This window comes from Haliotis cracherodii, unplaced genomic scaffold, assembly GCF_022045235.1.
Source record: "Haliotis cracherodii isolate W230 unplaced genomic scaffold, xgHalCrac1.p SCAF_9, whole genome shotgun sequence".
NCBI lineage: Eukaryota > Metazoa > Mollusca > Gastropoda > Lepetellida > Haliotidae > Haliotis > Haliotis cracherodii.
This window is the reverse complement of record NW_027266343.1, coordinates 20,359,665-20,431,753: the sequence shown is the minus strand read 5'-3', so window position 1 is coordinate 20,431,753 and position 72,089 is coordinate 20,359,665. Positions and strand designations below refer to the sequence as shown.

The 72,089-nt window shown below is 41.1% G+C and overlaps 1 protein-coding gene and 2 long non-coding RNA genes across 3 annotated transcripts; 2 read left to right on the top strand and 1 right to left on the bottom strand.

The window, feature by feature from the left end:
* Positions 1–29,198: 29,198 nt before the first annotated feature.
* Positions 29,199–49,093, top strand: LOC139452212 (sphingolipid delta(4)-desaturase DES1-like). Its single transcript, XM_071233601.1, has 2 exons — positions 29,199–29,247; positions 46,154–49,093. The coding sequence occupies exon 2, from the start codon at positions 46,178–46,180 to the stop codon at positions 47,231–47,233; it is 1,056 nt and encodes a 351-aa protein (XP_071089702.1). The 5' UTR covers positions 29,199–29,247; positions 46,154–46,177; the 3' UTR covers positions 47,234–49,093.
* Positions 49,094–53,616: 4,523 nt separating this feature from the next.
* Positions 53,617–57,895, bottom strand: LOC139452791 (uncharacterized). The gene is made up of 3 exons (XR_011652383.1): positions 57,768–57,895; positions 56,896–56,979; positions 53,617–54,052 (listed from the first exon to the last, which is right to left on the bottom strand). It is a non-coding gene; the product is annotated as an uncharacterized lncRNA (long non-coding RNA).
* A 174-nt stretch (positions 57,896–58,069) lies between these two features.
* Positions 58,070–60,374, top strand: LOC139453088 (uncharacterized). Its single transcript, XR_011652396.1, has 3 exons — positions 58,070–58,274; positions 58,944–59,034; positions 59,719–60,374. It is a non-coding gene; the product is annotated as an uncharacterized lncRNA (long non-coding RNA).
* Positions 60,375–72,089: the final 11,715 nt, after the last annotated feature.

Below are 72,089 nucleotides of genomic sequence, written 5' to 3'. Positions count from 1 at the left end.
GTCAGTATGCCGGGTCTGTAAACTGACCATTACAATGATCGAACGATGTGTGACGTCTACTATTCACCTGACAGTTTTTACATTTATACATTAAAGCATTCGTTTTCTACCGAGAATTTAAGATTGGGAGGCCTCTTAACAGTCGCAGTTTGTACTCCATGCTAGCGACACCTCTACAGCCTACCAAGCCATCCAAGCCTACCAGCCTACCAAGCCATCCAAGCCAAGCCAAGCCTGCACAGCTTCCACTGTTAGCCAGTCAAAGGAGGAATCTCCGGTAATTATCAACACACACACGCATCCTCACTAAGATCACAAAACCACAAACACACCCAAGCTAACTCCATAAACCTAGTTAAACACAAAACTCTCTTCCAAAAACTCCTTAAAACAGCTAAAACCCTAAACACATCTCACAGGTGGCCCAGTCGTCTAAGGCGCCGCGATTCGCTGTGCAGAGTTGCGTCCCTTGGACACGCCAGAAACCTATGATTGTGGGTTCGAATCCCGGTTCGACCCGATTATGTTTCTAGGTTTGTCAGCACCATACCCGTGCTCGTGGGTTTCACCGAAGTGGTAAACGTCTGAGACCTGCATCACTTCGGGCTTTCCTCCCACATTAAGCTGACACGCCGCGATATAACTGGAATACTGTTAAAAGCGACGTTAAACCCAACTCCCTCACTCATCCCTGACGAGTTCGACCAAAACACTCCAGTTACCTCCCCCTCCAAACCATCCGACTCGCCCACGCAAACAACAAACCCCCCAAAAATGGAAACTGGACACTTCCGACACTCAAAGCACCCCTTCCATCGCCCCTGCCTCCATCTTCACAACATTCGCAGTGTACTTCTGCTGAGCCGGCCCGGTCAACATTCTCTCGCAATTTACTTACAGCCAACAAAATAGGAATCTGGTTTTTTTTAAAAATCACTGCGATAAAATAAAACAGGCTCACAAAGGATACCGAATAATTTCCCCTAATCAGGACTCTTACAACGCAGCAAGAAAAAAATCACTCAAACCTTCCATTATACTGTTACCCACCAAATCCCCAACTGGCAGCTGTTCACATGCAGAGTAATTAGGGTTGACCCAAAAGAATCTGACCAAGATCTAGAAATGTACACTAAAGAAGCAAATGATAACCAGGATATGTACCCTCAGCCTCAAATAGTCAGCACACGCAGAATAGCATCAAACAGAAACGGCAATATAACAAACTCCAATAGTAATCATAAACTTGAAAAAATCCGCAAATATCCAGAAGCCCCTAAGTTTATCTCATTTGGAGCCGAAACCAAACTAGAGGTTAAACCTTACATTAAACCGGTTAAACAATGCTCAAACAGTCTACAGTATAACCACACCGCAAATTCCAAAAATCCAAATGTAAGAAATGCGCCCAAACAGACTGCCCATGCATATGCTCAACCTGGTGCATACACTGTAAAAGCATAAAGCACTCCTCACTCTCCAATCAATGCCCACCCAGACACACCCTAGCTAACACAACAGGCCAATAAACACATCAACATAAACACGGCCAAACTACAAACTAAAAGACACACGCCGCATACATCCCAACCTCTCCTACCTACACCACAACCAAACAACATCCCGCACACACACATATCCAAACTCCCAGACTCCGTATGGGCCAGAACCCCGCAAGGCGCACAAACTGCACTCGTAACGCCCATCCCTCACACCCTCCACACACCCACTCTCACATTCTCCCCCATACCACCCACAGCCACAACATCCACACCCGCATGTAAAACAAATCGCAAGACGACCACCTTACGACAACCCAGCACCAAACAAACCACAGCCTCCAGGGCACCAACATCTCAACACCAGCAAGCACAACCCGAAAACCCAGACAATAAGGAACCTACAACTAAACCCATCATGCAAACACAAACACAACCATGCACGCAAACCACCCCCATGGTGTGTGTGGCAACTAAAACCGATCTAAACGAAGAAAGCGAATATTCTACCACGGAGGAAATAAATGAAATCACCTTTTCAGCCCCCAAAACAACTAAATTCTTTAAACGCAAAGCCCCACAATTAACAAGTACTATAAACAACGAAATAACCTAACTATCCTTCTAGCTTACATGCTCAAGCAAAGCACCCCTAACGCTAGTATCAAATCTTTCCACTCAGTAGCTTACAAGCTAAAATTAACAACAACCCCATTTGAACTCTTCAACATTAATCTAAGAGAAGCACCCAAATAAACTAAACCTAAAAACAAAAGCTTAACCTACAACCACTAAGTCCTCAGTAATGGAAAGTCTAAATATTTGTCAATGGAATGCCAACGGGCTTGCCTCCCACGGCCATGAACGTCAAACTAAATTCAAACCAAACACAGGCCCACATGTAGTATGCATACAGAAAACTAAATTCTCCTCAAAAACTAAATTCACCCTCAAAAACTATAACTCAGGAAAACTTGATAGAATCAAAACTAAACCAGGTAACGCCGGTGGTGGCCTCATCATATACATCAGGGAAACAATAATTATCAAGAGATTAAAATAAACACATCTAATCTAGAAACTAACGGCATACAAATAACAAAATTTAAAAAAAAAATTAACATCATGAATATATACCACTGGGCTACCAAACAAGTAAAACCTGAAGATCTAGACATTCTCACCCCAATAGGGAAAAAATCAACTATATTCCTAGGGGACTTTAATGCTCACCACCCTACCTGGGGGGGTAGCAGATAAACTTGACCAACCCGGCAAATTAATCTCAGAATGGATAGAACAAAACGACCCAGTACTACTAAACGATAACCAACCCACCAGATACAATAGAATACACCATGCTATGTCGGCTATCGACCTAACTATACTCACACGCAAAAGAAACGCAAGAGGTTTTAAGCAAATAGGTAACAAACACGGAACCATAATTTGATACGAGTTTTAGCATGTAGTGCAGCCAGATGGTGTTATCAATATTTTTGGTTGCATTTTGGAAGCATTTAAAATACGAATCGCCAAAACGCACCATTTCAATGAATATGTGGGTATCATGCACCCATTTTTCGCCAAAACGAAATTGCACGAACTGTCACGAACAGTAGTGGGTATAAAACTGTGGCTGATTCTTGGACCTACCACTCCTCGGTCAACAATGCCACGCCTTACTCAAATTCAGAGAAACCAGGCTATCGGACGTTTGGAAGCTGGAGAGTCTGTCCAAGATGTTGCCCGTCATTTCAACCTTAACATAACCACAATTTACCGTCTCCTGCATAGATACAATGCTACACAGACCACAGATGACCTTCCTCGGAGCGGTCGTCCTAGGGTCACCACACCTCGACAAGATCGGCTGATTACCCGTCAACACCAGCGACATCCGTTCCTAACTGCCAGTGAAAGTGCTCGACAGACCATAGGAAAACATAATCGACACAATAACCGGAACACTGTGATCCGACGTCTCCGTTCCAACAACCTCAGATGTCGCCAACCAGCAAGTCGTCCTGTTCTCCAACCACGGCATCGACAAGCACGACTTCAGTGGGCACAGGGTCATCACAAATGGCGTCATCGTGAGTGCAGGCGTGTCATCTTCTCTGATGAAAGTCGCTTTTGTGCAGACGGAAAAGTCAGAATTTGGCGGCGTCGAGGTGATCGTTTCGCTGTCAGAAACGTTGTGGAAAGGGATCCATGGGGTGGACCTAGCGTTATGATATGGGCAGGGATTGGACTTAATGCGAGACTTGGACCCATGTGCTTTCTGAATGTTGGTCAAGGTCGGGGACACGGCGTCACTGCTCAGCGGTATATCGACCAAGTGATCAGACCCCATGTTGTGCCATTGTTTGCACAACATCAACAACACATTTTCCAGCAGGACAGCGCTCGTCCCCGTGTCGCCAGAGCTACCATGGCCTTTCTGCAACACACCACCCGTGTTCTACCGTGGCCAGCCCTCAGTCCTGATCTGAACCCCATCGAACACTTGTGGGATGAGGTTCAAAGGCGTCTGCACAATGTGCGCCCAGTCCCTACAACTGCCGATGAACTACGCACAGCTGCTCTGGGTGTGTGCAGGAGTATCCCTAGGGCCTTTACAAATCGTCTGATCCACTCAATGTACAGGAGATGTGTGGCAGTGATTAATGCTAATGGTGGTCACACCAGGTATTGACTGACATTTTGGGTATTGACCCGAAACTGTGTAAGCTCTTAACATTTGAAAAAAACAATTATGTCATCTGCCTATTAATCCATTTCTTGTGAAATTTTTGTCAATCTTGCCCTATTAGTATTTCTTGTCTTTACTGTTGAAAATAAATAAAATGTATACTGCATACTCGACTTGCGTGTAAGTATATATATACACCCGACCTGGCCCAAAGCACACAATGGGAAGTCCACCCGGAACCACTATGCAGCGACCATTACCCCATAAATATAACAGTAGGAGGCATAAACATCCAAAAAACATCCGAAAATCAGGAACCAAAATTTCAATACCAACATGCAGACTGGAATAAATTCAAAGAAATCTCTAACCAAGCAAACATAAAAAAACTAGAAAATAAAGACCCCGAAATCTTCTGCAAAAATCTGACTGAATACATAATCACTGCAGCTAAAAACTCCATCCCAGCTAAAACAGACAAACCGTCAGTACCATGGTGGAACGACGAAATAAAAACAACTAGGAAAAAACGAAAAACTGCATTTAACAAGGCCAAGCATGACCATAAATATCTTAAAAAAGCTCATGAATTAAACCACAAAGTACAAAGCTTAGTCCAAATAGCCAAAACAAAAAAACTGGAAAAAATTCCGTGAGGGAATTAACTACACTACAGACGCCAGAACAGTCATTAGGGGCATAAAACGTTAAAAAGAACCTCCAAACATAAACAACTCAACAAACCCCTCTCAAAAAGCAAACAACCCAGCCATTCACTTTTCGGCCGTTAGCAGTACAAGCAACTTCAGTCCAAAATTCCAGGATAAACTAAAGTCAGAACCTAAATTCTCCAAATTGCCAAAATATGATAACCTAGACATAAACAAACCATATACTATGGAGGAACTGCTATACGTAACAAATAACAGGAAAAAGGGGACAGTCCCAGGACTCGACCTAACTTCATATCAAATAATCAAACAACTTTCCCCAAAACTCCCCAATACACTATTCAAACTATACAACCTAATATTCCAAAACGGCCAGGTCCCTACAACATGGAAACAAGCTCTGGTCATCCCAATACCAAAACCTAACAAACCAGCTGACCAAGGAAACTCCTACAGGTCCATATCCCTAACCTCAAACCTATGCAAAGTTATGGAATCTATGGTTAAAAATATACTTCAACACTTCCTAGAACAAAACAATTTCATAAACCCAGATCAAAGCGGCTTCACTCCAGGCCGTTCAACCTTAGACAACCTCGCTCGACTAGAACAGGAAATAAAAATAGGACAATTAAATAAACAATACACCACAGGTATATTCTTAGATTTCTTCAAAGCTTCCTATATGGTTTGGCATAACGGGCTAATACAAAAACTTCAAAAAAAAGGACTCAAAGGACAAATAGTAAACTACATTCAAGACTTCCTAACTAATCGCAAAATCACGGTGGGGATCGACCATACTCTATCGGACCAATGTCCCCTAGAAAACGGCACTCCCCAGGGCAGCATCCTAAGCCAAACACTCTTCAACATAATGATAAATGACGTATTCGAGGGACTATCCCCTAAAACAAACACCTCTAAATTGGCAGATGACGGAGTCCTCTGGATCCGCACAAGAAGTTTCAAATTGGCACCAAACCTACTCCAAAAATCACTATACAAAATCCAACTATGAGCAGACAAACGGGGCTTCTCAGTAAATCCGATAAAACAACAGGTATTGTCTTCAAACACAAAAATATGCAACCCGCGTCTCCAAAACTACAACTAAACAATAACCCAATCCAATTCCAGAAACAAACCAAATTCCTAGGACTAATATTCGATGAGCATCTCACCTGGGATGCTCATATAAAATGCCTAATAAATAAATGCAATAACGCTATCAGACCAAGGGCAACAGGTGGAGCTGTGTTGGATTCCCTCTCACATAGATATTCATGGAAATGAAAAAGCAGACTCACTGGCGAAGCTAGCTCTAGACAAAGCCTATTCCCTTTAGTAAACTAGAGATAAAAAGCAAAATCAAAGCCTCCACAGCAGAAAGATGGCAAGCCCAATGGGACGCAAGTAAGATCGGCAGATAGCTATGCAAAATTCAACCCAAGGTCCAACAAAAGCCAAACTCATACTCAAATGAAAGGAAAATTGAAATTGCTATCTCACGCCTCAGACTCAGTAACAAAAAGCACTATGACAAGGTTTGTTCATCTTGCAATAATGCTGAAACCATTGATCACGTGTTACTAGAATGTCAAGACCATGCCCCAGCCCGGGCTAGGTTAAAACAAGAATTGCAGTTAGATCCGCTATCTGTCATAGATCTCCTAAAGCCAAGAGATGCAATAGCGAAGGCCAAACTAACTCTATTTCTGAGAGATGGACAGCTGCTCGAAAGTATATAAACAGAGCAGCCAAGGATAGAAATGAAATCATATCAATATAAGAAAATAGAAATCATATCAATACAAAAACAGAAATTATGTGAACACCAAACTCACAATAGATAGGTGTACCCTACTCACACACAGGAGTCCCAAAGAGGGACAGGTCAGCCGAAATTGCCTAGGCAGAAGGCGACCCCCTAAACACTTAATGCAACAACAACATGCAATAACGACCTAAATACGCTAAGATGCCTAACAGGCTCCAACTGGGGAGCCTCAAAAACAACCCAACTCACCCTATACATATTTCTAATTCGCCATTTACAACACCCTAAACAAATCCCTAACCAACAAACTAAACTCTGTACAATTTCAAGCACTAAGAATAATAACCCGCACCCAAAAAGGCACCTGTAGCACAACACTACAAGCACTAACAGGGGAAATCCCTCTAGAACTACGTTAGGGAACAATTATCCTATCCTATCCTATTATAATATCCTTAAAAAAACTTAAACGCTAAAAACCAAGCACAGGCTCGAAAAAACACACACTTCTTACCCCAATTTCACAAAGAATAAATTAAAGAACCTAAGACAAAATACCAAACCCTCTGATACTCCAAAACTCCAAACGCCAAAAATAGACATCTCACTCGCCTCCACTCTAAACAAACAAACGGACCCAAGCATCTCTAAAAACAACTCACTAGCATATATCCACGAAACATGGCCAAATTGGTGCCACATCTACACAGACGGATCCTGTGATCCGGCTTCAAATCACACATGTTTCGGCGTTTACATCTCCCAACCATTAAAACAAACCAAATCTTATCGACTCCCAAATAATCAGTCAATCTTCACCGCTGAACTCATGGGTATGGCCACAGCTCTACAAAATCCACACCTAAAAAAACATCCAAACATCCTCATTCTTACAGACTCCCTCAGTGGACTCCAGGCCCTAAAAAATAAAAACACTAAAAAACGCCCCAAATTAATAAATCAAATATTAAAAAGATGTTCTGAACTAACCAAACAAAACAATCAATTCCAGCACACGTAGGAATTTACGGTAATGAAAATGTAGACTTAGCAGCCAAACTATCACTTAAACTCCCAGAAATAGGCCTAAATCTGCCCATCTCTAAATCAGAAATTAAAAATATAACTTAACAAAAAATCACCATAAAATGGCAAACAACATACCAAAACTCAAACTGCCAACTCAAATAAATACTTAAAAAACCTCTATCCAAACCTAAGAAACCCCTCCCCTCCAAGAAAATAGACAGGGCCATCACTAAACTACAATCAGGACACACTAAACTAAATAGCCAGCTAAAAACACTAAAAATACACACTACGGGTAAATGCCCACACTGCACCCAACAAGAGACCACATAACACGTACTCATTCACTGCCCGCACTACAATACACACAGAAAAACACTCCAAAACTCACTAAAGCCAAAACTCGAATTAACTTTATGGACAATATTAAACCCTCAAAACAACACATCTAACTTTTAAGCCCTAGGCAAATACTTACTCCAAACAGATCTAATCAATCGCATTTAAAAATGAAAAAATAAAACCTCCAAATAAGCAAATAAGCTAACCAAAACAAAAATCCCTAGACTCAAACCCAAACCCCACCTCCCTCAGGCTCGCCACCCCCTGGCAGACATTCCAAATCTCCAAATTTCAAAATTCCTACATAAGCAATCCCTAAAAACCCCAAATTCGGATTGCAAATTATTTACGCCCCTTTCGGCTAATACACTAAATGGCCTGGCCGGCCTGTGTGCGACATACGCTGTTAGTCGGAAAGCGCACGTTAAATCCCCAACCTCAGTCAGTCAGTAAACATGTAAGTTATTTTTTTAACAAAAGAAAAGGATTTCGATCAAAAGGTTACAGTTAAAATGACGTTCAATGAAGTACAACGTTCAATCACATTTAAATCTATAAGGTTATGGTGAATTTTGGCCAAGGCGAAACAACCACTACTTCGAGAGTTAGGAGTGGATGTGGAGCGGCTTCACTTTGTATAGATATAAATACATTTGATGATACATCTGTGTGTTTAAAGTTGATTTTGACAGCCCGGGCCAAGTCGGACCCAACACAAGCCCAAACAGTTTTGATAGAGACTATGTTGAGAATGTAGAGGGAAAGGGCTCCATTTTTGAGCACCTTGTTTTCTTTAAATATCGCGATGTGTGACATTATAAAGTGGTATATAGGTAGATATCATACTAATCTATAGATGTAAACACATTTCATGTTACATCTGTGAGGTTTAAGTTGATTTTGACAGCCCGGGCCAAGTCGGACCGAACACTTGTGAGACAGTTGAGAGTATGGGGAGAAGAGGTCTACTTTAACCAACGTGTCTGCTTTAAATACGATGAGCAGTGACATTTTAAAGTGGTATTTACTTAGATATAATACTATCCTATAAATGTAAACGCTATGCCGACAGATTGAAATTTGTATTACGACAGCTAGAAGTATTTGATACGCTCCAAATCCTATTTCGTTTAACGATAGCTCTTTTACATGTTACCTAGATTAGCGACGCTTACACACAGCTCCACTTTCTGGTTTTCAAGCGATTTACTCCGAATCCCTTAATTATGGTCCACGTTTTTCGTTAGTTATTGTTCATTAATGTCATGTGTGTATGTTGCATCAATAATATGTAGGTATGGTCGCCGATAATGGAGTAATTAGCCAATAAAACTTTGGCCCGTCTTGGCCCGGCCCGGCCCGGCCCGACTTTTAGGCAATCCCTTTGTGGAAGGGGTCCCTGGTCGCACTGGTCACCCGATGCCCCATACCCTGAAGCTAAACTCACTTGATTGTCAATCAGATAGTACACACGTGTGTTCAGTGTATATATAGATGACACGTTGTTTATGGACAAACATGCTACCCTTCAATACATCACATCCTGTTTGTTGACATACAACGCATGGTAAACACACCTTTATCAGACCTATCATACCTCAATACATGCGTTACAGTGCTAATGACTCACGAGAAAGAATCAAAACCTGTGACGGATGTGCATATTCGATAACAACGCATCCAAATAACAGCATATCTCAGTCTCATTAAAATCTTAATTCGTGCTACCGCTAAAAAAAATAATAAAGATCTGATTTTAATAAATCGTGTATGGCGTTGCCGGACAAAGAGTTCAAGGTTATTAATACATGATAATAGAATTCCGATTTAAAACTTAACGATAGCGATATATTATTGAATGGCCTTTGTGAATGTCGTGTGGCGAGGGCCACGTCTCCGTGTAGACGTATCAACGTGACAAACATGTGTCCCCAGCCTTTAAAATGAAAATTCCTCTCAGCTGTCTCGCCTCGGAATGCATCACCACAAGTTGACGTCGACACAGCCTTCAAACGATATTTCCGGCCGACTAACTATATACAGTTAGGATCAAGTGTTGTACTTACCCTGCATCAGGGGTGAACGTGCCCGGATCCCCCCGGTTTAGGCAGGTGTCGGAGTATATAACCTTGTTGAAACATCCAGGAAGTAAATTGTGTGCAGTGTAAGGTACAGCGTGTGGCAATCTGCACAGGGCCCTGGGAACAGATAACGTAGCCTCGTGTTTGCCTTGTCCCACGTACAGCGGGTGGGGTGTTGTTGTTTACAGTTATCATGGAGCTGAACATCAGGCTGTCAATCAGGTCATAATGCCCCAGAATATTCCATCTTAACTTGCATTGTTTTACCGTGAGGGTTTGTATTATATCCGAGAGTGTATATGTTTATGACTAATAGATCTACATATGTATCAAAACTTCAGAAATGTCTTTGTTTGTATCTTACGTAAACAGCACAGTGCACAGTATCTCCAAACATGATTCTCTTCTCCTTCCTTTGGGAGCTGCTGGTGACGTTTGGTGAACTAAACATTGCAAGTGGAGACGCAACATCCCCATCGCCATTTATTCCCATTTATCTACTTTCACCTCATCCTCGTTGTGTTGCAAGCTGGCAGGAATTCGATGTTTAGAGACCAGTCAGGTCAAACAGGCTCTAATCTCTCTCCTGTCTTCTATTGAAAATGTCCTATCCAGAAATGCGCAGAAAGATCAAGTCTACCAAGCACATATAATCAAGTTTTCGTTGTGTTCATTGTAATTATTGCATTCTGATTAGCTGCATCTGTCACGTGTTATTGCATTCATTTGCCTATGAATGTAAAATATTAAGCCATGCCCACCGAGGCGGACTACTTTTATTGTAACGGAACGTGGGGGAATCCCAATATTACAGGTGAGGGAATCCGCCTTCTTCTCACGTGTATCGTCATGCACAGGACACTTTGTACCTGGAATGTTTATCATTTTTGTCTGCTTTGAAACTGTAATTGGTTAAAATATTGTAGATAACACATGTTTTTGTTGTCGAATTTAATTATAAGGATTGACTGTCAATTTTAAGTAACCAACAAGGGGAGGTAACTCTAAGTAAAATACCATTCTGGAAAACTCCTTTCACTGCTGATGAGTGTGTTCAAACCTGGCCAGGACAATACTTGCAGTGTTTTTTTCACCAGTTGATCCGTCATTTGCTGCCAGTAGAAAATACCACAAACATATTTACACCAGTTTCTACTGCCAACAAATTTATGTACGCATAACAGTACACAATCGAATTCTTCATAAATCAGCACCATGTTTTACACTTTTTTACAGGCACACATTTGGACCAATTCAATTGCCTTGGACTCGTTGAAATCACGGACCTAAGATCCATATAACAAAATTGAATTTTAAAAATTATCAAATATAAATGTGACAGAGGTCAGGGCCCCGTTCCACAAAGCGATCTTAGGGCTAAGTTGATTGTAACTCACTAAGTACGCGATCTTAATTTTTTGTTACGATCAGCCGCCCGTTCCACAAAGCAATCTTAACTAAGAGAGTTGTAAGTTAAGATCAAAATGATAAGTTGCTCCGGACCAACTTAGGATCGCTAAAATCGATCTTAAATATTGTACCATAACAACAAAGATGGCGTATGTTGACTTATTATTATATCAGATAACATTCTGACAGTCCACAGCTCACTTACTTGTTAGCGATGTCCTCCCATATGCTGCCTTTCAGCTTATTAGTGACGGTAGAGCTGAATGAGGAATTCAGTGTCGTGTGGTGAACAGCCACCTCATCAACAAGGACAGCGATCTCGCTTGCTGAAAAATTGCTGCGACGAACGTGTTTGACGCCGACAGAGGTCTGCGATTCAGCCATATTTCGACAATGCGTCGTCTGCTAAACATGACCAAGGGAGGCCACCCGTAGGGACACTTTCGTATCTTCATGGCTGAAGATTCCGATCTTTGTTAAGATCGGCTACTTAAGAACTTGTAAAGTTACAATCGCCCTAAGATAGCTTTGTGGAACGGGCGTAAACTTTAGCTAAGACGATTTTATAATCGACGTAAGTCTCTAAGATTGATTGTAGTTGCGATCGCTTTGTGGAACAGGACCCAGATCGTCAACAGTCGTCATGGTGATAGAGGCCAGATCCCGTACAGTCATCATGGTGATAGAGGTCAGATCCTTTACATTCGTCATAGTGATAGAGGTCAGATCCTGGACAGTCGTCATGGTGATAGAGGTCAGATCCTGGACAGTCGTCATGGTGATAGAGGCCAGATCATCTATAGTCGTCATGGTGATAGAGGTTAGTTCCTTTATGGTCGTCATAGTAATAGAGGGCGGGTCCTCTTTAGTCGTCGTGATGGCACAGGGTCAGATCTGGATACTGGTACATAGTATGTCTGTCAAGGTGAGCTAAAATGTCTAGTGTTTCCTTTGAAAGAATTCCGACCGTACCTACAGTTGGCACTATTGCCATATTGTCATAGCGACTGATTTAAGACAACCATTGTCTGAATGAACATTTAATTGCAAAAGCCATTATCCTTTAGACATTACATGTATATATCTCCTTAACTTAATTTCCATTATTTATAAGACGTTAATTCCTGTTGTTAATCCTCACTAACATTACTGACAAATCTAAACGACGAAATTTGTCATTTGTCACAAGCTATTAATGTGAAAAGTTTGGTACATGTACAAAATCGAATGTATTGTCGAGAACTTGGAATTCAGAATAGGAATATTCTTGGGGGGTCTGTCATGTCATGATATGGGGTTGTGTTTCCTTCGGCTGAAAATTCGGCTGGTGACAATTCGTGGAAACCTGAATGGCCAACAATACCAAGATGACGTTCTTTGTCCAGTGGTAGTCCCTCATTTTGATAACCATCCTCTTCAGACAAGACCTGTTTACATGGACGACAATGCTAGATCACACAGATCTCGGGCAGTTTTGGCTTATTTGCGTCAAGAAGCTATTGCCACTCTTCCTTGGCCGGCCTGTAGTCCGACTCTTTACCTGATTGAGCCTCTCTGAGACATTCTTGGCCGGAAAATCAGACATCGTGATCCCCCAGTTCAAAATCTTGCTGGACTTGAAGCCGCACTTCATGAAGAAAGGATCTGTTTGCCTCAGAGAAGCATTTGACGACTTGTAATAAGTATGAGGCGTAGGGTTGAAGCTGTGGTCAATGTCCGTGGATCATACACACGTTACTGACGTTTCTGTCTTGCAATAGACTCTGCACTCACTAGGGTGTCTACATGACACCTGATATGGTCTGCTGATATCATGACAGTTACATGACAAAAATAGTTTTTCAATGTTTTCTAATCCTTCAATTTCTGGTCTTCAGTAAAATTCCTTTCTGCTCATATTCATTTGGAACACAAGATAAACTTGCTTTGGGACAACTTTTGCATCACATGAGGTTTACATATACGGCTTAAAACAATCATACATCTCGTTATAATAGTCATCATTAAGTGTCAAAAGTAACAGCTCACAAATATGGTGCGTGGCGCTTAACCTTTGTGCATGTGTATATTTACTGAATATGTGCAAAGTGGTAAGTACCTTGAAATTGTACATTACAAAGATCACATGGTTAGTGTTCGAACTGGCACTGAATCAAACAGGCTAGATGATCACTTTCATACTGTCATTGCATTGATAAATTTGTTGCACCACGATTTCAACGATATCATGAACTGATATAAAGTGAACATGTACTCATTTGCACTGTTGTTTCCGTTGATGAAAAAGTTCACACATATCTGGACAATTTGGACCCGTCAACATGTCCGTTGGCATCTGGTGGAGAATCCGGCTGGAGTAACTCTTGAGTTTACTCCCGATCCAGTAACCTCTCTATATGCCTACCACCCCGAAGAGCAATCATCAGCTCAAGTCATTAAGAGGAAAGAAACAAGATTGAAGACAACAACAAGAATCTTTCCAATGCAAACTTCCTGATGGAATTTTCACTTCAAGGTTCCGTTCCTACACAGGACCAAAGGCCTGTACACGCCTATCCCACAGAGATCCGACCACAGCCATCATCATGCAGACCCTGCACCATATAGAAACCGCTTCACAGGCACCTACAGGTGGGACATTGTGTACAAGATATCTCATTAGGACTTACCAGTTTGTGTGTACTTACATGGACTCAATTCAGAATACATGATGAGTGACGGTATGTATGTGCAACCAGGTATGTTTGATCATTTCAGAATATTTTTGCCTAAATGTGTCTTTCCAAAACTAATTTAGGTATGTGCGCAATATACTCCAAATTACGACTTTAGTCAAGCTAGATATCTGAAGTTATTGTGTAGGGAATGTTTGAAATGTCCCCAGGCCATGCCAGACATATGGTTGAAGCTAGGGCCCAGGTTATCAAGTCACATTTTATAGCTAGACTCGAAATTTCAAAACTCTAAACGACGAAATTTGTCATATGTTACAAGTTATTAATGTGCACAGTTTGGTACAAAATTGAATGTATTGTCGAGGACTTTGAATTCAGATTAGGGATATTCTAGGGTAAGCCACCCCCACACATATGTGTATTGTATGTCAGTATTAAGTTATTAACAGACACAGCAGTATTCAGCATTTCAGAGTTTTGATGTTCAGAATTGAAGATTATTTTTTTCTTGGGCATAACACCCACAATATCTGGACAAGCTCCGTCAAAGACCCTGGAAGAGCACCCATTGTACTTAAAAGGGTAAAGGTACCAAGAAGTACCGTTTGAGTCGCGCTGTAAAGTTAGACTCCAGGTTTTAGCTTTCGTTATGCCAAACATTTGCTGAGATGTTTAATTTGTACTTTTTATGACATAACTCATTATCATTATCATTATTCGGTACTCAGTCGCAACGCCAAGCCAGACTCATGAATTCAAAGAACCTTCCTTCAGTGATATAAACTGACGTCCAAAAGAAACTTTACCAACTGAAAATATAAATTTCAGACAAAGTATAAATAATTTTTCCGATGAAGTCTATCTAAAACACATAACCTAAATACAACAATAGTGTATGCAGAAAACGTTAATCGTCTGTTACATGTTTGCGAGATAACACGCGAAAAAGTGAAAAACATGTGCACCACTGACAACTGCAAATGCCCGTGCGGATAAGGATATAAAACGATTGCAACGGCAAGTCTGACATCCACAGTGATAAAAAAACAGAAAAGAAATGCCACGACTCACAGTCGAACAACGTGAACGGTACAGATGGGACCAACCCATAGTGCACGAACCTTCGGTTGCTCCCGTGTTGCCGTTACCAAAGTGATGCAACGTTACAGACAGACAGGGTGGACCGCTAACAGGCCGAGGAACAGGCAGACCCAGGGGGACCACGCCCCATGATGACCGGTACTTGCGTACCTTGCACCTCCACAATCGCTTCCTGACAGTGACGTCATTGGCGACAATTGCCTTAGGTCACAGGGTTAGTCGACAGACAGTGGCCAGGAGACATCAGGGCTCATGGAATCAGGGCTTTTAGACCATACAGAGGACAGCTATTGATAGCGCAACATCGTCGTCTGCGATTGAGATGGGCCCGGACTGCACGACTTTGGCAACGACGTGACTGGCAGAGGGTTGTCTTCACTGACGAAAGTCGATTCTGTATGTTTAGGGCTGATGGGAGACAACATGTTTACCGCCGAATGGGTGAACGAACGGGGGCGTGTTGCGTGCAGGAGGTCGTACCATATGGTGGAGGGAGTGTCATGGTGTGGGGAGGGATCTGTGGGCAGGAGAGGACACCACTGGTCATCGTTGACGGAAACTTGACAGCTCAGCGTTACATGGATAACATTCTTCTTCCAGTTGTCCTACCATTTCTCCAACAGCAGCCACGTGACATTATTTATCAGTATGACAGCGCTAGAGACCATACAGCCAGAATTGTCACTAACCTACTCGCAGCCAACAACGTCTGACGTCATTCTCGGTCGCGGTATGATTGTCATTTTCAGTGTTGATTATGTTGATATATTGATCTTCTCAATACACTTTACTTCATGCATGTATGTTTTGTTGTTTTTGAGCAAGAGTGATTTCAAACTCTGTTAAAGTTTCTTTTGGGCGTGCAAAGTGGTAATTACCTTGTAGTGAAATTGCACATTACAAAGATCACTTGGTTAGTTTCCAAACTGGCACTAAATCAAACTGGCTAGATGATCACTTTTATACCGTCATTGCATAGGTATATTTGTTGCATCAAGATTTCAACGATATCAACTGGTCTTAACTGAATATGTTTACATTTGCAGTGTTGTTTCCGTTGGTGAAAACGTTCACACATATTTGGACTCGTGTAAGTTTGGGGTCCAAACTTCATGGAACGGAGGGAAGTTGTCATGGCGACTGAATTACGACAACCATTGTACGAATGAACATTTAATGCCAAGGGCCAATTATTCTTTAGATAATCATAACTTAATTTCCATTATTTATAAGACGTTTTTCCCCGTTGTTAATCCTCTCTAAGATTTCATTGTATATTGACCGTCAGCCAACCGGGGGTACTATATCACTTCCCGTTAATTCCTGTTATTCATATTATGACATTTATATCCCTAGTTGATCATCTTTGGTGTCCCAAGCTGTGATATTGCTGGAATATGGCTAAAAGCGTCGTAAAACCACTCACTCACTTAATTGATCATCCCCTGAGCTGTGTGGGTTCATTACGCCCATAAATCCTACATCCAGAGCAACGTCATTGTCTGTCCATTGTTGTTCTAACTATAGAGAAACGTCACCATGGATAGATATATGAGAAACCTTATTTTTCCAAACACTGTAAACATACTTTGAGACATATTAAAAGCATGAAACTTGGCTAAACTGATCATAAAGGTTGAAATTAAAGTGTCAAATGTTCTTAAAGTGAAACACAACACTAGTCTCTGAGCAAATGGCACTACAAGTCAGTATCTCGTGTGTCCGCCATGTGTATTGATGTCTGCCGTGCAACGTCGATACATGGAATGGATGACGTGGTTGATGAAGGCCATAGGCACTTGAGCCCACACTCTGAGGAATGCCTGACGTAGTTCAGCTGCAGTTGTCGGCCTCATCGGACGTCATTCAGCCGTCTTTGAATCTCGTCCCACAGGCGCTCAATGGGATTTAAATCGGGACCGAGGGCAGGGCACTGCATGGTTCTGATGCCATTCTACTGGAGAAGGTCTCTTGTTGCTCTCGCAGTGTTGGCACGGGCGTTATCATGCTGAAACTCGCGGTTGCAGCGACGTACCAATTGAGGTATGGCATGTGTTCTCAAGACTTGATCAATGTACCGAGCTACTGTGACACCATTGCCACCATTGAAGACCACAGGGCCGACCCTCTGTGCAAAACCACCCCACGAGTCTCTCCCAACAATACAAGCATCCGAATAACATTCCCCATGGTGTCTCCCCGTGGGGACCCGGGGAGGGTAAACAAAAATGTGTCCTCAGCACCCCATTGCTGGTCGTAAAAGGCGACCGAAGTGGGCAACCTGTTTGCCGTGGGTTGCATCCCAGTGTCAGCGGAGGACGGGATTCTGGTGGTTGAGGGCACTGGTTCCAGGAATAGTGTTCCTTTGCCCAATACACCACTTCGACCCTTACTTCGCCTAGACGGGTGGTAGGATGGGCCCGGTCCTATCAATCGGCTGGTCATGGCCTGTGCATTACTATTATATTGCACAAATTTGTTTAACTATAGAAATATTTTAAATGCTAAAATGTTGAAAGGATCTGGTGTTGACTTGGCCAAATGATTTTGTACTTGAATTTCGAATGTATGGCTGCACTTAAATAATTTGCCTAGAGTCTTATGCCCAGAAGGCGGTGGCAGATGGGCCAATCTAGTATGTTACAATACTGGAGTATATCTATCCTGTAACCTCTTGGTGTTAGTCTGATGGAGATCCACTGACATTTAACATCGCCAGTATAGGTGCTCTGTGGTGGGCGGGGAACAGTATTGATGAAACTTCTCTTAACCATGGCACCCAAAACAAATTCTATAAAGGCGAAAAGAACACATTCTGATTCAGAAATTGAACTTGACTCCTCGGATGATGAAAAAGTCGGTCGATTGTGTTGTTCAGAGAGAGACACTTGGCCCAAGTTCATTGTGCTTGAGGCCACTGAAGAACGCAAATTAACATCTTACTCACCCTTTCTACTTGAAAAAGCAATAAAAGGTAAAGTTGGTGAAGTCACTGATGTAAAGAAACTGAAATTTGGCTGTCTTCTAGTGGAATGCAAATCTTGTAACAAGCTGCTACCCTTCTTGAATCCACTAAACTGGCAGATATTAGGATCAAAAGGTACGCTCATAAATCGCTCAACTTCAGCAAAGGGATCATCCGCGACCATGATTGAAGTTTAAATGACCTATCAGTTGATGACATTGTTTCTGAGCTCAGAGATCAGGGTGTCATTGAAGCGAAACGTTTCACGTTCAAGAAAGATGGGAAAATTTCGCCTTCCAACACTTACCTCTTGACGTTTGATACCCCTAAACTGCCAGAACGTATAAAGGTAGGTTGCTTTGCTATGAGGATTGATTTGTTCATACCACGTCCCATCCGCTGCTTCAAATGCCAATAACCATGGCACCCAAAACAAATTCTATAAAGGCGAAAAGAACACATTCTGATTCAGAAATTGAACTTGACTCCTCGGATGATGAAAAAGTCGGTCGATTGTGTTATTCAGAGAGAGACACTTGGCCCAAGTTCATTGTGCTTGAGGCCACTGAAGAACGCAAATTAACATCTTACTCACCCTTTCTACTTGAAAAAGCAATAAAAGGTAAAGTTGGTGAAGTCACTGATGTAAAGAAACTGAAATTTGGCTGTCTTCTAGTGGAATGCAAATCTTGTAAACAAGCTGCTACCCTTCTTGAATCCACTAAACTGGCAGATATTAGGATCAAAAGGTACGCTCATAAATCGCTCAACTTCAGCAAAGGGATCATCCACGACCATGATTGAAGTTTAAATGACCTATCAGTTGATGACATTGTTTCTGAGCTCAGAGATCAGGGTGTCATTGAAGCGAAACGTTTCACGTTCAAGAAAGATGGGAAAATTTCGCCTTCCAACACTTACCTCTTGACGTTTGATACCCCTAAACTGCCAGAACGTATAAAGGTAGGTTGCTTTGCTATGAGGATTGATTTGTTCATACCACGTCCCATCCGCTGCTTCAAATGCCAAAAATTTGGTCATGGTCAAATTTCATGCAGAAATCATGTTGTATGTTATCGCTGTGGAGATCGAGACCATGAAGGCTCTGCCTGTGATGCTATCATCAAATGTCCTAACTGCCAGGAAGCTCATATTGCATCTTCCCCTGAATGCCCTGTGTTCAAATTTGAGTCAGCAGTGCAGCGGGTCAAGTCAGAACAAAATCTTGGCTACGTTGATGCACGGAAGATTGTCAGTGGCAATTCTCCTGCAGGACCAACGAAAAAAACTTATGCATCAGCTCTAAAACCTACAAAAACTTCTGTTATGTGTCAAACAGACTGTACATGGGTCAAGGCAGACATTCCTGCATATCTTTCTTTGAACACAGATCAATCTAACAATGTAACTTCGGTTTCTGTTCAAACATCCCCTACAATTGTCCAAACACAGCAACAAACACAAATATCACCAATAGAAGATATACCCAAACCAGAAGTAACACGAGCAGAAGCAGTACACCCTTTAATTAAACAAAGGGTTCAACACAAACCAGAAACGGACAGATGTCCAAAAGGACTACAAGATCCTGTACAAATTTTCAACCGCTTTGGTCTCCTTGAAGACATGGAAGTGACTCCTGAACCAGGTAAAAATGGCCTTATACATGGCCACTCTTCAAAAAAGAAAGAGGGTAGAGGTAGATCCCCTGTTCACCCTCCATGAATAATAATATTATCCAATGGAATTGTCGAGGAATTAGAGCTAATTTTGATGAAATCAAACTTTTAGCTAAAGACTATAACCCTGTGGCATTTAACCTCCAAAAAAACATTTTTAAGAGATGATCAACTATTTGCTTTACGTCAGTATGACAATTATAGTTTGTTTGCAAGGGTGACGAATGGTAAGGCCTCTGGTGGCACAAGTATACTAGTGAAACAGTGAACACTTCATAGCCCTATTGCACTAAATACTTCCTTACAGGCTGTTGCAGTGCGTATTACATTGCATATTACAATAACTCTGTGTTCTTTATATATTCCTCCATCATGTGCTCTTCAACTCAGGGATCTAGATAATCTTATTGATCAACTTCCCAAACCATTTTTGGTTATGGGTGACTTGAACAGTCATAATCCCTTATGGGGCTCATCCCATCATAATGATAAAGGAAAAGTACTAGACGAGTTACTAGATAAGCATAGTCTATGCCTTCTTAATGATGGAAGTAACACCTACCTCCATCCCGCAACAGGTACGTACTCAGCTTTGGATTTGTCCATTTCTGACCCATCACTTTTTAATGATTTTTCATGGTCAGTTCATGGTGATTTATGCGGCAGTGATCACTTTCCTACCGTGCTTAAGGTTATAGCTCCCTTTGAGGATAGTTCTGTTTCCAAATGGAAATTTTCAAAAGCTGATTGGCTCTTTGTGTAGCACTCAATTGGACGTTTATCATTTCATAAAAGGCCAGGGCCAAATGAAACTGTTTTCTGATACCTTATTAAATATTGCCACTGAAACCATCACTAAAACCTCGGCAACTCCACGTATTAATACACCATGGTATAATGACGATTGCAAAACAGCTAGAAAAAGAAGGAAAAAGGCTGAATGAGTTTTCAATAAACACCTGACTCAAGATAATTTAAACCAATTAAGGATATCAAGAGCAAAAGCTCGTAGAACGATTAAAAACAATAAAAGTAGCAACTGGAGACATTTCGTTTCCGAATTGAATACCAGTACTCCCTTCAATAAAGTCTGGAATATGGTCAGAAGAATAAAAGTTAAAGGGTCCTCTAGCAGTGTTCAACACTTGAAAACTGATACGGATACACTAACATCCAAAAAGGACATAGCAAATAAGCTGGCAGAGACAATTAGTAAAAATTCATCATCTACCAAATATGACCCCAAATTTCAAATATACCAAAAACACCAGGAAGCAAAGATTCTGAGTTTCAGATCCGATAATTCTGAAGATTATAATGAATCTTTTTCCTTAAGTGAACTGCAAGAGGCACTACATAAAGCTCATGATACTGCATCTGGGCCAGATGATATCCATTATCAATTATTGAAACATCTACCTGAGTCATCTCTTTTAACCCTCTTGTACATTTTCAATAATATTTGGGAATCGGGTAATTTTCCTTCTTCTTGGCATGAGGCTACTATCATTTCTGTGCCAAAACCAGGGAAGGATCACACAAATCCTTCTAATTACCGTCCAATAGCTTTAACAAGTTGCATCTGTAAAACCATGGAACGAATGATCAACAGGCGTCTTGTCTGGTATATGGAATCTAATAATCTGATAACTGATATTCAGTCTGGTTTCAGACATCAGAGGAGCACCATTGATCATCTCGTTAGATTAGAGTCATTTGTACGCAACGGTTTTATTAATAAACAACATGTTGTATCAATCTTTTTTGATTTAGAAAAGGCGTACAATACATGATGGAAATATGGCATTTTAAGAGATCTCCATAATATGGGTCTTTGAGGACGTATGCCTGATTTTATCACACACTTTTTAGAAGATAGACAATTTAAAGTTCGAGTGGGCTCCACATTATCTGAGGTATATGATCAGGAAATGGGGGTCCCTCAGGGAAGTATATTATCAGTGACACTTTTTAGCATCAAAATAAATAGCCTTGCAAAAGTTTTAAATGATAATATTGATGGTTCGTTATTTGTTGATGATTTCAATGTTTCTTGCTGTGGTAGAAATATGACTACCATTGAAAGACAATTATGACTTTGTCTCAATAAAATACATCAATGGTGTCTAGAAAATGGTTTTAAGTTCTCTAAAACTAAAACCTGCTGTATTCATTTTGGTAATAAACGGAAATTACATAAAGATCCAGAATTGACTTTGAATAAAGCTCCAATAAAAGTGGTCAAAGAGACCAAGTTTTGGGGTCTTACCTTTGATAATAAGTTATCTTTTATACCTCATATAAGAGATTTGAAGGCTAGATGTCTGAAAGCACTTGATATCCTTAAGGTGGTATCAAATGCTAAATGGGGTGGAGACCAACAAACTCTGTTACATCTCTATAGAACATTGATTCGGTCCAAACTTGATTACGGCTGTTTCATATATAGTTCAGCCTGTAAATCGGACAATAAAGAGTTTAATACCATTCACCATCAAGGTCTAAGATTGTGTCTGGGGGCATTTAGAACTTCCCCTGTTGAAAGTTTATATGTTGAAGCTAATGAACCTTGTCTTGCTATCAGAAGGGTCAAACTGGAACTGCAATACGTAACAAAACTTCATTCCAGTCAATCCAATCCGACATTTAACATTGTTTTTAATCCCCCTTATCAGACTTTGTATGACAAGAAACCAAATTCAATTCCTCCACTTGGTATCCGTATTCAACATCATAATGCAGATGCGGATCTAAATATTTCTTCCATTGCAACATATCAACTATCTGAAGTGCCAACATGTCAATTTGGAGTTAACAAACTTGAAAAAGGCAGATACGAACTCTTTATCATATCAACAAGCATTCCATGAACTTAAACTTCAATATGATGGATATCCAAGTGTCTACACTGATGGATCCAAACATGAGATGGCGTCAGCTGCAGCTGTTACGCATGATGGTATTCTATCAGTACGACTAACTGTTGGAAGTTCAATTTTTACAGCAGAGGCTAAGGCTGTTAGCCTTGCAACTTATTGAATGTTCGAAAGAGACCAGTTTTATCATTTTTTCTGATAGTTTATCCTCTTTACAGGCAATCAACAACCGTAAAACTGACCATCCCTTTTTAGTTGAAATTTTGAAATGTCACTTGAATTTATCTGTGGCTAATAATGACATCATCTTTTGTTGGCTCCCCAGTCATGTCGGCATCAATGGAAATACTAAAGCAGATTCTGCAGCGAAAGCAGCTCTTGGGAAATCGTTCTCGACGGGTACTTTCCCATATACTGACCTAAAACCTGCTATTTGCCAATATGTTAGCAATATGTGGCAGCAAAGTTGGAATAAACAAGTATTGAATAAACTCCATGCCATACAACCCTTGATTGGAAATCATGCACCTACTTAAGGATTAAGTCGTCAAGATGAAGTTGTATTGGTGTCGTATTGGACACAGTCATTTGACTCATTCTTTTTTATTGAAGGGAGAGTATCCCCCTCAATGTATTCCTTGCCATAGGCCTTTGACTATCAAGCACCTTTTGTTGGAATGTGTTGATTTTGCACTTATTCGTCAACGCTTTTATACTGTTCAAACTATTTCTGAACTTTTCAATACTGTTTCTAACCACTTAGTTTTAGCCTATTTAAAAGATATTAAACTGTATGAAAAGATGTAGATTTTAAATTTTGAATGTCAGTTTTTACTGTTTTATTGTGATAGGGGACTGAAGTTTTAGTGATCGTTGTCATCACTTTTAAATAATATTGACTAAAGGAAATTGATTTTGTTTTTCTAGCCGCGAATAGCTGGAATATTGCTGATGCGGCTTAAAGCAACATTAACTCACTCACTCACTCCCCACGGCGTCGCCAGTCTCTCTCGGTGCCATCTGCACGGCTCTGATCTGAGAAGAGGACTCTTCTCCACTGCTGGTGGTGCCAATGCTAGTGCCGTGTGGCCCACTGAAGACGGTCCCGGCGATGACGTGGTGTCAGAATGGGTCCTCGGTGTGGCCTGTGACAGTGGAGGTGTCTTCTCGTCAATCGTCGACGCACTGTGTCCGCACTAATGTGTCGCTGGTGTTTCCCCATGGTCTGTCGAGCAGTTTCCGCAGCAGTAACAAAGCTGTCTTGAGGATGCTGTCTCACAATCTGACGATCCTGACGTCGGGTGGTGACCCCTGGTCTTCCACTACGTGGCTGGTTATCTGTGGTGTTGCTGGTGTGGTAACGTTGCTGGAGCCTGTTTATGGACCTTGCGTGCAATTGAAATGCATTGGCTACTTGCAGGGCGGTTTGACCAGCTTGCAATCGTACAAGGGCTTGATGTCGCTGATTTCTTGTCAATCTTGGCACGTGGTAGCATCGGGTTACCATGGCCGTTTCCGTGATGCGTTAGGGCGATCGGTTTATTGAGATTTGCTTTTTTATCTTTAAATTTCATTTTTCCGGAAAAATTAATGATAAATTTTAGGAACTTTGATATTTCAATGACTTTTCATGCAATGTTACTTGGGGTGACGTTTCTTTTGCGGTTCAGTATATATATATATATGTGTTACAACTACAATCTTAGTCAGCTTGGTATTCCGAGTGCTGGTGTACGGACGACCTGGAGTAGTATCCCGCACGTAGGGAACGCCCCGAGGCTGAGCTGGAGCTCCGCTCCCCTCACGTCTGCCTGAGCTGGAAGGTCTGCTCATTGTTGTGTTTGTGTTGTCAGAGCAGGTATTCCAGTCATTGTGTAAATGTTGTTTATTGTTTATATATTGTGCACAAAACGTTCCGGGACAGTGATGCAAATTTTGACTTTGATTCACGCAAGAGCCAATTCCCCGTCAATATGAGTGTTGACAATATGTAACCGCTTGAAATTACACCATATAATTTGGCAATCAATTCAAGCCAGTATTCCTTTATGTGCACGTTCACTCTTGAAATTTAGAAAGAAAACGTAGAATTTTTTTCAGTCATGGTCACACCTGTGAGAAACTCTCCCATCCGTGTCTGTGGGTTGCGTGCTCACGGGGAGAAGAATCAGTAGCCTATACATTAAGATAACTGGGGTAACGATAACACTTGGGTCACGGGGATTTGGAAACAGCTGATGTTGAACTATTCAGCTCATTAATATAATTCCCGACACGGAACAGAGTTGGCCCTAAACTGGTTTACTTGTCACATTCGTCAGTTCAGCCAGCCACGAATAGCTACAATACTGCTGATACGGCTTAAAACAATATTTACCCTCATTTATCAGCTCAGACGCGTACACACTTGCACGTGCCCGACATGTCTATATCATGGGCGTCAACTATCGGGCACGAACAGCTCTGTTATGGGTGACCGGATTATATATATTAACCGTATTCATGAACACAATTGGAACATTGAGGGTATTAACAACAATTGAAAATAATACCATTTCCATCACCAAGACCAACACGCCTTTCAACAATTTACTTTACAAAATAACAACGGTAATCTACAACACGTGACAGTGTGGAACGACTTTCCCATTCCTTCACGCGCCCTCGGTATATCCCTAGCAACCATACGACACAAGCCTCTTTCATTATGTGGAGATTTTACTATTCACGCCAAGAACACTTGTAGAACACTGGAATTGTTCACTCATACCTGACTCAGGAATCGACACGGCAAAGCTAATAATACAGGATTGTTCGAGTACCTTGATGAGCAGATCATGGGTGACAAGTAAATTATTAAGTGTCCTAACCCATTCATTGTTGTCGACAGTCGCACTGTTTTCGCTGACTTGTCCTCATTAATCGAGCTGTGCGGTAGCCGAGTTTGGTCATGGGTCGACGATATTTGCACAGTGCTTATTCATGTGACCAGTGTTGGGTGATAATTGAACCCTTGCTAATTTTGTGGACTTTTCGGGAAAGGTCAAATTCGTGCATTTTATTGTTGCACGTTTTAATTGAGCGGTTTAAGTCTCAAGATGCCCCAAAAGGCATGATTAGCATTTATTAACAGGTTGACACACGACAAGAGCATACATGTACGTAGTAGAATTAAACATTCCAGGCAAAATTGGGACAGATATTTTATCTCCTATACGCATCGTTTCCACATACCAACATTCCCCCGTGGTGAACGTTTTACGATGATACTATCTGTGGTCAAGGCATCAGTTTCATTCGTTGAAGGTGACTGGCGACGTTGATCCCAGACCACTCACAACGTCGTGTCACACTTAAACAACTCTTTGCCCTGATGGGTAACCAGACTGATACTTCCCACCTGACCAACGTTCACTCCCTAGGTAAACCCGTGGCAAGAACCCCGTGAACAATCGGGTTATAACTGTCTTCAGCGACCCATGCTTGTCGTAAGAGGAGACTAACGGGATCGGGAGGTCGGGATTGCTGACTTGGTTTGATGCAGGTCATCGAATCCCAGTTGCGCAGACCGATGCTCATGATGTCAATCACTGTATTGTATATTGCAGGCTCGATTATTTACACCTCCGTCATATATCTGGAATATTGCTGAGAGTGGCGTTACACAACAAACAAACCACGGCAAGACTTATGGTCTTAACAAACAGATGATCATAATCAGGGAGTATCCTGGATTAAAACCCACGATCAGTGGATTCTGGCAAACTCAGTGACGCAGTTTTCACCTGCTCCCATTTTCACTTATGGTAGGGAACGAGATATACCTGGATCGCAGGAACTCCGTGTGCCCATACTATAGTGTGACGTCACAATGAACGGCGCACTGCAATGATTGAGGCTGAGTGATGTACCTAGCGGGCGCCAAAAAAACCCAAAAAACTGAGGGCACCCCGAAATATTTCTTTAAAAAAAATAGGGGCGGTCGGGTAGCGTAGTGATTAAAGCGTTAGCTCGTCACGCCGAAGATCCGGGTTCGATTCCTGACATGTGTACAATGTGTGAAGCCCATTTCTGGTGTCCACCGCCGTGATATTGCTGGAATATTGCTAAAAGCGGCGTAAAACCATACTCACTCAATCAAAAAAATATGGAGAGACACAGGACGTTATAACAGCCTATGGAAGTCTTGTCCTGGAATTTGAACCTACAGTTAGCACGCCTGTACTCTGTGGATATAACAGTTCAATTAGGATCAGGAAGGTGTCGTAATGAGCTGACCTGGGGCGTATTTATAGTTCGCCCCTGGCGACTGGCTAAACAATCGGTACATTACATGCGTGACAAGCTTGCCCAACCCCTTAAAAACACCTTACTCCAGCATGTGACGACAGGTTTAAGTGTAATGTGCACTGAACAATCACTGTGAGTTTGACTTCTTGAACATCGATTGCCGCTGTCAGTTAGTAATTGCATTATTGAACATGTGGTAACCATCGCAAATAAAATAATGTATGACAAATTACTTTGTTGTTTACGTTGCATGCTACCTCCAGTGGTGTTGGGGCATTTACAGGCGCACGAGCATAACAAACGGGCTGATCCAGGATTTTTACAAAGTGGGGATTCCACTTGGTCCATTTGCAACTCCATGTTATCACTATAGGAACCGCCCCACCCCCCACCCCCAACCCCCAATCTAGATCCGCCTCTGTAATGCTTCGGCAAAAATCTACAAACAATATTCATTTTATTGCTCGAATTTAGCATTGTTTTTCTGTAATTTTTTCGAAGGAGAAAAAAATTGTCCCCGAAAATTCGTGAAAAATAGAATTATGCTCCAGTGTTGAAAAAATATACTTTGTTGCAAGGTGTTTTTAAAACTTTAAAAAAATACAGGCTCATAGTTTTAAATTATAAAACAATTCTGGGCCCCGTTCCTCAAAGCGATCTTAGCACTAAGGTGATAGTAAGTCCCATACTTTAACATAAGTTTACGATCATCGTAACGCTAAGACCGCTTTGGGGAACGGGGCCCTGGTTTGTAGCTGAAGCTGATAAATATCCAATCTCCATATAAAATGCCAGTCCCCCCACCCCAGAATATCAAATGGTCCCTAAAGCGGTCATAAAATATTTATGGTTGCGCAATGTTCCTGATTGTTTCAACACCTGATTCACAGCATGGCCGTGTGGATTGTGCAATGTCACTGAGTAAAGGCTATGTTTGCTTCAAATTCATGTGCACATGACCGTTCATCAAATGTTCCCGCTCCTTTTGTACGAGAAGTAGTTTTAAGAGAAACAATATAGCGAGTGATAAAACTTGAACTTAGATGTAAACTAATCATAAGGCGTTTTTGTGATATTTTGTCACGGCATTGGTAGAATGTTCTCAGTGTATGGTGAATAGTGTCAGCAGTGGGGGGTCCCCGCAACCCGCTCTGGATCAGCCATAGGTCAACCCCAGACTAAAGCAGTCGGGCGGTAGGGTATCCCCCTTGTGGTTCAAGCCATCACCTGGGACGCTGAGGACTACAAGCGCGCGTGGAGCCCTGGTGATCACTGCCCCGCCCGTCAAACCCCGCGTAAAGTGGTGGAAATAGTAATTACAATTGAAATACCAACCCGATGTGTATCAGTCAATTGACCAAATATATAAATCTATATAAATGTATCCAGATTAAGCTAGATGACATGTATTTTGTGTTTGGGAATTTACAATTAGATAATTTATATGGCGCATTTGCTTTGTAATTCAATTGTATTCAGCCAGATGTGATTTTCAATCGTTTCTCAGAGCTGGTATTGATCGGCGGGGTCTTGTTTATAATGCCTCGACCTGGTTCAGGTGTTTATCGCGTGCAGTTGCCTATAGCAACGTTTCCTTTCTGTCTCACATCAGCTTCTGTCTAGTAGTAACAACACGACTACTTATAATTATAATCAAAATAGTTGGGTCTTGAAACGAAGTTATGCAGTATTAACATGCATTTCCTTTGAATGACTTCATTATTACAAAGGGCATTACATGTGGGTCTTATGTGATATACACATCGTGAAATTAAAAAAAAAGATTCTTATTTAACGCTAAAGTATAGATTACTATTTGAGTGTATCTGAGGAATATAACTTTAATAAATCTTATCGTGTCTAAATGATTTTGAGATTATATTCAGTTTTTAGATAATATCCACCAGAAATAAGTACCATAAAATGTTAAATTGTAAAGTGTATTGATATGTGTTTAAAGACTTACATGGGTTCATCTGAGGTCTAATGGCTACATATAGGGAGTTGTTAGGTAAATCGTTTTTTTAATTTCCACTCCTCGCTTCACTTATCACGTGCTATTTACAGAATCATGTCACATGACAGATTGTAGCTTCACCATTCACGTTATCGTCCCCGCAGCGGACAGACGGAACTACTGGACAGTTTCCTCAGGTGAGTTAATTTTAAAAAAAATCATTATCTTCAACTTCAATTATTGTTTTATGTGAAAGTATATATTTTCGAAAGCTTAATCAAACTTTATCTAACAGTGTTTAAGCATAATACCCGGCAATGAAATAGAAAAAGAAAGTCCAATGAAATGAAACGTATTAAACATTACCACACAAGACAAAGTATCAACATGTTTTGTGCCAAATGCAGTTGCTTGTCTTGACATTATGAATATTTTCAATGTCCTTGTCATATTTATCCGTGGAAACTCTAAATGATAAATACATGTCAGGTTACAGTTAGAAGTGTACAGATAATTGAATATCAACAAATTGATATTGTTGGTAAATATTTCAACATATGGTTTGTCTTGCAACCAACTCACTAGCTGTATAAGCCGAGCAAACCTGCTCGACAACACATCTCGCAAGTCACGACATATAATGTTGGTTTATTTACGCAATGAATATATCAAAGCGGAGATTATAAAACCTACAGGCTGAAGGCTTCTTTGATAACTGAACAACTTATAAGCCCAATCATGTCGGTTATTTGTTATGCTTGTAGACAGTAGTTTATTTACCTCTCACTTCTGTACAACATTGATCGCAACAAACAGTGCGTGGGCACTATGTTTATGTAAACTAATCAGAGCCATAAGGAACTCTCTGGGAGAGATAGAAAAGATACATGGTAAAAATTCACATTGCTACCGTTTGTTTATATAAAAAATGCTTTCTCTGACCGAACATTATAAAGCAGGTTGGGTTAACTCTAACATACGTTAGTCCTGAAATATTGTTTAAAATATTCCGTATCTGGCACATCCCTAAGATCTGGCTATGAATGGACACATTTAAGTAAAGTATCTCCCCGCCAATGTCATCATACAACACAAGTGTGTTTTGGTCGTGGGTGGGGCAGTGTTGATGGGTCGCATGCATCTGTTCAGAAGGTGGCGGTTAAATTGTACATGGGTAGATATGAGTTACTAGTATGAAGTTGATGTTTGGTCTTTCTCAGTAACGATATGAACAGCATATTTGATAGATGGTGAAATGTTTCATTGAGGTCAGTAGCCGACATGTTGCTGTACGTGATGGATGAGTGGCTGGTTGGGTTGTAGATCGACGCGGGGTACACAGGAAAGCGTGCCATTGTTGTTAGTCTCTCACTATATAAATGCACGTACACACCGGTGTTGTTTAACGGAAGTCTTCACGTATTTAGGACTTACCTGGTTTGACCTGGATGTGGAGTGAAAGTGCAGATTACTTTAACAAGCTTGCTACCTGCTACCAACGCTAAAAGGTATTCTTCGTGTATATGTACTGCTACATGCTGCCCGATGGCCTATATTATGAAACGTTGGAATACAGAGTGTGTGGCGTGTGCCAAGAATAGCATAGTGGCGATGGGTCGCATGTGTCTCTCTGAAGTAGGTATGGGTGGCGCGGTGGGGTAGCAGGGTGGGTCGCTCGCAACGATACACGAGGTACGGGTGCCGCGGTGGGGTAGCGGGATGGGGGTAGCTGGGTGGGTCGCTCGCGTCTATATAGCAGGTATGGGTAGCGGGATGGGGTAGGGGTGGTGGGTCGCTCGCGTCTATACAGTAGGTATGGGTGACGGGATGGGGTAGAGGGGTGGGTCGCTCGCGCCTATACACGAGGCTCGGGTGCCGCGGTGGGGTATTAGGGTGGGACGCTCCTGACTATACAGGAGGTACGGAGGACGGGATGGGGTAGCTGGGTGGGTCGCTCGCGCCTATACAGGAGGTTCGGGTGACGGGATGGGGTATTAGGGTGGGTCGCTCGCGCCTATACACGAGGTTCGGGTGCCGGGATGGGGTCGCGACTATATAGGAGGTATGGGTGACGACGGGGCGGGGTAGATGTGAGTGGGTAAAGTAGTTGTGACGGGGTGGTGTAGTGGTTACGGAGTGGTATAGTTGTGACGGGGTGGTGTAGTGGCTACGGGTTGGGGTAGTTGTGACGGGGTGGTGTAGTGGTTACGGAGTGGGGTAGTTGTGACGGGGTGGTATAGTGGTTACGGAGTGGGGTAGTTGTGACGGGGAGGTGTAGTGGTTACGGGGTGGGGTAGTTGTGACGGGGTGGTGTAGTGGTTACGGAGTGGGGTAGTTGTGACGGGGTGGTGTAGTGGTTACGGAGTGGGGTAGTTGTGACGGGGTGGTGTAGTGGTTACGGGGTGGGGTAGTTGTGACGGGGTGGTGTAGTGGTTACGGAGTGGGGTAGTTGTGACGGGGTGGTGTAGTGGTTACGGAGTGGTGTAGTTGTGACGGGGAGGTGTAGTGGTTACGGGGTGGGGTAGTTGTGACGGGGTGGTGTAGTGGTTACGGAGTGGGGTAGTTGTGACGGGGTGGTGTAGTGGTTACGGAGTGGTGTAGTTGTGACGGGGTGGTGTAGTGGTTACGGGATGGGGTAGCTGTGACGGGAAGGTGTAGTGGTTACGGAGTGGGGTAGTTGTGACGGGGTGGTATAGTGGTTACGGAGTGGGGTAGTTGTGACGGGGTGGTGTAGTGGTTACGGGGTGGGGTAGTTGTGACGGGGTGGTGTAGTGGTTACGGAGTGGGGTAGTTGTGACGGGGTGGTGTAGTGGTTACGGAGTGGTGTAGTTGTGACGGGGTGGTGTAGTGGTTACGGGGTGGGGTAGTTGTGACGGGGAGGTGTAGTGGTTACGGGTGGGGTAGTTGTGACGGGGTGGTGTAGTGGTTACGGGGTGGGGTAGTTGTGACGGGGTGGTGTAGTGGTTATGGGGTGGGGTAGTTGTGACGGGGTGGTGTATAGGTTACGGGGTGGGGTAGTTGTGACGGGAAGGTGTAGTGGTTACGGAGTGGGGTAGTTGTGACGGGGTGGTGTAGTGGTTACGGAGTGGTGTAGTTGTGACGGGGTGGTGTAGTGGTTACGGAGTGGGGTAGTTGTGATGGGGTGGTGTAGTGGTTACGGAGTGGGGTAGTTGTGACGGGGTGGTGTAGTGGTTACGGAGTGGTGTAGTTGTGACGGGGTGGTGTAGTGGTTACGGGGTGGGGTAGTTGTGACGGGGTGGTGTAGTGGTTATGGGGTGGGGTAGTTGTGACGGGGTGGTGTAGTGGTTATGGGGTGGGGTAGTTGTGACGGGGTGGTGTAGTGGTTATGGGGTGGGGTAGTTGTGACGGGGTGGTGTATAGGTTACGGAGTGGTGTAGTTGTGACGGGGAGGTGTAGTGGTTACGGAGTGGGGTAGTTGTGACGGGGAGGTGTAGTGGTTACGGGGTGGGGTAGTTGTGCCGGGGTGGTGTAGTGGTTACGGGGTGGGGTAGTGGAGGCGGGTCGCGGGGACCGTGGTGACGGGGTGAGGTTATTGTGACGAGGTGGGGGTAGGAGTGAAGGGATGGAGTGGTTGCTACGGGGTGGGGCACTAGTGCCGTGTTGCGGTATGGGTACCGGTAAATGAGTTCAGTGCGGATCATGGGCAGATAGAGGTCAGAGTTTATGTGTGTGAGAGAGAAACTGACAAAAGAGATGACATAGGGGAAATAAACACAGCTCACAGAATAGCAGCTTGATATTTAATTAGTAGGATGAAACGCAAGGCACTGTTATCACGCGCGGCGAGTTTCTCCGTGACTCACGGGGGCACTGTGGAATCTCGGTAGCCTATTTACTTACATCTTAATACATGTCCACATGATTGCTTTTGAGATATTTTAGCTTACTGGTTTAGATGACTTTCTGTTCTACGTAAGGCGACACTTGGAGGAACTGATATATACCCTGCTGTCTGAGACAGAATGGGGGGTAATTGAGCTGTCGCTGATTTTGTATAGTTGATATGTAGATGATGCGCATTCCACGAACAGAACAAGACGGTGATGTAGCGTCACACACTAATGCGCACGGGCTGTCGTTGAGGCGGACGTGTGTATTGATAGCGTGAAAATGTAGTTAGTTGCGTGACTGGACGAGAAAAACTGCCCCACTCCCATTCCCACACACACCCCATCAACCAAGATGAAATCTGTATGGCATATAGAAAAAAGAACATGATTCGACCTGTAGTTTAGTCGGGTTGTGTATTTGTATTGTTATTGTCTGTCGCTGTCTATTGACTTTGTGTATTTGGTAACGGCCGACACCGCCGCTGTCTTGGGTTTGTGTGTGCGTGTGTGTGCGTGTGTGTGCGTGTGCGTGTGCGTGTGCGTGAGAGTGAGAGTGTGTGTGTATATGTGTGTGTGTGTGTGTGTGTGTGTGTGTATATATATATATACATATACATATATATATATATATATATATATATAGAGAGAGAGAGAGAGAGAGAGAGAGAGAGAGAGAGAGAGAGAGAGAGTCACATGTCCGACTAAGATGTCGAACTCCCGGTGGACCAATCATTATTGGTTACATTGTCATCAATCGGCACTGTTCAAAGGGAGTTCATGATAGACTTTCCTCATAACGATTTGCCCCATGGTTTGACATGGACATGGTGATTGCGATACGCTCAGGCCTATTGCTGACTATCGATCCATGCAGCCTAGATACAAGCGACGCTACAGTTCATCGATGTTGTTAAGGCCTTTTCGCGCAGGCGATTAGTTAGTTCGTGAGTGAATATGAAGCATGAGACACCGAGCACCTACCCGACAGATAAACAGTGTATGGCAGCCTCATCAACCGAGTCGGACCTAACAAAAGGCCAGTCGTATAGGCCTGCTCCACCGTGACTCACAGGTGCTGAAACCTGTGGTATCTCCTTACAGTCAATGGCCTCCGTTCACTCAGAAATCAGTGAGTGGATGCTATTTAACGCAACACCCCGCAAAATTCCAGCGGCATTACGACAGGGTGTAAACCGACCGGGCCAGGCCAACATTAAACAATGACACGCATTCTACCCTCGTAACGCTTGACCATCCGATTCGGAAAACACTAGGCACTGGGGGCACCAGGTTACTATGGGTAGCCGGGTGGATATTATTATTAGTAAGTACAGATTAAACTAAAACATGCAGCAACGAGGGTTTGGGTGATCCTTGAACAGTCAGGCTGGTTAGGCTCATCATCAGCCCAGGGCCCTTGACCCCTCTAAACGCAGTCCAGACAGCGAATGGGACTTCTCCCAGGAAGCGCTTCCTAGTCAAACCCACCCAGAGCTTTTCGGATAATGTGAAGACTCCCCAGCATTGCAGCCTTCTGCATTACCCAGATTATTAGAAGGGCTGTATTCCTGGTAGCAAACCCGGGTACTCTCCCAAAGTCAGTCAACAGATTGGGAGGTACCAAACCTAAGGCACCGTGAACAGTGGGGAGTCGGACAACTTGGTACCTGGGATGCAAGCGTGACATTTCGAAAGCGAGGTCAGCATATTTGCCATGTTTTTCCTGAATCTTGTCCATCACATTAGTGTCAAAAGGGACGGAAAATTCAATGATATATATTATTTCATTGGATTTATAAAAACGGACAAGATCAGGTTTGTTGTCCTGGATAGGTCTGAGGCTGTATACGGGCCTATTCCAAAGAATTTTGTATTTATCATTTTCCATAATGCCCTCTACATATTTTGGGTCGTACCATGGATGGACCTTTGTGTCAAAACCACAATAAAATAATCGAGCTACACCATCATGTCGTTTAAGATACTGTGTTTGTGCCGAAGCTGGGCATCCACTGACAATGTGTTGGACAGTCTCATTTAATTCATCAAGTTTTCCCTTGATATGGGCATTCTGGAGTTTGTCCCTAATCTGCAAGTACGTGTATGTGTTTGTGTGGCTGCTTGTACTAGTCCGGACTGATGCCGATTTATAGTGCTAGCTCACTGAGATACCACGCCATGAGATGGTCAATAACTCCTCCTCCAAGTAAACTGACTGATCCTCCCTCTTCTACCTTGCCACGTTTCAGATGAAGAATGTTGCATTTGTCGAGTCCAAAGGACATGCACAAAATCTGTTTTTTGAGTGTGGATCCTCCATTGGAAATAAGTTCAAGGTCATCCATGTAAAGGGGGTGAGTAAGGGGTGTTGGGGATCTGTGCTGAGGAGGTCCGGGATGATAACCTTCCTCTTTGATAAGCAAAAAGCTTAAAGGATTTAACGACAAATAGAAAAGCAAAGGACTGAAAGAATCGCCCTGAAATATTCCTCTTCTAATAGAAATGGGTTCCGAAGTCACCACCTGCCCCTGCGAATACATCTCAAGTTGAGTTTACCAGCAATTCATTAAAGACTTAATTAAAACAAATAGTCGCTCGGGGAGGTCAATACATTTCAGTGACTTCAAAATCCATTCGTGAGGTACAGAACCATAAGCTTTTCTGTAGTCTATCCAACACATTGAGAGGTTACGGTGGTAAGTTTTTGCCTCTTCAAGGATCATTTTCTGAACCAGCAATTGATCCTTACAACCCCAACATCCCTTTCTGCTCCTTTCTGCTCCTTGTAGATGATGTCATTCGAAACGCAGTACGATGACACGAGATCTGTAAGGCACCCTGTAAATAGTTTGTACTGGGCGGAAGTTTTTAGGGTCAGTCAGATCACCTTTCTTTAGGAGAAGTATTGTTCGCCCTTTGCAGAACCAAGGCGGAACATCCCCTGAATCCACAAGAGAATTAAAACAGTGAAGTAATGGCGTTTGGACACAAGGGAACAGTTTCCAATAGTGGTTTCAAATACCATCAGCCCCTGGCGCCGTACTAGATTTGGACTTTTAATGACATTGTGTAGGCAATCAGGTGTAATGAAACACACCAATGGTGTCCTTAATTTTTCATGTACAGTGTTTTTGTAATCCTCTACCCATGGTTCCTCGAGGTTACAGTTGCCGGGTATAGACCACAACTGTTCCAAAACCTTTCACTTGAATCCATGGTGGGTATTTTCTCATCACTCTCATTCGTTGCATTTAATTGCCTGTGAAATTGTTTTTCATTTTATTTAAACACTTTTTTTTTATTGAAATTATTTTTCTTATCCCACTTTCCTTTTCTTTCTGTCAAAACCATTAACTTTGCCTTTACAGAATCAAGCATTTGATTGAGAATTTTCTCTTTTGTTGTCTTTGTGTTTTGTTTTAATTTTTTCCAAATTGATCTCTGGCGTTTTGACATAGATTGTCCTGAAGAACGCAATTTTAAACAAAGTTCTATCTAGGACACGTCTTTCCTTGTTGCATTCAATTTAATTTGAAACCGGTTTTTCTTTGTATATTTCCCTTTTGTGGTTCATTTTCTTTCGAAACTTTATGGTGTTCCTCCAGTGTTCGAGCAGCAGCATACACGCAACAGTTAGTATCATGCAAAGAGCAGTCCGCATTGAGAGTAACAGAAATAATGTCATTTAATTTATGAAGTTAATTCTGTGGAAATGATTGGTTAATTTGTTTTATTTGCCTCCGTTTCTCAATTGGTAAATCACAGATTTAAAGATACAAGGGATCATCAGAAAGATCATCGACAGCAGAAGGGTCGGGGAGGACCACTCAAAATCTTCAAGGCAAACATCAGAAATTTCGTTTGTGACCCCATGCGAACGTCCATTTGCGATTTTTTTTCGGGTCTGTTGCTGGATGAGTAAGCTCACCAGACTCACGGCGCATATACAATTTCAGTCGCCGAAGCTGGTCGCGAAGATTCTGCTCTGTCAGGTATGCATACATTGGCATGGCTTTGTCCCAATGTTGCTTCAGTAATTTGACATTTATACGTGGTTTGTCTGGCCATCCTGTTGCTTTCGCGCACTCAAGAAGTGGGGACATGAGTTGGTACGTCCAAGATATTCTTGGGCGGGTTCTGTGCCTCCCCCTGGGGCAAGTCCCATCTCCAGTTTGGTTGGTGTGTATACAGGAGGGAGGCTGACTGTGCTGCGGAGTGGAACAATGTTTTTTTCTTGGCGTTCTGTAACCCAGTAGTTGACCAGCTAACTGTTAACCCTAACTGGGTGATGTACGTTTAGTTTGGGGGAATAAATCCTGCCTATCTTGGCCCACCACGGAGAGGCGTACATCATCAGGCCATTATTATTATTATAATTATTATTTTAACATCACATGTTGTCAACTAGAATGACTCATTTATTGCTGCATCGCTCCACGTCATCCACTGTAAGTTGGGCACGAGCTACACTCGACGTGCGGATGAATTATTTATTGTTTAAGTTGTCGTGTAAACAGATGTTGTCTGCTGATGCTAGGTAATTTTACTGGGCAGTATGTTCTGGAATTATTCATGTTTATGATATTAAATGGCAGACTATGTATAGAAAAACCCGCGACTCCGAGGTTATGCTTGGGATTGTAATTAATCTTATCTAATATAACCAATTAATATAGCTCTGACGTTTCAGTTTATCTGTTCACAGGCGCTTTACATCCAACATATATACATTCGATATACATAACTGGAATATTGCTGAGTGCGGCGTTAAACAACAAACAAACAAAAAACATACGATATACACTGACTGTTCATTTTGATGTGATAGATACAGGATGCCATTAACATTTGGAACAGGTAACTCGAAACTCGAAATGATGCTGGCGTTTCTGGTGATTTGATGTGTCCTGGAAGCCAATGAAGTGGCTTGAAAGTTGGTGTGATACGATGCAGCAGCGGCGTCCTGCTGACGATCCTGGCTGCTGTGTTCCGTAGAAGATGTAGTTTGAGAAGTGATGTTGATGGTATTCCGAAAAACAGTCAGTTACAGTTATCAAGTCGAGAAATGAGGAGTGATTGTGTTAGCATCTTGTCGGCTTCTGGAGATAGATGTTCCAATCTGACGAAGATAGAAATATCCCGTCTTGCATATTGCTGCTACTTGTTTCGTCATTGACATGTTACAGTCGAATATAAAGCCAAGATTCCTTACTTGTGCAGAGGATGTCTCTACAACGTCTCCGATTGTGCACGAGTTTGTGGAATATAACCTCTGCGGTTGATGACTTCAGTTTTGTCATCAATTAGTATCAGAAAATTGACTTTCATCCAAAAACGCCCTTCGCTTTTGCATGTTTCCAGTGGTCTGATTTCTGTTATAATGCAACTTGCTGACTCGGAAATAGATTTGCCAGTTGTCGCACACGAGTCGAACATGCAAATAAGACTCCAACCACGCTGAGGCCTTTCCTGAGATACCACAACGCTTTCTTCTCCGATATAGAAGTATGATGTGGTCCATCGTATCGGAAGCGGCCTAGGAGAAGAAGTAGGACAACCTCCTGCTTGTCCATGGCTGACGGGATCTCCTCTGTATCTGTAATATGACAGCCTCGGTATTGTGGAACCTTTTTGTAAGCTGACTCAAAGTGTACTTGAAGGAGAGTTTCTTCCAGATATATCCGCAGCTGATAGGACACTACCTTCTCCAGGACTCTGGGTGAGCAGAGCAAGTTGGACACTGGCTCGAGTTTAAGTGATCAAGAGAGGTTTACTTAATAAGGGGTCGCTAACGATTCCGGAACTTTTGCCCAGCAGAGGGAATTGTTAATGATGATTGTTACTGGAGATATCACACAGTCTGTGATAGTTCTTTAAAACCACGTTGGTAATGGATCCAGCTGACAGGACTTTGATGTCTTCCCTTCTTGGTTGGAAAGAGCTGAACTGAGATCATGCGATATTTGCGGGATGTGAATACATTCAATTTCAATTCTGAGATTTTTATTTTTTCTGTAATACCGATCTCACTCGGAAGTTACATATGTGACACTGATCGCATATACCTCTCTCATCTGTGACACCGATCAGACTCAGAAGTGTCATCTGTGACACTGATCTCATATACCTCTCTCATCTGTGGAACCTCACTGACTCTGTAGTATCGTCTGTGACACATATCTCACACCCCAGACTCTTCTGTGACGTAGATCTAGGATCATGTGAAATTTGCGGTACCTGTGAACATTCAGTTTCACTTCTGATCGTTTCTGTGATACCGATCTCAGGCAGAAGTGACATCTGTGACACAGATCTCACACATCAGTCTCTTCTGTGACACCGATCTCACACCCCCGTCTCGTCTGTGACATATATCTCGTACATCAGTCTCTTCTGTAACGTAGATCTCAAACAGCAATCTCGTCTGAGACATTGATCTCACGCACCAGTCTTGTCTTTGACGTAGATCTCGTGCTCTAGTCTCTTCTGTGACGTAGATCTCAAACACCAATCTCGTGTGTGACGTGGATCTCACGCACCAGTCTCATCTGTGATGTAAATCTCATACACTAATCTTGTGTGTGACGTGGATCCCAAGTACCAGTCTCGTCTGTGACGTGGATCTCACACACCAGTCTCGCTTTTTTATGCACCAGTCTCGTCTGTGAGGCTAATTGTGCATTTGGTGAGGATGGATGGCGGATATAAGTGTTTGGGGCGGTTGTATTAACTGTTCTTTAGTTTCACGTTGACGCAGTGTTTACAGAATATGAAATAATATCAGTCCAAGTGACCATGTAAATATCGTTGAAAGTCAACCTGTTGATATGTTGTATCAAATTCCATGTCCATACTTTCTTTGATAGTGTTTCTGTTTCGGAAACTATTTTCAAAGTTTAGCATTGTGACCTTCATAAACATATCAGCTGTGTGTACTACTACTACTACTACTACTACTTCTACTACTACTACTACTACTACTACTACTAGTACTACTACTACTAGTACTACTACTTGTTATTAGTACTACTACTAGTACTAGTTCTACTACTACTACTTGTACTACTAGTACTACTACTACTACTAGTACTACTACCTGTTATTAGTACTACTACTAGTACTACTACTACTACTAATCTAATATCACTTATTGAAGGCTACTGCTAAGTATAGCCATAAGTTAAAGCAGGGCGGAATACAGCCGAGAACATGAATGAGTCCACGTGATATGTGTGAGAGACCAACAGAGATCACCATGCGTGCTCTGCCCAATAGCTGTGGCTTGTCCGGGTAGAGGAACGTTATCTATTGAACCGATCGAGAAACTGTTGAAACATTGATCAGGTCAAATCGTTAACCACTTAAACAATGATGTCTTTATTCTGAATCATTAATGTTGACCGTTGTTGACGCCCTGGAGCATCCCAAAGCTACACTAAGTACCACGTGCAAGCCTGTAGCTTTGATATCAGCATGACAAAACAAGGGGCTATCCCATATACGATGCAATGTAGTATACACGGGATTTCGAACCCGAAAATTCTACGCGACTAGGAAACAAACTGACCACAATGTTACAACACCCGATCTTATTTTCAGATTTTCATTGACATACGTGTATATCGCCACCGTAACTACAGTGTTAGTGTAAGTAGAAGAAATCAAATTGTTAACACAAAAGGTACACTTCATCATGGACGTTGACGAAAATATCAGCGAATAAATTTGTTCGTCACTTCAATGACTGCATCCGGCGCATACTGGTTGGAGTGAGTTGTAACATGTTTCGGTAAATGTCACAGCGTGTCATCTTATTATAGGAAAGAGGTTCAAACTGATGCAGTGAGTGAGTGAGTGAGAATGGTTTTACGCCGCTTTTAGCAATATTCCAGCAATATCACGGCGGGGGACACCAGAAATGGGCTTCACACATTGTACCCATGTCGGGAATCGAACCCGGGTCTTCGGCGTGACGAGCCAACGCTTTAACCACTAGGCTACCCGACCGCCCCACAAACTGATGCAGGTCTAGACGTTTATTGTCACTTTGGTGAAAATCGCGACCCCGGACATGGTGCTGACAAACCAAGGATGATAATCAGAGATAATCTGGGATTCGAACCCAAGACCACAGGATCCCGGCAATGAACTTTCGTGTGTTGCACCATATTCGTGGGTTTCACCAATATGAAAAACGACTGACACGCACAGATCAGCGTTTCTTCTTCCTACAAACGACGTGATGTCGAGGTTTACAGACATTGTAGCGAATTCTGGTGTATGGCATGTCGTCCCGGGTTAGAATTAGTCTTGCATGTCATCGTATCCTAATTGCGTAGATCGATGCTCATGATGTCAATCACTGGATCCAGACTCGATTGTTTACAGACCCCCGTCATATTGCTGGAATATTGCTAAGTCCGGCGTTAAACAACAAACAAACAAAGCTTGTCGCCAATAGTTTTCCCACTGAGTATGAGTAATTTAACACCTGACTGTTTATAATGTTTATTTTCCTTTTACGTTCGTCAATTCTTTGATAAGATCGATGAATCATTAACCAGTGAATATAAGTCACGTCCACGGCTTACTGGATTATGTTCTCCAGGTGAGATCAATAGATATCTGTTTTGTGTTCAGTGAAATTTAAATAATTTTTTTACATGAACGGGCGCCACTTTGGTCATTTTGGCGCTATGCAAACCGAGCCCGCATTGTAAAGCAGTCATACCATGGATTCATTTCCAGGTACTGTCCCAGGCCTCAGAGCCCGACCGGGTGTAAATCAACATGTGTGATATGGCGCTTTTGTGCGGTCGAACTTAGCCTTGCATTAGGCTGGAGCAAGATTGTTGCGCAATCTTTTACTCACACTGCACACGGTCAGTTGTCCCATACCGCCGACCCTCTGAAAGCATGTGCGCTATCAATAACATGCAACATATATCAATACAATGCTACCTCAGTAGAATAGATGAATTAAATATGCATGATACGGCGCGTTGAGTCTGCAGTACTTCGTGCGGTATTCACTGAAATAAAAGTGGCATGCCACATTGTGTAGCTCGTGGTCGCGCTTGATAGTATGTATATATATATTGCAGATGTTGGTTTGCTTATTATTAGCATTGTATCGTACCTTGTATCGTATTTTTGTTTCGGTTATCTTAAGAATTGAGTAGTGGTATGTCTTCAAGTAGACAGGCGATGGTTTTGAGGCAGTGAGGGTTAGGTAGCATTATCAGTTACGGTGCGTCCTGTCCTGGTCAAGAGTAAACCAGACGCCGATTAGCGTCCGTTATCAGTGGGGAGCCACATTCTGGGCCAAGATCGTCCCAAGTTTGTCTGTACACGACGGACATAGCAGCTCCACACTCTCTGTGGCGGCTTTCCACATTCAGGAATACTCGCCAAACCCTATGGGGTTGGAGAGGTGGGAGGGAAGAGGGGGAGAGAACAGGGAGCGGTTTTCTTATATTGTTGCACTGTAAACTAATCCATGTATCGTTTCGTTGGTACAAAATAAAACTAAATTTAATTTATTCAGCACTTTGTGAGATACTTAGATTTATTACCTGTCATCATGTATTATAGGGAGGTATGGGGTCATAATTTACCACCTGACCGTCTACAATGTATATTCTCCACATGGTATGAGTAATTGATCACCTGACCGTTTATAATGTATAGTCTCCACATAGTATGAATAATTTACCATCTGACCGTCTGTAATGCATATTCTCCACATGGTATGAGTAATTTACCATCTGACCGTTTATAATGCATAGTCACCACATGGTATAAGAAATTTATCACCTGACCGTTTATAATGCATAGTCACCACATGGTATGAGTGATTTATCACCTGACCGTTTATAATGCATAGTTTCCACATGGTATGAGTAATTTATCACCTGACCGTTTAAAATGTATAGTCTCCACATGGTATGAGTAATTTACCATCTGATCGTTTAAAATTTATAGTTTCCACATGGTATGAGTAATTTAACTCCTAATCGTTTATAATGTATAGTTTCTACACGTTATGAATAATGTATCTCCTGATCGTTTATAATATATAGTTTCCGAATGGTATGAGTAATTTACCACCTGACCGTTTATAGTGTATATTCTCCACATGGCATGAATATATATAATGTATAGTCTCCACGTGGTATGAGTAATTTACCACCTGACCGTTTATAATGTATAGTCTCCACGTGGTATGAGTAATTTACCACCTGACCGTTTATAGTGTATAGTCTCCACGTGGTATGAGTAATTTACCACCTGACCGTTTATAATGTATAGTCTCCACGTGGTATGAGTAATTTATCACCTGACCGTTTATAATGTATAGTCTCCACGTGGTATGAGTAATTTACCACCTGACCGTTTATAATGCATAGTCTCCACATGGTATGAGTAATTTACCACCTGACCGTTTATAATGTTTATTTTCAAGCGAGATCGTCAACGCAATTTCAAGATCCTTGAATCACAGGTCCACGGCTTTCTCCATATCATATCCCCAATATGAGTTTGGGTAAGAGTAAACTTAAAATCATAACATTTTGCATGAACGGACACCACTTCGGACATTTTGGCGCTGTTCTCTTACATGTACTGTGCTGGGAGCTTTAAATATACTCCTGTTTATACAAAAATGAGTTTGCTCTGCCCTAGAGGGTGGGTTTCCCATTTGTTTCAATCAGAAGTCAAATGTAAATCTTAGAACAAATACTGGTCTATGCATTCCTAGCGGCGGTGTAAATCAGCATACACGATTAGGCGGTTAGTGCGGTCGAAAGGACGTTGCCATGGGCCGGATCAATGGAAATAGTCAACGAAGATTGTGGGAAAACTCCCACAGGACTGCTTTATTATCACTGAAACTGTCAAGCGGAACGAAGGCCGATATACTTCAAGAGAATGAGGATTAATTGGTGTCGTACAACAGACAATATAGGAATTACAATTATACATGAGTCGGTCTGTCATCGTTACTTGCCAACGGGTTGGGCAGTTTGGAATTACTTCTACAGTTACGAGGCTTTACAGATACCTGATAATTAAATCTTTTATTTATCTTACTTTAAACATTATGTCACATGATGATTTGCTTTAATCTAAGTTGACTTGGGCCACCGACAAATTAATATACAGGTAACGATTGTGTACATTGCTGTACATGTAAATATAGATTGTCAACGCAAGAGAATAAACAGTCTAGATTATCCACCGAAACAGATTCCATTTGGGGTAAAGGAGAAAATAGCGGTGAAAGTTATATGAATGGACCACTGAAAATCGGTGATGACACCAGGTGTTTGAGAAAAGGGTAAGCATGTCCTGTCTTACCGAAAGCAACCGCCATTCACACAATTTGCATAAAATAGTAAGTATTTGTTGCCTGACGCCATGCGACCGCGGCCTGTAAACAAACAAAACAATCAAATGACCGATGAACCAGGAAATCCAGTGACACGATATTGCATTTACTGATTGTGTTCAAACTAATGAAAACGATATGTTCATTTTGAATTACGTCTGCTGTGTACAAGCGCAGATTTTCTGCTGCTTATAAGAAAAACGTTAAAGAAGTATGTTCTCTTTGTGGAGGGCAGTTTTATTGTCCCAGCCCAAACATTTCTTTTGCTACGGCCGTGTGTGTTGCTGTACATGTATCGACCGTGTGTGTTGCTGTACATGTAACGACCGTGTGTGTTGCTGTACATGTAACGACCGTGTGTGTTGCTGTACATGTAACTACCGTGACGGTTGCTGTACATATTACGACCGTGGGTGTTGCTGTACATGTAACGACCGTGTGTGTTGCTGTACATGTATCGACCGTGTGTGTTGCTGTACATATAACGTTCGTGACTGTTGCTGTACATGTAACGACCGTGTGTGTTGCAGTACATGTAACGACCGTGTGTGTTGCTGTACATGTAACGACCGTGTGTGTTGCTGTACATGTAACGACCGTGACTGTTGCAGTACATGTAACGACCGTGTGTGTTGCTGTACATGTAACGACCGTGACTGTTGCTGTACATGTAACGACCGTGTGTGTTGCTGTACATGTAACGACCGTGACTGTTGCAGTACATGTAACGACCGTGACTGTTGCTGTACATGTAACGACCGTGTGTGTTGCTGTACATGTAACGACCGTGTGTGTTGCTGTACATGTAACGACCGTGACTGTTGCAGTACATGTAACGACCGTGACTGTTGCTGTACATGTAACGACCGTGACTGTTGCTGTACATGTAACGACCGTGTGTGTTGCTGTACATGTAACGACCGTGTGTGTTGCTGTACATATAACGACCGTGACTGTTGCAGTACATGTAACGACCGTGTGTGTTGCTGTACATGTAACGACCGTGACTGTTGCTGTACATGTAACGACCGTGTGTGTTGCTGTACATGTAACGACCGTGACTGTTGCAGTACATGTAACGACCGTGACTGTTGCTGTACATGTAACGACCGTGTGTGTTGCTGTACATGTAACGACCGTGTGTGTTGCTGTACATGTAACGACCGTGACTGTTGCAGTACATGTAACGACCGTGACTGTTGCTGTACATGTAACGACCGTGACTGTTGCTGTACATGTAACGACCGTGACTGTTGCTGTACATGTAACGACCGTGTGTGTTGCTGTACATGTTACGACCGTGTGTGTGGCTGTACATGTAACGACCGTGTGTGTTGCTGTACATGTAACGACCGTGAGTGTTGCTGTACATGTAACGACCGTGAGTGTTGCTGTACATGTAACGACCGTGTGTGTTGCTGTACATGTAACGACCGTGACTGTTGCTGGACATGTAACGACCGTGAGTGTTGCTGTACATGTAACGACCGTGTATACTGCTGTACATCTATGTTTAAAGTAATTAGTGGACTTACCTCTTTTCACGCAATTGTAATTAGGTAAATGTCAATAACCATCAATTAGAAGTGTAATGATCAATAAACACAATTGCCATACCGTACTATATTGAACTCCTGAAGCAAGTCATTACATCTATCTTTAGCATTGAGATTTGTAATTTATTCAGAGGCTTCACGTCATCTGACGAAACGTGATCACCCATTCATGTCAAAGACTGTTCACATCTATGTAAAACACCTTGTCCAGTTTGTGTCATGAATCACCTCGCCTGTCAAGCAGATGTATACGACAAAATATACATAGTCTTACGACACACTATATATCTATCTTTATTTGCAGAAGAGCCCGCATCTTAATTCGGCCATGAAGTGGTTCCACAAGTTTTTGAGCTTAGCGCACAGGGCAGCTGGGAAGGATGAAGACTGGGAGTTCACCGAGGAGCCCCACACGGAGAGGAGGCAGCAGATCCTCAAGAAGTACCCGCAGATCAAACAACTCATGGGCTACGACCCCAACATCGCCTACATTACCACGGTAGAAATATTCGTCCAGTTGTTCATGTGTTGGCTTCTGCAGGACGCTAACTGGGCCAGTATTTTGATCCTTGCGTACTGCTTCGGAGGTGTTCTAAATCATTCTCTAGGAAGTGCTATACATGAGATTGGCCATAATCTTGCCTTTGGACACAGCCGTCCGGCCCTCAATAGGATTCTCAGTATATGGTGTAATTTGCCAATGGCGGTTCCCATGGCCGTAACATACAGGAAATACCATTCCGACCATCACCGCTACCTGGGCGAAGAGTACCAAGACGTAGACATCCCAACTCGTCTTGAGAGTTATCTCTTCAGAAACCCAATCACAAAGATGATCTGGCTGCTATTCCATCCCCTTATCCATGCTATAAGGCCGTTTTACAAGAGCCCGAAGCCGCTGACGGGATGGGAGATGATCAATACTGGTGTTCAATTATTGTTCGACCTCTTCATCCTGAAAGTGTTCGGCGTTAAGGCCCTGGTGTACCTCCTGGCTGGAACACTGATGGCGCTTGGTCTTCATCCCCTTGCCGGGCACTTTATCTCAGAACACTATCTCTTCAATGGAGGGCAGGCGACTCACTCGTACTATGGACCACTTAACTTTGTTCTATTTAATGTTGGGTATCATATTGAGCACCATGATTTTCCTTACATCCCGTACTCTCGCTTACCGGAAGTGAAGAAGATAGCGGGCGAGTTTTATGACCATCTTCCCTACCACACGTCCTGGTGCAAGGTTGTCTGGGACTTCATCTTTAAGGATAATATGGGACCACACGCGAGAGGTGTGGGGTATCTAAAGGATGAGAAGAGCAAGGTCAAAATCGATCAAAATGGCAAGGTCGAGCCAAATGGTGTTTCCAAGGTCAAATCGTCATGAGATATCTTCACATGGCATTTGTCATTATTTATTTGATAACGTGTCCTTGCTTCAGATAGTGCATGTTATATTTGATACGGTTACATAGTATTAGCCAAAACGTTCATGTTTGGTGTTCTAAATCTAAATTTGCAATTATTGATAGTTCGGGAAAGCTATCAATTGACCTTCAATCATTGCGGTAGATTTTGAGAGATTGAAATCCACAGAGTGGTAATAACTGCCGGTGTCCATGGTACATGTTTCTAACATACACTGCCTTGCTCAAATGTATGTAGCATCCAGCCCAGGCACTTCAACAAGTATTGTTGAAAATCCCAGTTTTAGTGTCTGAATGATAAAACTCCCTGTCTTCTGTTATCATCGGTAGAGTAAGGATGTCACGTTGTCTTGAAACTGCGTGTTTAGCCAGAGAAAGAGATAACCGACTTTCTGTGCAAACATCTCGTCGTTAGGCTAACGGGTGGAGGCTGTGCTGCGGTTCTCACTCAGCAGGAAAGCGCCATAACATTACTTCACCTGACAGTATAGGATCCCACAGGATGTCGCCCTTGTAAGTTTCTTTCCATGCGTATTAGGGGTCAGCGTGAACAACGTCATTTCGCCGTGTTTCATGATTTATAACATGCGGATAAATATTTCCTAAGATCAATAGCACCCAACCCGTTGTGATTTAGGGTTTATAAAACTGACATTAACTTTGCACTTCAACAGAATACACCGATGGGCGGAGTCGGTGTAGGCAACCTTGTATATTTGCACAGTTGATATGCGGTTAACTTTCTAAAGCATTCTAGAGCATTGTCCACCCAAAGCTTTTTATGTGCTTTGTCAGTGGTTTATCAAAAATGGCGAACAAAAATGCAACATTCAAATAATGTCATGCCCGACGGTGGTTAGGTATGTGATTGATGATAGTACAAGACTTTCACACAACTCACCGACCAACACAATTACGAATGGATAACATTCACCGATATTCCCTACGACACTGGCAAACTGGGGATTCCATTTCGACAATTACTTGATTTACTATGAAAAAAACCCTGTAGTAACAAGAAAAAGAAAACTCTGCTCTTAACCATGAAATATTTTTCTTTTATTCATTCCAAAATCGGGGGCACGGGTGGCCCAGTCGTCTAAGGCGCCGCGATTTGCTGTGCAGAGTTGCGTCCCTTGGGCACGCCAGAAACCTATGATTGTGGGTTCGAATCCCGGTTCGCCCCAATTATGTTTCTAGGTTTGTCAGCACCATACCCGGGTTTCACCGAAGTGGTAAACGTCTGAGACCTGCATCACTTCGGGCTTTCCTCCCACATTAAGCTAACACGCCGTGATATAACTGGAATAATGTTAAAAGCGGCGTTAAACCCAACTCACTCACTCACTCACTCCAAAATCGGGCATTCAATAAAATAATGTGAGAAAATAACCTCATGCCTTTATAATTCATCGTTTATGTATGTAAACCGTTTGTAAATATGTAAATACACAGGATTAAGACAATTAAATATATGAAATTATTGGCATGTTTTAAATAACGTTATTTATATAATTTGATTGGCGAAATGACAGCAATCTGAAGTCTATGAAAGTGTTTACCTCATAACTAATGCTGTGTTTGTCTTTTCCGTGTGTGTTGTTGCATATTTATTTCCTTGTTATGCCTTTCCATGTTTATCCATTGCAACCTTGTTTCACAAGTCTCGAGTGGGAGTAAGTTGTCAATGTACAGATACAGTCAATATTCTGCAATGTGTACGAACGTATGTATACACAATGAATGGGTGCCGAATAAATAATATCATCTGTTAATTCATGATTATCTTAACTATGAAATGTAATAAATGTTGTTTTCTATATTTTGTTTTGTATTTTGTCCAAGAAATATGTAAATGAGTTTCCAAGTACAAATATAACCCATATTGTATCGGCTTTGTATAATGCAGAGTTGCGTCCCTTAGACATCAATGCTTGTTTGTCAGCGCCACAGCAATACCACGCTTCCACTGACGCTGTACATGTCTAAGACCGGCATCACTTCGGGTTTTGTTTTCACATCAAGCTGACGCGCCGTTATATATCTGAAAAACCGTTCTAACCTCACTCACTCAGGCCTGTAAAAGATCAATTGTATTGCGGCCGAGGACGTGATACACCTCACAGTCAACAGCAGAGCGCGTGTTTCTAGTAACACAGCTTGAAATTGCGTTTTTAAACATCTGCAGATGAAAGGTATTCAGTAAATGCATGTCACGTTCGGATTACTGAAATTATGTGTGTGATACGAATGTAGAAGAAAACTTTAGGTATATACAAATTCTGGATACAACTTTGTAAAGTGTGTAAGCATAATTATCCTGAAGGGATAATTAACTTGAGGTCTGAACACAGTACCACGAGTTTCCAACAACACAGACGTATAATGCTTTAATGCCATCTACACATTAACTCACTGTACGTCATGAGCTATGGACACACAGTACGCCATGCGTTTTGACAAAGTACATTAGTCTCATAAACCAGTCAGTACATACATGCACCAGCGTGCCAAAATAATGTGATTCATGCAGCCACCATTTTGTGAACTTGGAATATGGCAAGTCACCTTTGAATGATAGGCCTGGAATACATGGTTTTTGCTTCCCCTATTCGCCGTAGGGTGGAGTATGAACGTTAGGAAACTACTTATTTACTTACATAATCCTCTTCGTTCCTACTGGGACATATGGCTGCTAGATAGGAAACTAGTGACCACGTTATAAGTACTGGGCTACAGTACATTTCCCCTACATGTGCGATTCTTGGGAAAGTGAGAGGAAACGTATGTCAGTTGAAATGCAAGGTCTAGTTGAGCTAGACTTCAGTGACTATGCTACCATTAGGTAACGTCTATTATCACATACCTCAAATATATTATACAGTTTGTATATACCTCATAAACCTTTACCCGTCTTCATACAGCGACTGTAATTACCAACATATACATCATGTCCATTGATGTCAATGGATTCACTTAGTCACATGTACCTGTACGCATAACACTGCATCGAATGTAGGGATGGGTCTATCACCTCCCTGCATTAGTACTCGGGCTTGCAGGTTGTTCCCTGGAATGTCTGTACATAGATATATGTACATTATCGCCGATAAAGATACAGACTTCAGATCTTGAGAAGCAGACACAGTTCAGACAAGAACTCTACTTTATCAGCTGATTAATAGATAGCATGTGATATTCAACATTAAAGCCCCGAGTAATAGATAGTGTGTGATATCCGACATTAAATCACCGAGTTATAGATAGCATGTGATATTCAACATTAAACCACAGAGTGTCAGATAGTGTGTGATATTCAACATTAAACCACTGAGTAATAGATAGCAAGTGATATTCAACATTAAACCACTGAGTAACAGATAGCTATCATATGCAACATTAAACCACTGAGTAATAGATAGCATGTAATATTCAACATTAAACAACTGAGTAATAAATAATATATCATATTCAACATAAAACTACTAAGTAACAGAAAGCATGTGATATTCAACATTAAACCACTGAGCAATAGATACCATGTGATATTCAACATTAAACCACCGAGTAATAGGTACCATGTGAAATCCGACATTAAACCACAGAGTAACAGATAGTCTGTGATATCCGACATTAAACCACTGAGTAATAGATAGCAAGTGATATTCAACATTAAACCACTGAGTAACAGATATCTATCATATTCAACATTAAATCACTAAGTAATAGATAGCATATAATATTCAACATTAAACCACTGAGTAATAGATAGCATGTAATATTCAACATTAAACAACTGAGTAATAAATAATATATCATATTCAACATAAAACTACTAAGTAACAGAAAGCATGTGATATTCAACATTAAACCACTGAGCAATAGATACCATGTGATATTCAACATTAAACCACCGAGTAATAGGTACCATGTGAAATCCGACATTAAACCACAGAGTAACAGATAGTCTGTGATATCCGACATTAAACCACTGAGTAATAGATAGCAAGTGATATTCAACATTAAACCACTGAGTAACAGATAGCTATCATATTCAACATTAAATCACTAAGTAATAGATAGCATATAATATTCAACATTAAACCACTGAGTAATAGATACCATGTGATATCCGACATTAAACCACCGAGTAGCGGGTAGAGTGTGATATTCAACATTATTCCACTAAGTAATAGATAGCAAGTGATATTCAACATTAAACCACTGAGTAACAGATAGCTATCATATTCAACATTAAACCACTGAGTAATAGATACCATGTAATATCCGACATTAAACCACCGAGTAACAGATACCATGTGATATCCGACATTAAACCACCGAGTAACAGAAAGCATGTGACATTCGATATTAAACAACTGAGTAACAGAAAGCATGTGCTATTCAACATTAAACCACTGAGTAACAGAAAGCATGTGATATGCGACATTAAACCACTGAGTAATAGATACCATGTGATATCCGACATTAAACCACCGAGTAACAGAGAGTGTGTGATATTCAACATTATACCACTGAATAGTAGATAGCATGTGATATCCGGCATTCATCCACCGAGTAACAGATAGCATGGGATATTCAACATTAAACCACTGAGTAACAGATAGTGTGTGATATTCAACATTATACCACTGAGTAATAGATAGCAAGTGATATTCATCATTAAACCACTGAGTAATAGATACCATGTGATATCCGACATTAAACCACCGAGTAAGAGTTAGCATCGGATATTCAACATTAAACCACTGAATAATAGATACAGGTGCAGTTATTGATCTGGAGTCATGTCTGGTTTTGTCTGGTCTTGTTTGTAGCCTACCTACAGACACACATTACAGGTTACAGACATCGATGTGGAATCAAAGAGTGACCTGATAAAATTGATATTTACACGAGTGGCAAACCCACAAGTTACAATGTTCACTTTTTCACATCACGAGATAAAATAAGCAACAAAAATCAAATGTATTCTCACTGTTTGCACCTGTCTTAGTCTGAAGCATAGCGTAAATCAGGCCGACTGAGAGTGGTTCCAACATAAGTGTTATTTCACTCGAGTAAAATAACCCTTATAGATATTAAATGTCTATTATATACTTCAGTGTGACAGACAGTTGACAAAAGTATTATTTTCAATGCAGTGGACATAACGCTTGATATTTCACTGCAGTGAACATAACACTTTGACGGAACTATTGTCATACAAGACACAGCAAAAAAAATGCAGTTTCCGGTATCCGGATACCTGCCGGATACCACCGGACACTTACCCAAAACGCGTCCGGGTATCCGGTGGCAGATACCTTGCCGGATACCAGATCCGTGGTATCCGGCATGGACACCTCACCTGAAAGTATGTCACCTGGAATCCGGGTATCCGGCACCGGATACCTCACCGGATACCTCAATCTGGGTGTCCAGGGATCCGGCACCGGATACCTCATTCTGAGTTTCCACAAACATGTCACAATTTGGGGGGTGCATTTTGTTCAATTAAGTGTGAAACACCTAAAAATATATTGGAAACTAACCATGAAAATTGAACAATGCTGAAGGTATCCGGCAGGTATCCGGATGCAATTTTTCGAGATGTCTTTCTCCTAGTAAATAATGTTAGCCTGGGCATAGCATATAGCTGTAGTAATATTCTGTGTTATTTTGGTTGTAAATATCCCCTTAAAGTTGAGATCTATGGGCAGGTACTTTTGGTGAAAACATTTTTCAAATTCATATATATTTCATTTTAGATGTTCAGCGTATTAAATGAAAAGCATTCAGTCCTGGTATGATGGTATCCTTACATTTCATCTTCATATTCCCAGTTTGTTCTAGCTTCTCGTGGTTGAAGCGCTCGATTCACCACATCGGTACATTGCTTGGTGTCACCCATCATTATATTGTTGGAATTTTGCTCATAAAGTGACATAACACCATATTCACTCTGACAAAACAAATGAAAGTCATTGGCTATGTGCTCACTTGGGCCTTTGTTCCTGGTGAGATTAAAAGATTATTTTGGAACTGTATCAGTACTTGTTACATCTTGACAGACGAGTTTCATTGAAGTTTGAAACAGAATATCATTAACCCAAATGGGTGCATCCACAGAAAACACCTAATAAAGTACCGGTACATAAAAATATCAATGTAATTTTTCTACTGACATGGAACTAAAAACTTCATTCAGTGAGCTGTATTAATTGTAGGAAAACATTCAGGGCATTAGTATATTTGATATATGTTAGCACCTATGTTATGAATGATCAATATCATATTTCTTTAAAGAAGCAAAACAAAAAAAGTTGTTAAGATAACAAATCATATTTATTGATTTTATGACATTTCATTGGTTCAGTAACCAAAGGTGTTTGCAAGAACATTCAAAAACAGAAACAGATGCTTCAATGCCATTTTCTAAATAAACAAATCGGTCAAATCTCAGAAGAATTTCAAGGGAGAAGAATATCTAAAGTCAATTATGTTTGTGCAGTAAACCACAAAAGTCATTCAGATTTGTATAGTCAGCGTCAGTGTACACCACATAAACATAGTCTCACTGCTGTGGTATTAATTCCTTTAGACTTGATTAATGTCGTAATAAAACAACCTACAGAATCACACTGATGTGGCATTATTCATTCAGAATCATCACTTTCTGAGGTGAACCTGCTAGTTGTTCTGGGGAGGATTATTCATCACCCTGAGAGTCCTTTGTATGACTTGTCTGATCTGGTGTCATTGTGAAATCCAGGTGCCTGAAACAATTTATAACATCTTTAAAATCTTGTTATTAAAAATATAAGAAACACACATATATTGACAAAGGGTAAAAAGTTGGTTTCTCAATGAGTAAGGTAATGACAGTTTATCAAGCAACTGTTAACCAAACCATGTTAACCAATGTAAAAAAGCCATAGCAAACATTAAATTTTACAGAAAATACAAAATTGTAATTGATCTTCTGAAAACAATTCCTGTAGTGCCATAAGGCAGGCTCACCTGAATTTTTCTCAAATGTTTGCATTACATCAAAACATAAGGAAGGGTAAACAAGGCAATGCAAATTGCATAAAATAGGTTCTTATACATAAAAACAGAACTACTGTATTTGATGTAATAAGTGCCTCGCTCTAATAAGCGCCCATGGGAATATTTGCTAATATATTGGCTAGTTAACAATCCCAATTAGCACCCTTTCCAATTGATCAATGTATACAACGCTTATTTATTTGCATATAATACACATTCGTGTGTGATATGCACCCTTAATTATGGGGAATTTCATTCTGGAAAAATATATTTGTCGTACATTAACATTTCAGGCTGCCAGCATAAAGCACAAAATTTTGAGAGCGCCCTGGGCGCTTATTCTGTCGAATACGGTATTCATAATTATCAAAACTTTCAATCACACAAGTCATGTAAGTGATCTCAAAATATTATATAATGAGTGTGCAAGTTAGTATAGTTCCACACAGCTTTTAGCAATATTCCAGCAATATATCTGCGGGGACACCAGAAATGGGCTTTTCACACAGTACCCATGTGGGGAACAGAACCCAGTGCTTCGGAGAACGCATTACCCACTAGGCTACCAAATACAAATATCATCTCAAATACAAAAGTAAGTAACATTAGGATTTCATACAACAGATATTTTCACCAAATATCAAGTCACTATACAACTGATTGAATTACTGATTAGAGAAGCAAGTACATATAAATGTAGCAGCTGAATCAGGCTTAATTTGAATCGTTCCTTGCTTCAGTTGCAATGGGAGCCACATTGAAAATAATTATCTGACTTATTATTGATAATTAATATCTACCATTAATTGGTAGGCCAAAATAGACACTGATACAAAAAAATCAACTGAAAAGAACCACCTGAACAATCGACTAAAAACTATGTATATTACATTTTGGGGACCTTGCTGGCAATAGCATGGGCGGATACAGAGGGGGGGTGCTGTGGTGCTTAATTGAGTAGTGACAGCTTAGTTAGTTTCCAACCACACTGACAAGTCAGTTTACAGTTTACTAGTAACATGTTTCTGTGGACCAAGGAAATGTATCTTGACAGATACTTAAAAAGTTCTACTCATAAGTGATAAAATAATGTCAGTTTTGATATGCAATTCTCCCTTCAAAGACATTTAACATTTGATATACATAAACTGTCTGTTGAAACTATGATGATGCTAATATACAAGTCGCACAAAACAACTAATTCATATACTGGTACCTAGCCAAACATACATATTTTTTATACGCGTATGCACATGCTTGTACATATATACCTCTACTGGCACATCACACATACAAACAATCATTAGATGGATGTAATGGTTCAAAAATATTTTACATACACAAACAAGTGAACAGATTCTGTAATAGCATGGTTAATATTGGGAGATGTTTAAGCATTTCCATTTTCACAGAATCGAAGGCATATCCTTTCAGGACTCAGATCAGCTTGTAGTGATTTAAATTCACATAAAAATGATTCATGTGAAATGACCTATCCCGCATGTGTGGCACCTGTTATAAAAATACCATTCATTACTTATATGTGTGTGACAAATTATGCTATTATTAGAAATAATAGGTATTATTATTATACAGCATGGATATTAGTGATTTAAATTCACATAAAAATGATTCATGTGAAATGACCTATCCCGCATGTGTGGCACCTGTTATAAAAATACCATTCATTACTTATTTGTGTGTCCAAATTATGCTATTATTAGAAATAATAGGTATTATTATTATACAGCATGGATATAAGAAAGCTTTATATGGAATTGTTGAAAATTATGTACAGGAAAACATTGAAATAAATCAATCAATACGTGCATTTATCTCAGAATCTGGTAGATTTAATCAATATGGACTTCTCCTTCATTATCTAATTATAATCAGATGATTACATTATTGCTCAACTGATAGTTTGCAATAGTATAGAATTAGTATTATATTATTAATTATTTTGTATTTGAGCATCATTTAGATAAGCCAATGAAAAAAATATATGTTTAAAACACATGTAGTAGAACATATTGCAATAGTTAAGACCCGAAAAGAAGTTATGTGTAGGATCCTCAAAATGGTATCCACAAGAGCAGGTTGTAGAATCATGTTGGTGTTTGTTGTTTAACTCTGCACTCAGCCATATTCCAGCTAAATGACGGCGGTCTGTAAATAATCAAGTCTGGACCAGACTATCCAGTGATTGACATCATGAGCATCCATCCACACAATTGGGATACAATGACATGGATCAACCAAGTCAGCGAGCCTGATCAGCCGATCCATTAAGTTATCTCTTACAACTAGCATAGGTTGATCATGTTGATGGGGACTAACTTCAACCTGGAATCCCCATGTGAGTATGTATGCGGCTGTTAGCTTTGTTTGATGTTTAACGCCACACTCAGCAATATCGCAGCTATGTGGCAGGAATCAAACCTGCATGGGTCTTCAGCACGAAGAGTGAACGCTTCAACCACTAGGCTACCCCACCACCCAAAATTCCCCCATGATAAAGTTGTCATCATGGTTATTGTTCAGCTAGTTCAAGTGAAAATGTTCATACCCTTAAAATGTCTTATCTTCCACTTCACGATGATCTCTGATGCAAAACTTCCCTGTCATTAAAGCTGTTCTTGATTCTTCACATCTGGAAAAATATGTTGAGGCTATTAATCATCTCACAGAGTAAAGGGAGTATATGAAATAAAACAGTGAGTCACATTAGCATACAAATTATCCAGTTAAAGTAAACATATTTCTTCATTATATACATAAGCAAATACCAGAGCTCCAGATAAGCTGCGTATCTGCGTGAAATACGCATCAGAAATGCAGAAATACGCAGTAAAATTTAATCCAAGCGTATCAAATACGCAACGAACATTACAGATACGCTACAAAAATAAAACTTGTGCGTATCATCAAAATATTGTGAAGTAACCCTGCGTATTTGATTAGCAAATGAGCAACTTATATTGAAATTATAAGTTGGCATTCCGTCAACCTTGCCAAACTCATCATGATCATTTGCCATAACACTTTCTTGTGGAAGTATGGTGGTATTTTTGAGTCCTATAAAGCTCTCGAACCCACACGACACCGGTTTGCAGGGACTAGATGAATAGTGTTTTTAAATATTTAACTTAACATGTGTAAAAACTAGTGGGTAACAGAAATTTGAATACGCACCTAGAATTACTGATACCCAATGATTTTAAAATGCATGGGTAAAATACCCACAACACCAAAAGCTTATCTGGAGCTCTGCAAATACTAACATATGATAGACAGGCTACTTGTTATATAAAAATATAATTATATCCTGATACATTTACTTACATGTTGGCTATGAAAGTTAATGTGTCACATGTGACAGGCTTACATGTGGTAAATTACTTTAATACGTGATCATTGTAATATTCACATATTCCTTACCTTAATGTGTCACTTCAGCTGCCAGCATTACCTCAGCTGCAATCTCAATATTTGGCCAATTTTGACGAAATGACCGATCGTGTTCAGTGTATAAGCTGGGCCTCGTCTCTAATATAACTTGGCGCAAGTTGACGACGCGCATAGAGAGCCGGGAACCAGCTTATGTCGTGTTACACTGGTTCCGGGCTCCCTATGCGCATCGCCAACTTGCGCCAAACAATATTGTGATATTAGAGACGGGAGCCCAGCTTTGTGTTAACCCGGAACAAGCCAATTTACCCATATTCCCCTGCGGTCCAGGGCGCCATTTTAGAACATGGACGTAAACAAACCTCGTGTATCGATATACACTGTCATGCTTGATTACGATAAGCTTACCTCGTGTATCGATACATTGTTCTCATTCACCTCCACCACGGAAATGCCGGCCGAAGTTCCTCTGAGCCATCCACAACGCGGAAGTCAACAGTATTTGGAAAGGCGATTGGCAGCAAATGCGGATGCCAGGTACGTAGCAGGGCTTCGTGACCTTATGATTTCCGTGCAGAGATCTTATGGAACGGATTGATTTTGATATTTTCCTGCTCTACATACTTTACCGTAAACGCCAAGGGTCCTTTTTTTAGTATTATGGTCAACTGTTTGTTATGACGACAAGGATTTGCATAAGGGGCGTAATGGATTTGTGGTCAAAACAAGATGATCCAAATTAGATCCGCTTTTTATAGATAATGAAGAAATGTACAAAGATCTAGGAACGATTATTAACTCTAAACTTTTGTGGGATGCTAATACAGACTATAATTTACAATAATGGCCACCAAAGACTTTACTTTTTTTACGCTTAACATATTTTTATAATTACACTGTTATGTCCTTGTTTTGTATAAGCTTCATAACTAAATAATTCAATATTTCATGGAATGACTCTGACCTTGGCGAGAATCTTTTTTGCAACAAGTGATTCCCTATGTAAAGTGTATGTTGAATGACCCAATAATTGTTTGACAGTTGTTAAATATGGGATTATGTTTTATCTCTGAATGTTTGGGATGAAATATTTTAATAAGGACAGTTCTAAGTTGGAAACTCAACTGGGGCCTTTTCAATTGAATTCAATGTACAGCATGTACAGTTTGGATATTTCTGTAATGTGAATGCTACTTTTTTTTGCAGAATGTCTGGATGAATGAATGAGTCAGTCATCTGCACAGCATCAATGGAAAAAGGGAAGCAATGAGGAACAAGAGAAGAGTAGCAGTGAGTGGTAAATATTTGAAATTATTCTGTTTGGTTCATCATGTTCATGTAGCTATTCTGCAAATATTTTTTCAGTTTGCTTGTTCTTTATCACCTGTTGGCATGGATGGCCTAATTATCAAAGGCACCACAACTTGCTGTGCATAGTTGCATCTCTTGGGCTTGACAGAAACCAATGGTCGTGGGTTTGAATAGAGGGTAGCATCATACACTTGCTTGTGGGTTTCATCAAAGTGTTAAACATGTAAGACCTGCATCACTTCGGGCTCTCTTCCCATTTCACTCATTTAACACCACATACAACAATAGTTCAGCTAAATGACAAGGATTATAAATAATCAAATCTCAAATCCCAACTAGGCAAACCAGTGAGTAATGTTATGAGCTCGATCCAGACGCACCGATGATGACTGTTATGGACAACATCCCACGTTATTGGGTACGATTACGAGCGATCAATGAGCCCACTTGCTACCTCATCTATTACTTTGGCTTGTATGGGAAGCATTTTTAAGAGATGTCAGTTAATGATTGTTTCAACTCATCAGCATGGAACAATATATATCTCAAATGTTTGGTATATAACAAAACTCAAAGATGATAAATTAAGTGAATTTGCTGCCTTTTATCTGTGAGTACATGTTGCAACAATTCTTTTCTATTGCTACAATCTTTATACATAATTTTGCAGAAACTGAAGTCCAGCTTGAGATACCCGGATGACTGGTTGACAGTCTGGAAGGACCCTTCCAGATATCAGAAGTGATAGGCAGACAGTGATGAGGAGAATCCTGTTATTTCAATGGGGGCCTACCAAGAAGTTATATCCCAATTGACACTGGGACACACTCACAAAGGCTGGTCTGGCTAATGTGAGAAGACCAACCAATGCCAAGTCGGAGTGGGACCCTTCAAGGACGTTGAAGAAATTATTGTCTTTGGCCATGTGGTAATCACTTGAAAGGAATGATGTTTGCGACTACTTGTCTATAAATGTGGACCCAAACACCAAATAGAATGTTCACAATTCTACTAACACAATGCAACAGGGATAGAGCCGATCTGGCCTCCCCTCATCCTGGTTCCTGTTTTTCCATGGCAATATAGAAGGGAAAGGATATTTGAGGGCAAGTAACTCTGAACTGGTGAGCATGGTCTGCTTATGCTTTCAAGCGAACAGTTATCCCACTCTGTTATGAGTATTGAAGAATAGGAGGAAATTGCATACTGCATCAGGAACCATCATGTGAACAATGTTCAGTGTGTGATATAGGCATATAAATAAAAGAAATTGATAATTTGTTTGTTGTTTATGTTTCTTTAGCCAGGTGTGTAAATGGGGATTTTCCAATATTTTGCCTCAGTTTGATAGCCACAGTTATCGGATGAAACCATGCATTGCTTGGACATCTTTGGAATAACACATTGATCTGCTATGTCAAAGGTCAATGTCATAGCCAGACAAAAAAATTGTTAATGGCCAAACTCTTCCTTAGGGCAGGGATAGAAGTTGGCAACAGGTCATACACTTACTTTTTACCCCCCCCCCGGCATATAATACGGGGTGATATAGCGATCAGCCAGTCTGTCTGTCCGTCCGTCCATCCGTAATCATTTCCTTTTCCAGGGGAAGGATTCCCAAACCATTCAGTGTATTTGATCGAAACTTGGCAAATCTATCAGGCACATACTGAAGTGGTGCCTTTTGGTATTTTGGGATTTTTCTAAAAAAAAATTTTTTTTTTTTTTTATGGAATGACGTTGGACATAGACTCAATCGGGGATGGGGTTCGTTTCCGGGGCAGAATTCAAAAACCATTCAGTGTATTTGATCGAAACTTGGTAAAGCTATCAGGCACATACTGAAGTGTTGCCTTTTGATATTTTGGGATTTTTCTAATTTTTATTTTTTTAAATTTTTATGGAATGAAGTTGGACATAGACTCAATTGGGGATGAGGTTCGTTTCTGGGGCAGAATTCGAAAACCATTCAATGTATTTGATCAAAACTTGGCATTCATATGGATGCGACCATGGTGGATCTTTTGTGGATAAACAATGTATGCTTCTTAAAGAACTTTAAACTGTTGACTCATTACATACAGAAATGCACATTTACTAGTGGTTACTTTACAGACATCTGCCGGGGGGTTATGTCATCTTTCTGATGACTCTTGTTCTCTAATGTGCCTTTTCCTGCAGAAGTCTAAATAACTCTTACTCATATAGTTGTATATCATTGTCATATGTTTGTCAATGTTATACTGAATGAAGCAATTTACAATTGTTTTTGAAATAGTCGCAACTGATATTGAAGGTCAGATTAGCTTTCAATGTCTTTCAGTAAAAATGTTCACAGTAACTGAGGAACAGCTCTCTGTAGTGTGATGAAATCTGGTACATGTCACCCTCAGAGTGAGGCATATTGTGTTTCAAACTTAAATGAAGCTGGTATGCTCGTAACAAGTACTTGTACCTTTACAAATAATCATATTATCATCTCACTAGGACCAAAGGCCCAAGTGAGCACACAGTCGATGAGTTTATACTTTCACTCAGAACAATCTGGAAGTCTGAACATGAAATTTAAGGATATCATCATACACGTATTAGAACTGAGGTTTGTTCATTAAACAGCTTAACATCTAAAAAGATTGAAAAAATTGTCTTCTCCAAAAGTACATGCCCATAGATCTCAACTTTAAGGGGATATTTACAACTAAAATGACACAGAATGTTACTACAGCTATCTGATATGCCCAGGCTAACATCATTTACCAGGATTGCATCCGGATACCTGCCGGATTCCTTCAGCAATGTTCAATTTTCATGGCTAGTTTCCAATATATATTTAGGTGTTTCACACTTAATTGAACAAAATGCACCCCAAATTGTGACATGTTTTTGGAAACTCAGAATGAGGTATCCGGTGCCGGATCCTTGGACACCCAGATTGAGGTATCCGGTGAGGTATCCGGTGCCGGATACCCGGATTCCAGGTGGCATACTTTCAGGTGAGGTGTCCATGCCGGATACCATTTTTTTTGCTGTGAGAGTTACCTCCCCGTACATTGTCTCCCTTAATCGTAGTTTCTGGCCCGTACACACACAGTTGCCTTCCTTCTCACGTTAGGTCCACATTGACAAGGCAAAGGAAAAAATGGATGTTCATTTATGGAGTTAATATTGCTTTTTGACGTCTGTTATTCTCTTGAAAATGTCTCGTTATAAACTGTAAATTTTTCATCATTTAACTCGTCAGTCGAGACTGTTCGTTTCGCAAAGGGTCATTTTTGTTACTTGCGTGTATTCCTTCGCTGCTAACAGCTTTCAAGAATATTTTTTGTTGAAGTTAATTTTGTACATGATCATATTCAAATGTATGATAAAATGTTTTAGTGACCTCAAATGTTTTTTTATTACTCGGAAGTAATTATTAAGTCGCATTTACAAGGTTGGTGAGATATCTCTGCGTGTTAGATAGAGAGAACAAACTAATTAATTTTCCAGTAGACGACTAGACAATAAGTATAATAAATAGGATATTCCATGTGTCGAGTGGAATACCATGTTTCTCTCATCGAGTGACGGGAAAAAGGAGATATTTTCACGAGTGGCGTAGTTAACATCCATGTTGGAATTCGTCTTTTAGCAAAACAATGCTTGTCATAAGAGGCGACTAACGGGATCGACTCACTGACTTGGTTGATAAATGTCATCCTATCCCATTTGTGTTGATCGATGTTCATGATGTCAATCACTGGATTGTCTGGTCCAGACCTGATTATTCACAGACCGCCGTCTAGCTCGAGGATTGCTGAGTGCGGCGTAAAACAACAAACCATCACTCGTACTCGCTACGTCACCGGACTACCCTTGGTCAGATATCATGTCACGTTCTTCCTTTTATTTGATTCCCGTATTTTCCGCCTTAATGACTGTATTGAGACAGAGTTCATCATACGAAGATACTTGCTGATTTCACGAGAATTAGACTTGAAGTGGTTTGTAAAATATTTATATATTTGCCTTGTATTGAAAACCACGTATAAATCGCCATATTCATTTTCCATGTTACTACAATGTCTATGCCCTGGAAGTTACACTTTACAGGCAATCTGTTAGACATTGGATATTTTCAATAGAGTGGTGTCTGTTCTGTCGGAAAATGTACAATGTGTATGCTTGATTGCGACCCTGTAACATGATATGGTCTTTTTATACTTAATGAACGCTCATGAATGTTGTTTAAGGCAAGAATAAGCAATATGTCAGCTATTTCACGGCGTCCGTACAGAAGTGAGTCAGCGTTAGACAAACCAGTGGTTGATATGGGCAACGCCCCATCCGTCGTTATACAAAGACACTCAGCCTGCCAAGCCACAGAACATGACCTACCGATCCGCTTTAGCCTTCTCGTACGGACCCGTGAAGATTCGGGGAGGGGATGGGTCTTCAGCAACCCATACTTGCCGTAAGAGGCGACAAAAGGGATCGGGTGGTCAGACTCGCTGACTTACTTCATGCTTGTCATCGAACCCAATTGCGTGGATCGATGCTCATGATATTAATCCGCCGTCATGTAGCTGGAATATTGCTGAGTGCGCCGTTAAACAACAAACCAACCAACCAACCTTCTCGTACAAAAAGTGTGGGATACTGGGGACCACGTCTTCCCTTGACTCCTCACGTTGCATACAATCAAGGCTGGCGAGACTAAACCAGAATTTTAGGAAACTCATGCTTTATGGCAAAAGGGGACATCAAGATTGACCTCTCTACCTTGTGGAATCCCATGTGGAATCAAAACCGGGGTACCTAATGTGACGATCGAAAACTTAAACGCGAGGCTATTCCACCTCCCCGAATAAACGACGGCATAAGTGAGTGAGTTGGGTTAAGCTGTGAACTGTATTCCAATTATGTGGGAATGTGGGAGGAAAGCCCGAAGTGATGCAGGACTTAGACGTTTACAACTTTGGTGAAACCCATTAGTGCGGGTGTTGTGCTGACAAACCTACAGAGATAATCCGGGCGAACCGGGATTCGAACTCACAATCATAGGTTTCTGGTGCGCCCAAGGGATGCAACTCTGCTAACCAAACTGCGGCGCCTTAGACCCCTTTGCCACCCGTGCCCCCGACACAAGGATCAAGTACCTGCAACTCGTGTGGTCAACCTGTCGACTTTGAATACCTCTTTCATTCCATCTTCTGGAATATTTGAATATATTACTCTTTATCTATATAAATTAACATTGTTAAAGTGAAAGGACTAGAGAATAGAATCCGTCAAGATCCGGGTAGAATAGATCTTCAGCAACCCATGCTTGCCGTAAAAGGCGACTATGCTTGTTGTAAGAGGAGACTAACAGGATCGTGTGGTCAGGCTCGCTGACTTGGTTGATGCGTGTCATCGTATTCCAATTGTGTGGATCAATGCTTATGGTGTCAATCACTGGATTGTCTGGCTCAGACTCGATTTTTTAGACTAGAGTAGAGTAGAGAGTATTTGCAGGATTGCAACTTTGTTCATTTTCCGGAGAAAATGTTGAAAAATATAGGTGTCCTCAAGTTTCCTGATCTCAAGTGGAGATATGAGCTCAGTTTGCTTAGGGGATGTTAGTGACGGAAATACGTCGCATTAAATCCTTTATGACGTCATGATAAATGAATTACATCATCTTCACTTATTTGCGACAGTGCGTGCACATGTTGCCACGGTATTATATAAATTATATTGCTCAGTATGATAATTACTGAACACAATTTCACATATATCTCTGCCGCTATGGGTAAAACTTCATATTCCTGAATATATCAGTCATAGGTTGATGATGAGAAGGGTAATACTTTCCGGTCTAGACCCGAAGCTTGTCGGAAAAGCTGACACACAAGATGATTGGGGATTGCAACGAGCGAACTGGCTGATATGTTGTGGCCGAGAGGGGACATCGCTTTGTTACCCTTAATTCTCACTTGCAACCAAGTCTTACACATTACTGGTGTATCACAAGATGACTTTGATACAGAGGATGAACACGGAGAAAAGCGTAGCATACCCACTGATGCAAGACTTAGTGCTCGCATTGTCATTAGCACACGTGTTTTACCCGGAAGATAAAACAAATAGTAATTTGCATTTGGTACATTATACATGATATATGTGATATGAAAGTAGAACACAAACATATCATGAAAACCAAACTAGTAATGTGTTTTCACAACAATGACTTCCTTAAACATTTGTTTTTCAAGGAACGAGGGGTATTACGTTGACACAGTCATAGTGGTATACATGATACTGTTGACATTGATATATCTACAGTGGTAAAGGTATTAATATTTTTCATAATTAATCTTTTCAAGTAATAGCTATAATGTTGTAATATTATTTTATAATAAGTAGATCTGCATATGGAGACGTAGAGGATATTTCATGTGTCGAGTGAAATGTCATGTTTCTCTCATCTCGTGACGGGGGGAAAGGAGATATTTTCACAAGTGGCATGGCATGGCTGCTTATTTAATAGCAATACAATCGTGGAAGCCCAAGGACACAGTTCTCCTGACCTGAATACATAACACGTTAATTCTTGTTCAAAGTTTAATGTATACTGACTGGATAAATGCTCAAACTTCTTGTAAGGGAAGCCATGTTTTTATTACTTTACAGTGTGGGCTCGTAATTAGCGCCAAACTGACCGACTGAATTTGCCTTGAACTTGTTAATGATTCATCGATCTCATCAAAGCGTTGACGCACTTGCTAAGAAAACAGACATTACAAACAGTCAGGTGTTAAATTACTCATACACAATGAGAAAAGTAATGACATCATGCCTATAAGTAATATTTTGCACGCAATTTTCGCTAAGATTTCTATAAAATTCAATATTTTCTGCTCATTATGATATTTTGGAGTCGGACCGAGCAACCCTGGAAAGTATGGAGATGGCAAGTCGATTGTATGATTCCGACTGCCATGATCATGTGTTAATGAATCACAATCAAATAGTGATAATAACAGGTTTTCGCAAAAAGGTGAGCGTATCCTGCCCCAACGGTGACAACCGTTGCAAACACATGCAAGGGCAAGTCAATTGATCACTTGCCGAAACGGGAATATGTCTATGGTACAAGTCGAACAGATGCATCTAAATATGTAACAGATGAGGCGGTCTCACTGGTCTCCTTTAATTCTTGTTCTGGTGGGTAAATCAGTGGAAGGGAATTGGCTATTTGATGGAAAGTATTCCAGTGATATAACGGCGTTTGTGAGAACAAACCGCGATTCGGCGTCAATGGTAGACACGTCTATCGGTGCTAGTCCGCATGGCGGTTATTCGCTGTGTAAGGAGGATCACTGTCGGTGCTAGGCCGCATGGCGAAATTCGCTGCGTTAGGATGATCACTATCGGTGCTAGTCCGCATGGCGAAATTTGCTGTGCAAGGAGGATCACTATCGGTGCTAGTCCGCATGGCGAAATTCGCTGCGTTAGGAGGATTACTATCGGTGCTAGGCCGCATGGCGAAATTCGCTGTGCAAGGAGGATTACTATCGGTGCCTGTCTGCATGGTGAAATTCGCTGCGTTAGGAGGATTACTATCGGTGCTAGGCCGCATGGCGAAATTCGCTGTGCAAGGAGGATTACTATCGGTGCCTGTCTGCATGGTGAAATTCGCTGCGTAAGGAGGAATACTATCGGTGCTAGTCCGCATGGCGAAATTCACTGTGTAAGGAGGATGACTATGGGTGCGTGTCTGCATGGCGAAATTCGCTGTGCAAGGAGGATTACTATCCAGTCTACATGGCGATATTCGCTGTGCAAGGAGGATCACTATCAGTGCTAGTCCGCATGGCGAAATTCGCTGTGGAAGGAGGATCACTATCGGTGCTTGTCCGCATGGCGAAATTCGCTGTGCAAGGAGGATTACTATCGGTGCCTGTCGGCATGGCAAAATTCGCTGCGTAAGGAGGATCACTATCGGTGCTAGTCCGCATGGCGAAATTCGCTGTGCAAGGAGGATTACTATCGGCGCTATTCCGCATGGCGAAATTCGCTGTGCAAGGAGGATCACTATCGGTGCTAGTACGCATGGCGAAATTCGCTGTGTGAGGAGAATCACTGTCGGTGCTAGTCGGCATGGCGAAATTCGCTGTGAAAGGAGGATCACTATCGGTGCATGTCTGCATGGCGACATTCGCTGAGTAAGGTGTAACACGCAAACAAACAAACTATTGTAACTTCTACACTTCAACGTAGACTTCTTACATCCATGCATCCCCGTGAACATCCCGGATAGAATTGGTCTTCAGCAACCCTTGCTTGTCGTAAGAGGAGACTCACGGGGTCAGGTGGTCAGGCTCGCTGACTTGGTTGATGCGTGTCATCGTATCCCAGTTGCGTAGTTAGATGCTCGGGATATCAATCACTGGATTATCTGGGCCAGACTTGAGTATTTACAGACGGCCTTCAAATAGCTGCTATATTGCTGAGTGCGGCGTTAACAATAAACAAACGAAACTAACATCCCTGCATGGATGGAACGGGAGGTCGCGGCTTCGTCGACAAGGGCATGTCACTGCGACATTACTACACTATGTTATAAACAGTCAATACTTCATGTCAATATATACAGCCCCTGTAGAAACTAGAGCAGCAGCACTGTAGCTCATCTGGGCATGTAGGCACCAGTTTAAACTGTAACAAACACAGCCACTTAACAAAGGTTGTTGGCGTCTCTTGAATTTAAATAGTTTCGGCTTAAACACCAACCCTTTCAGAAGAGGAGTTGGAAAAAATAAAAATCGGAGTCGAACCTCTTGAATAAACCATGTGTCATCATTAGTGGGAAAACGCATGTTCAGGCTCACTGGTCCAGTGGTGTCCCGAGTCGATGATGATCCTGGACGCCCCAGTCGCCGCCGAGGACAGAGAAGCAGGTCATGCATGACACGGCTGACACGACCCTCTGGCAGGTGAGCTGAAAAGTTAAAAATGTACATTTGAAAAAGTTATGACCTGTCTGTTGAAGATGCAATTACATTTTTAAAAAAATGCATCCATCTTCTCAAGTATCGTCGAATCGGGTTGTCATATAGGTTATGGGGCTTGTTTATGATGCTTGAGGATTTTGCAAAAAAAAGAATGTTTTAAAGGTACAGTTACCAATGTTGGACATACTTAACAATTCAATGATGGGAAGATACGCTTCTCGTCGAGATTAATTGATAAGACGATGTGTGTTTATGTTTGGGGACGCTGGGAAATTGAATCAACCAAATGTTATTACGTTATTCGTTTTCCGATATTTCGTTTCGTTTTCGTTTTCCGGACTATTAAAATGAATTTGTGCATGTAATTCGTTAAACAAAGTAATTGGTGTAGTGTATCATTCGGCAGTGAAATTTGATGGACAACTGCTGAAATAGATGGTTATGCTTTGTTCAGGAATGTGAAAAACTAAATAGTTCGTAAATGAAATGAAAGGTTCTAAGCTCTTGTGCTGTACATTGAAGGTAAGTTTAAGGGACTATGCTTCACAGCTTGTCGTTGATTAGTCTGTGTGAAACTGGGAGAAAAACATCACACAATTTGACTTAACAGGCAAACAAAGTGATGCTTGAGCTTTTTTGACAAAGTAAATAAGCTGTGACTGCCAATTACCCGAACCAGGTCACCTTTTATGAGGAATTATCATGTGTATCTGTAACATGGTGTGAGTTACCTGCCCTTGGTGCATAGTCTGCGGAAATGCGGAAATGTGAAATAAATATTTAGTCATTATAGCTGACTTATTATCATTTCCTTGTTTAAATACTAGTATACGCTTCAGGAAATGTGTTTATTTGATGAAAAGACGTCAATAGGTTTATTAATGACTTTGACATAGTGCGGATGGCGGTAACAGGACATGAGGACAACTCGGAAATATTCATGAAATGTAACTCATCCTCCTTCATGGCTTCTTTGTACGTCGGTGTTGGATCGTGAAATAACCATGTTTGTTTCCGCAAACCTATTGATGAGTGTCAGGGTTCAGACAGACTGTTGTTGAATCGTTACCGATATTTCATTATGCAAGGAAGAGGTGTTGTCAACTATGTGGATGAAGGTTGTATACGCCACACACTGTATCATCCATACCACGCGTATACCATCCATACCACACGTAAACCATCCATACCACACGTATACCATCCATACCACACGTATACCATCCATACCACACGTATACCATCCATACCACACGTATACCATCCATGCCACACGTATACCATCCATACCACACGTATACCATCCGTACCACACGTATACCATCCATACCACACGTATACCATCCATACCACACGTATACCATCCATACCACATATATACCATCCATACCACACGTATAGCATCCATACCACACGTATACCATCCATACCACACGTATACCATCCATGTAGCAAGTATACCATCCATGTCACACGTATACCATCCATGTAGCAAGTATATTATCGATAACACATGTGTATCATCCATTTTAGATGTATATCATCCATGTCACAGGTATACCATCCATGTACCAAGTTTATTATCGATAACACATGTGTATCATCCATATTAGATGTATATCACCCATGTCACACGTATACCATCCATGTAGCAAGTATATTATCGATAACACATGTGTATCATCCATTTTAGATGTATATCATCCATGTCACAGGTATACCATCCATGTACCAAGTTTATTATCGATAACACATGTGTATCATCCATATTAGATGTATATCACCCATGTCACACGTATACCATACATGTAGCAAGTATATTATCGATAACACATGTGTATCATCCATTTTAGAGGTATATCACCCATGTCACAGGTATACCATCCATGTAGCAAGAATATTATCAATTACTCATGTGTTTCATCCATATTAGCTGTATTTCCAATATACAATATTAGAGGTATATCATGCTTGTCACAGGCGCATCATCCACGTCACAAGTAAATCATACATGTCACAAATACATGATCCATGTCACAAGTATATAATCCATGTCACAAGTATATCATCCATGTCACAATTATATCATCAATGTCACAAGCATATCATCCATGTCACAAGCATATCATCCATGTCACAAGTATATCATCCATGTCACACAGTATATCATCAATGTCACAAGCATATCACCCATGTCACAAGTATATCATATATGTCACAGGTATATCATCCATGTCACAATTAATCATCAATGTGACACAGTAATTATCCATTTATCACAGGTATATCATCCATGCCACAAGTATATCATCCATGTCACAAGTATATCATCCATGTCACACAGTATATCATCCATGTCAAAAGTATATCATCTATGTCACAGGCATATCATCCATGTCACAAGTATATCATCTATGTCCTAAATATATAATACATTTCACAAGTATATTATACATGCCACAAGTATATCATCCATGCTACAAGTATATCATCCATGTCACAAGTATAACATCCATGTCACACAGTATATCATCCATGTCACAAGTATATCATCTATGTCACAGGCATATCATCCATGTCACAAGTATATCATCCATGTCACAAATATATAATACATTTCACAAGTATATCAGGCATATCACAAGCATATCATCCATGTCACAAATACATAATCCATTTCAAAAGTATATCATTCGTGTTACACTGTATATAATCCATGTCACATGTAAATCATCTATGTCACAGGCATATCATCCATGTCACAAGCATATCATCCATGTCACACAGTATATCATCCATGTCACAGAGTATATCATCCATGTCACACAGTATATCTTCCATGTCACACAGTATATCATCCATGTCACACAGTATATCTTCCATGTCACACAGTATATCATCCATGTCACACAGTATATCTTCCATGTCACACAGTATATCTTCCATGTCACACAGTACATGTATATCATCAATGTAACACAGCATATCATCCATGTCACACAGTATATTATAGATTTCATAAGTATATCATCCATGTAACCTTTGTGACCAGGTTTTCAGGGGGAGAAAGAATACATGAATTTTAAGCATGGAACAAATACTTGCATTGTATTTGTTCCGGTCGAATAAAATGCTCTATGTGTGAAAATTCCTATTTGCCATTTCCGTTAACATTTCCAAAAACAAATTCATTAAAGAGAAATGTTTTTGTTATATATATAACTCTGTTACACTGGGAAAAAATCTCTATTCTTATTTTGTGTTAATTCTGCAGGATACTTCTTCCCGACAGCCGTAGTATTCACTGGCGACTGCCTTTTTGTTTAATTTGTATGACATAAACAGTCGTTTCTTGGGATTCTCGTGCAGCAGTACTTCTGATTTCGGTCGAGTTTTAGGTTATGTAATTAGTACATGTTTCACATTTGCCTTTATCATTAATTAACTATCGGGATTTGTTTCATGCTTTTATGTTTCATCATATTCTTTTGTTTTTCTTGTAGATTATATATATTTGTATTGTATGTCTGCCCTGTTTCCCTGTTTTGAATGTTGCACATTAACAATATACAGGAACATCGCTCATCAACACATCCAAACATTTGTTCCTGTCACCCGGAACTTTTCAATACAGGAACATAATCACTGCAATTTAATCCTGATATGTTTTCCGGGTCGGAACTAACACATGCTTATAAAACAAGCGGAATGGTGACTGTGCTATTGTAGTGAGTGAGTGAGTATGGTTTTACGCCGCTCTTAGCAATATTCCAGCAATATCATGGCGGGGGACACCAGAAATGGGCTTCACACATTGTATCCATGTCGGGAATCGAACCCGGGTCTTCGGCGTGACGAGCGAACCCTTAAACCACTACGCTACCCGACCGCCCCCTGTGCTATTGTAATAGTGCAGCAGGTCCATTTAGAACAAGATTAAGGAATTGAAATTGACATATGAAATTAAAATAAACTTGATGATATATACATAACCACATACTACTTCACTATGACTTGATTTCTTGTAATTAGGACTCAGAGAGAATTAAGATATGTTATGATT

Excerpts from the sequence above, each read along its gene's own strand:
- LOC139452212 (XM_071233601.1), top strand. The coding sequence starts at position 46,178 with ATGAAGTGGTTCCACAAGTTTTTGAGCTTAGCGCACAGGGCAGCTGGG.